This window comes from Helianthus annuus, chromosome 12, assembly GCF_002127325.2.
Source record: "Helianthus annuus cultivar XRQ/B chromosome 12, HanXRQr2.0-SUNRISE, whole genome shotgun sequence".
Classification (NCBI taxonomy): Eukaryota; Viridiplantae; Streptophyta; class Magnoliopsida; order Asterales; family Asteraceae; genus Helianthus; species Helianthus annuus.
The window spans coordinates 26,328-97,499 of NC_035444.2; the positions used below are offsets into that span (position 1 = coordinate 26,328).

The 71,172-nt window shown below is 37.2% G+C and overlaps 6 protein-coding genes and 1 long non-coding RNA gene across 21 annotated transcripts in view; 2 read left to right on the top strand and 5 right to left on the bottom strand.

The window, feature by feature from the left end:
- The window catches only part of LOC110893676 (vitellogenin-2-like), a 5,267-nt gene extending 5,091 nt beyond the window's left edge, over positions 1 to 176 (bottom strand). For 3 of the 5 annotated variants that reach the window (XR_004874307.1, XR_004874308.1, XR_004874305.1), the window contains exon 1: positions 1 to 175. This exon is cut by the window's left edge and continues 305 nt beyond it. The gene's annotated coding sequence lies outside the window, so the exon portion shown is untranslated. The other 2 variants (XR_004874306.1, XR_004874309.1) reach the window with 1 other exon arrangement.
- Positions 177 to 274: 98 nt separating this feature from the next.
- LOC110893677 lies at positions 275 to 9,624 on the bottom strand. Of its 6 annotated transcripts, none has more exons than XR_002565933.2 (19): positions 9,307 to 9,624; positions 9,179 to 9,238; positions 8,964 to 9,089; positions 7,802 to 8,321; positions 7,595 to 7,719; positions 7,397 to 7,427; positions 7,033 to 7,260; positions 6,919 to 6,970; positions 6,787 to 6,826; positions 5,810 to 5,933; positions 5,393 to 5,697; positions 5,106 to 5,154; positions 4,881 to 4,964; positions 4,682 to 4,742; positions 4,270 to 4,548; positions 4,121 to 4,184; positions 3,968 to 4,024; positions 1,388 to 3,710; positions 275 to 1,162 (listed from the first exon to the last, which is right to left on the bottom strand). It is a non-coding gene; the product is annotated as an uncharacterized LOC110893677 (long non-coding RNA). The 6 variants fall into 6 exon arrangements; XR_002565934.2 differs by having other exon boundaries at positions 7,033 to 7,111; positions 7,206 to 7,427; XR_002565932.2 differs by having other exon boundaries at positions 7,033 to 7,125; positions 7,206 to 7,427.
- Positions 9,625 to 15,429: 5,805 nt separating this feature from the next.
- Positions 15,430 to 17,041, top strand: LOC110896204 (probable protein S-acyltransferase 23; the record flags this gene model as incomplete). The annotated part of the gene is made up of 5 exons (XM_022143668.2): positions 15,430 to 15,666; positions 15,756 to 15,896; positions 16,156 to 16,268; positions 16,352 to 16,431; positions 16,581 to 17,041. Coding segments are annotated over 5 exons (729 nt in total), but the record flags the coding sequence as incomplete, so codon positions are not given.
- Positions 17,042 to 21,540: 4,499 nt separating this feature from the next.
- Positions 21,541 to 27,190, top strand: LOC110893679 (nucleolar MIF4G domain-containing protein 1). Of its 5 annotated transcripts, none has more exons than XM_022140764.2 (15): positions 21,563 to 21,685; positions 22,885 to 22,921; positions 23,027 to 23,138; positions 23,219 to 23,313; positions 23,432 to 24,125; positions 24,211 to 24,278; positions 24,628 to 24,710; positions 24,800 to 24,899; positions 24,996 to 25,081; positions 25,178 to 25,260; positions 25,510 to 25,637; positions 25,765 to 25,866; positions 25,959 to 26,261; positions 26,428 to 26,550; positions 26,644 to 27,190. In XM_022140764.2, the coding sequence occupies exons 3-15, from the start codon at positions 23,135 to 23,137 to the stop codon at positions 27,040 to 27,042; spliced, it is 2,268 nt and encodes a 755-aa protein (XP_021996456.1). In that variant the 5' UTR covers positions 21,563 to 21,685; positions 22,885 to 22,921; positions 23,027 to 23,134; the 3' UTR covers positions 27,043 to 27,190. The 5 variants fall into 5 exon arrangements, with proteins under 5 accessions (XP_021996455.1, XP_021996460.1, XP_021996456.1 ...); XM_022140766.2 differs by having other exon boundaries at positions 21,564 to 21,685; positions 23,024 to 23,138; XM_035980698.1 differs by having other exon boundaries at positions 21,571 to 21,685; positions 22,876 to 22,921.
- An 8,761-nt stretch (positions 27,191 to 35,951) lies between these two features.
- On the bottom strand, positions 35,952 to 38,143 carry LOC110893680 (pectinesterase/pectinesterase inhibitor PPE8B). Its single transcript, XM_022140769.2, has 3 exons — positions 37,549 to 38,143; positions 36,966 to 37,472; positions 35,952 to 36,890 (listed from the first exon to the last, which is right to left on the bottom strand). Exons 1-3 carry the CDS (start codon positions 37,844 to 37,846, stop codon positions 36,172 to 36,174), a joined length of 1,524 nt encoding a protein of 507 aa, XP_021996461.1. The 5' UTR covers positions 37,847 to 38,143; the 3' UTR covers positions 35,952 to 36,171.
- A 1,857-nt stretch (positions 38,144 to 40,000) lies between these two features.
- On the bottom strand, positions 40,001 to 45,366 carry LOC110893681 (AMSH-like ubiquitin thioesterase 1). Of its 2 annotated transcripts, XM_022140771.2 has the most exons (15): positions 45,005 to 45,366; positions 44,693 to 44,912; positions 43,364 to 43,428; positions 43,181 to 43,256; positions 42,875 to 43,078; positions 42,653 to 42,753; positions 42,355 to 42,460; positions 42,232 to 42,278; positions 41,795 to 42,122; positions 41,592 to 41,681; positions 41,446 to 41,508; positions 41,235 to 41,309; positions 41,090 to 41,152; positions 40,638 to 40,690; positions 40,001 to 40,412 (listed from the first exon to the last, which is right to left on the bottom strand). In XM_022140771.2, exons 2-15 carry the CDS (start codon positions 44,795 to 44,797, stop codon positions 40,238 to 40,240), a joined length of 1,551 nt encoding a protein of 516 aa, XP_021996463.1. In that variant the 5' UTR covers positions 44,798 to 44,912; positions 45,005 to 45,366; the 3' UTR covers positions 40,001 to 40,237. The 2 variants fall into 2 exon arrangements, with proteins under 2 accessions (XP_021996463.1, XP_021996462.1); XM_022140770.2 differs by having other exon boundaries at positions 44,693 to 45,366.
- Positions 45,367 to 69,684: 24,318 nt separating this feature from the next.
- LOC110893682 overlaps positions 69,685 to 71,172 on the bottom strand; it is a 3,430-nt gene continuing 1,942 nt past the window's right edge. Inside the window, exons 3-5 of the mRNA XM_022140772.2 lie at positions 71,091 to 71,172; positions 70,247 to 70,442; positions 69,685 to 70,031 (exon numbers count right to left, since the gene is read on the bottom strand). The exon at positions 71,091 to 71,172 is cut by the window's right edge and continues 119 nt beyond it. Of these exons, the coding sequence (XP_021996464.1) occupies positions 69,847 to 70,031; positions 70,247 to 70,442; positions 71,091 to 71,172 (463 nt within the window). The 3' untranslated portion in view covers positions 69,685 to 69,846. The remainder of the gene's footprint in view (positions 70,032 to 70,246; positions 70,443 to 71,090) is intronic.

Consider the following 71,172-nt stretch of genomic DNA (forward strand, 5'->3'; position numbering starts at 1 on the left):
GAGCATACGTGGCTAGTTTGCTACGCTGTGAGCTCCAGTCTTTAAGTCTCATGTAGAAAATTGTGAAACTTAAAACAGAGGACTGTTAGTAAAACAAAAAAAAAAGGATTCGAGAACATACCTCAATAGTGTTAGGTTGTGAGCAGCGGTCTTTGAGTCTCATGAATGAAAAAAAAAAACTAAAATTACTAAGGGAAGTCATTTAGTAAACCGAAAAGGAAGTAAAATTCGAGAACAGAACAGACTAGATTAGTGCTGAGTTGTGAGTTGCAGTCTTCAAGTCTCATATAGAAAAACCTGAAATTATAAACAGGTAGCTAGTTAGCAAACAGAAAAAGGCGTAATATTCAAGAAGATACCTGCCTAGTGCGGGGCTGCGAATTGCAGCCTTGGGGTCTAGTGTAGAAAAATTTGTACTTTAAAACGAAAGTTGGTTAGTAAGTAGAACACACCAACTACATCTGGGCTGTGATAAGCTGTAGGTATCAAGTCTCATGTAGAAGAAAAAAATGAAATTTTAAGTTCTTGGTAAACTTAAAATGAAGTAACCTAAAAGGCATCATTAACAAACCTGCAGTTGGATTGTCAATAGCAGCCCGTAAGTCCGATGTAGAAATGCCTGAAATAAAACAGAAAAGAAAGTAGAATAGTAAAACTGAAAGGAAGCATGATTCCAAAAAATACCCGACTATTTCTGGGTTGTGAGCTGCAGACGGTTGTAATGTGTTTTATTTAAGACATGCAAATCATGTAGCCGTTATAAAGATCGAGTGTCTGCTGGTTTGATATTCTGGATCTAACAGATACGATCATCTCCAAACCTGACTCTGTGTACAGTTGAGTGAAATTCACAGGCTCATGCCTGCTTGACATGATAGTTAAATCGCCAACTCTTGCAACCACCAAAAGAAAAAAAAAACACCAAATGAACAATTGCAGATTACATTTGGCTCAGTGTCTTGCGAAAAACAAATTAAAAACAGCTTGTTATGACTAAGGACATCTGCAGGTGTCTGTCTCATCAATTCATTACAAGAATCCACAAAATAATGGTATTCAAATATTTACATTAATAAAGCATGATAACTAACATAATAAAAACTTACTGAGGTAGAAATAAATTTTACTTTCTCTTGCTAGCAAGGTAATCAAGTATGACGGGCTAGTGATGAAAAAAAAAGCAAATTAATGAAATTTTTTGATAACCGAAACACAAAAATATAAGGCACAATAAATATCAGCAAGTACTTTTTAATCAAACAGTAATGATATAAAAAAACTGAATATAATCATAGATGTGATGACTCGATAAGCAAGTTCACATCGATGCAGATTTAACCAGAGTGACTATATTTACAGCAACTATCAAATAGATAATACCCATTACCTGACCATGAACATGATCAACTGGAATGTCAAAAGGGCCCATCGATTTCCCAGAATGAAGATCACATGCAAGAACTCGATCTGCTCCTGCTTCGGTTATCAGATTAGCAACAAGTTTAGCTGCAATAGACACCCAAAAGAAACACAACATTTCCAATATGAAATTTTGAAATGAAAATCGGTTAGTAAAAATCATGAGCATACATGACTAGTGCTAGGCTGTGGGCTGCAGGCTTAAGAGTCTCGTGTAGAAAGACGTGAAATTTTAAAACAGGCGACATTTAGTAAAACTGAAAAGGAATAACGATTCCAGAAAATGCCTGACCAATTCTGGGTTGTGAGCTGCAGACGGTTGTAATGCGTTTCATTTATGACATGCTAAGGTGTTTAGACTAAGTTATTTTAGATAGACAAGTGTATTATTATTGAGGGTATCAAATTGTAATTAGTATCTCTATATATAGGGCCTTGTATTCATATTCTATCAATCAATCAATAACAACCGTATTCAATACCAAGATTTAACTTAAGGATTACGGTTCTATAGTGGGTCATAAAAACAGAATTTCAATGGTTCAGTAATTTGATAATTTCATAAAAACGGTTTGTATATACAAATCAACGAGTACAAACTCCTAAAAACCCGGCTTCCATATGATGAAAGAACTTTAAGAAGTCTTAAAACATTGAGTTAGGCTGTAACACACCTGACTCGTGCTAGGCTGTGAATGTTTAGATGGAAGTTGGTTAGTAAACTAGAAAAAGAGAAAATAATTTTTGTGAACATACCTGACTGGTGTCGGGCTGTAACACACACATCATAGCATTATTTGAGTCTCGTGTAGATAAACATATATTTTATAACAGAATTTGGTTAGTAAACTAATAATCAAGTAATATTCATGAACATACCTGACTAATGCTATGATGTGTGCGTCAATTTTCTGGTCTTGTAAAAAAAAACTGAAGTTTGTAAAGTAAGTTGGTTGGTAAACGAGAGAAAAAATAAGATCTATTAACATACCTGGCATGTAGGCGCTGTGAGCGTAGATTTGAGGTCTCATGTAGAAAAACAAAAAATTTAAAACGAAAATCAGTTAGTAAACTATAAAAATGAAGTTTTGGGGTCTGGTGTAAAAAACATAAGTTAAAACAAAAGTCAATTGGTAAAACGGAAAACAAAGCACAATGCAGAACATACCTGACTTGTGCTAGGTGTTAACTTTTAAATGGAATCGATTAGTACCTGACTAGCACGGCTGTGAACTGCAGTTTTGGGGTCTCGTGTAAAAAAGAAGCAAATTTGAGAACATGCATGTCTGATGTCGGGCTGTGAACTGCATTATTCGGGTCACGTGTAGAAAAACAGAAATTTTCAAACGATAGTCGGTTGGCAAACGGAAAAGACAATAAAAGATCCTTGAACATACCTGACATGTGTTACACTGATGCTAAAACGAAAATCGGTTGGTAAACTAAATATAAAGTATTATTCAAGACTATACCTGACATGTGCTTAGATCCCAACACATTGCAGCAGTGAACTGTAATTTCAGGATCTCATGTAAAAAAAAGATTTCATCTTCGAAAACATAGCTGCCTAGTGCGGGGCTGCGAGTTGCAGTCATGGGATCTCGTGTAGAAAATTTGTACTTGAAAACAAAAGTAGAACATACCAACTACTTCTTGGCTGTGATAAGCTCTAGGGTTAAGTCTCGTTTAAGAAAAAATGAAACTTTTAAACAGAAATGATGTAAAAATAACTTGTACGTCAAAATCAAAGTAGGTTAGTAACACTGAAAAAAAAAAAGTAAAACATACCTGACTACATCTGGGCTGTGATCAGCTGTAGTGTTGGGCCCCGTGTAGGTAAAATGAAAATTTTAATAGAGAAGTCCGTAGTAAATTTAAAAAGTAGTAAGACTCAAGAACATAACCACCTAGTGCTGGGCTGTGAGCTGCAGCCTTCTGGTCTCGTGTAAAATTATATTCTTTTCGTGTAAAAATTTAATAGAGATGTCCTTAGTAAATCTTATATTCTTTTCAGTTTACCAACCGCTTCCGTTTTATAGTTTCGGATTTTTTACACATGACCCGAAGACTGCAGCTCACATCTCAATCATTTAATAACTAAATCTTCCCTGATATTTATTTATTTATTTTTTTCTTTGCAGAAACTGGAGAGTAAGTTTAGGTGTACTTCTTCAATGTCTTCAGCAAAATCAATAGATTGAGAGGACATAAGTCGACTACTGTTTCAAACCAGAGGTTGTTCTTCTGCTTCTTCAACTTCATCTGGAATTGATGAGCTCCCAACTTCCAACCTATTGTAAGTTACAAAGAAATTATTTAACAAATAAACCAGAGCTGGCAATTTCAACCCATTAATGTATGGGTCGGTTTGGATTGTATTTTATCTCAAACAAAACAAACGGGCCGAACAAGTCAAATAGGTTCAAAGTCATCCAATTTTATTTTTAATGCATATGTCCTCCTCAATCATTTAGTTTATAGATATAGCTTAGCATTGTAATAGTATTGTCTTTCTAAAAACGAAATAATATTCGAGGACAAACGTAACTAGTGCTGAGATGTGAGCTGCAGTCTTTGGGTCTTGTATTGGGCTGCGAGTTGCAGTCTATAGATCTCGTGTATAAAAACATGAAATTTTTAAATGGAGATCGGTTAGTAAACTGAAAAGGAAGCAACAATCATGAGTATAAGTGACTAGAACCTTCCGTTCTGATGGGTTCCACTTCAGATCCTTGTTGGCGTAAAGCTTTCTCTTGCTCGGCAGTCTGGAAAAGACCAATGTTAAGGAGGAAGGAGAAAACATAGCAGGAGTGCTTTATCACATTATGAAAATGTTAAAAAGAAGTAAACCTTTAAAGATAGAGACTAGAGAGACTGCTTGTGGAGCACTTGGTCTCTGGGACATTTTCTGTTGCAGTCTCTGTGACATCCTCGATTCTAGGAGCATGTCAGGAACGTTCTGATTATGTAGTGGGGCCGGGCCCATCCTTGACCTCAATGGGAATCTGTCTAACTTCTCCGGGATGGGAGATAAATGGTTCACAAATTCTGAGCCCTGGTCCGCTATCAAATATACTTCTGGTGAAGTTCGGGTCAACTTGTGGAGCAGCAACAGGCGTTTCATGACTTCTAAAACAGTAGTATAGAGAAATGTTTCAAAAAGTAAGAAGGTGAAAAAAAAAATTATGATTCGTGTTTCTGATTATGTGCCATATGATTCGTGGTTGGTAAACGAAAAAGAAAGTAAGATCCATTAACATACCTGGCAATTGGCATGTAGCCGCTGTGAGCGTAGTTTTGAGGTCTCGTGTAGAAAAACAAAACTTTTTAAACGAAGATCGGTTAGTAAACTAAAAATGAAGTTTCAGGGTCTCGTATAAAAAACATAAATTTTAAAACTTGAAACTTTTAAAAGGAAGTCAGTTAGTAAACTAAAAATGAAATAATATTCGAGAACATACCAAACTAGTGTTGGGCCGTGAGCTGCCGTCTTAGGGTCTCTTGTAAAAAAAGTTGGCATTTTTAAGCGGAAATCGGTTTGTAAACTGAAAATGAAGTAGTATTCAAAAACAAATCTGATTAGTGCTGAGATGTGAGCTTAAGTCTTTGGATCTTGTGTAAAAAAATCTGAAACTATAGAACGGAAGCAGTCGGTAAAACTGAAAATATAAGATTCAAGGACATACCTCACTAGTGTTGGGCTGCGAGTCGCAGGGGGGTCTCGTGTAGAAAAAACTAAAATTTAAAAACAGATGTCCGTTAGTGAACGGAATAGGAAGTAATTTTCAAGAACATATGCGACTAGTGATGGGTTGTGAGTTGCAGTCTTCAGATCTCGTGTAGAAAAAAAATATATTTTGAAATGAAGAGTAGGTACCTTGAGACATGAGGATAAGATCCAATGGTAATGTTAAACATGAATAATATGACCAAGCACAATTAAAATCTGAGATATATTGTAAATAACACACACCTCTGCTTTCAAGCTTGGACTTCGGCCAACTGTCCTCCAATTGCTACACAGTAAAAATGAGAAAAGAAAAATATTTAACTTCGGGTTGGATAACTGGTCAAACTGGATTCGTGTCTTAATGGACATTATATACTAGCATAGATTTGTAACTACAGGGTCTGGCAATTTCCACCACCCTTTTCATGACCATCCATTTTTGTACCAATAAAAGCTCCAACAACAACACTCCGCTTAAATGCTTTAGCTTTGTCAAATGCGGCTTGATCAATACTGCTATCCATTACAAATATAACAAGATGTGGTTTCTGCAGGATGACAAACACCATTCTTTGAGCGAACTCCCTTCATAACTCAAATATATATATAAAAAAAAAAAAAAAAAAAAAAAACAGTTTAAAGAACATGATAACCAATTACCGTTGCTTCAAATAGATAATACCCATTACCTGACCATGAACATGATCAACTGAAATGTCAAAATAGCCCATCGATTTCCCAGAATGAAGATCACAAGCAAGAACTCGATCTGCTCCTGCTTCGGCTATCAGATTCACAACAAGTTTAGCAGTCTATTACACATAACTTTTAGCAGTAATAAGCTGGAAATATGTGTCAGTTATGCTAAGTCAGGTTGTAAAGATTAATAGTTCTTTAAGTTTTTTTAAGTATATTGTAGCTAGTCATTCGCTTTCCTAATTTTCCAACTTAGTAGATATAGTTGAATTCTGGATACAAGTGACAAAACTAGAACAGCAAGCTTAGCGCTCTACTTAGGTTTGCATCTAGTTGCTTCTGCTGTTTAATGTTTATGCAGATAAAATTATTCAAATCCAAAGTAAGGGATAACCGTATTAATGGTTTTAGCAGATGCTCTGCGACAAGCGTCTATCATGATCAGAAGCTTAAAATGAATTATAACGCTTAAAATATATAATAAAATTAAAAAATATATATAAAATCATTTTTTTTTATTTCGGGCCCTCCAAGACTTGGGCGGCGGGTGGTTCGACCCGGCCAGCCCCAAAACCAGCTTTGTTGACAACAAAACTTCATACTGCAGAGATGTGAGCTACAATCCTTATGGTCTCGTGTAGAAAACTATAAATTTTAAAGCGGAAGTCGGTTTGTAAACATAAAAAGAAAGTAAGATTAAGGAACATATTTGACTAATGCTGAAGTGTGAGCTACAGTCTTAGGGTCTCGTGTAGAAAGAAAAACATGGCATAATAAAACGGAAGTCGGTTAGTAAACTGAGAAGGAATTACGAATCATGAGCATACGTGGCTAGTGCTTTGCTGTGAGCTACAGTCTACAAGTATCTTGTAGAAAAATGTGAAACTTATAACAGAGGACTGTTAGTGAAACTAAAAAAGAAGTTAGATTCGAGAACAAACCTCAAGAGTGTTAGCCTGTGACCAGTCGTCTTTGAGTCTCCTGAAAAAAAAAATAAAAAAAAACAACTAAAATTATAAAGGTGAGTCGTTTAATAAACTGAAAAGGAAGTAAAATTCGAGAACAGAACAGACCAGACTAGTGCTGAGTTGTGAGGTGCAGTCTTCAAGTCTTGTATAGAAAAACCTGAAATTATAAAACGTGAGCTGGTTATTAAACAGAAAAAAATGTAATATTCAAGAACATACCTGCCTAGTGCGGGTGCTGCTAGTTGCAGCCTTTGGGTCTAGTGTAGAAAAACTTGTAACCACCTAGTGCTGTGATCAGCTGTAGTGTTGGGTCTCGTGTAGGAAAAAATGAAATTTTAATAGAAAAGTCCTTAGCAAATTTAAAATGAAGTATGATTCAAGAACATAACCACCTAGTGCTGGGCTGTGAGCTGCAGCCTTCTGGTCTCGTGTAAAATTCATGAAATTCTAGAATGAAAGTCGGTTAGTAAATTGAAAAGGAATTAATATTCAAAAACAAACTGGGCTTGAAAAGTTTGTTGAGATTGTTGAAATCCATCCAGGCCCAAAACATCTTTTCCAAAGCATTGTAAAGTAGCTCAACCTGAAAGATATATGTGCCAGGCCCAAGCTGCCTATAATTCCAAAAATAAACCCAAACATAAGTTTGAACAATTCTAGTCCAAGCCAAACTAGTGTTGGGCTGTGAGCTGCTGCCTTAGTATCTCATGCAGGAAAACTTGACAGTTTTAAACGGAAATCAGTTTATAAACTAAAAATGAAGTAATATTCGAGAACAAACCCGATTAGTGCTGAGATGTCAATGTCTCCATTTCTTCCACCTCAACCATCTTAGACCCCCTTGGTTCTGATGGTCCCACTTCAGATCATTGTTGGCGTAAAGCTTAATTTCTCTTGCTCAGCAGTCTGAAAAAGATCATTGTTAAGTAGAAAGGAGAAAACTTAGCAGGAGTGTTTTATCACATTATGAAAATGGTAAAAAGTAAACCTTTAAAGATAGAGAGACTGCTTGTGCCAATTCTGGGAATCTTGTTTGGAAGCTCCAATTGCAGCCCGAATCATTTCTTCTTCACTACCATAATCCGGTAAATCACCAACTTGTGGAGCACTTGGTCTCTGGGACATGTTCTATTGCAGTCTCAGTGACACCCTCGATTCTAGGAGCATGTCCAGAACGTGCTGATTTTGTAGTCGGGCCCATCCTTGACCTCAATGGGAATCTGTCTAGCTTCTCTTGGATGGGAGATGAACGGTTCACCAGTTCTGAGCCCTGGTCCGCTATCAAATACACTTCTGGTGAAGTTCGGGTCAACTTGTGGAGAAGCAATACATGTTTCATGACATCTAGAACAGTAGTATAGAGAAATGTTTCAAAAAGTAAAAAGGTGAAAAAAAGACTTATAATTAGTGTTTCTAATTATGTGCCATATGAAATTTAATGAATATGTTTCTATCTCTTTCGGTGAAATCTGCATTGACACAGCCTCATTGAGATCACCACCATGTTCCTGATAAGGAGCAAATGAAGAAGTTATTAATATCTATATACGAAACTCTATTTGATACATCAAATAATTTCCAAACATATATATACTTGAAATAAAGCATAGTTACAACGTACACACATGACACAAAGATAAGGAATATCAACCAACAATTTGACAACGATGTTCGTATCAATAAATGACAGATATTGGCTGACATTGATATTCAATTATGATTAAGATTAACAACATGAACAAGCAACATTCAATCATATTAATTGGCATCAAAAACAACCAACAGAAAACATAACCATATATGCAGTGAACAAGGTTAAATACTGAATTACTAATCCAACTGTAAAAACATCAATCAATAGATCTGATATGCAGTAAACAGGGATTAAAACTTAAAACAGCAATTCCAAGGGCCAAAATAATACGAACATTTTGAGAGATAATACACTAATTAGATATTATATAATTCAAATTTAGAAATTGAATCCTTCAAATCTTGGCACAAAAACCTTAAGTCAAACAAAATTACGTTTAATTAAATTGAAAGGCAATCGAGAGCCTCCAATTCTCAAATACTGCAGCAATTGTTGTGATAGAGGAAGTAAAACACCAAAAACGAATAACATTATCATGCATGTAACAGAAAAGTACCAATTCTTCTCTTCACTTTCTCTCTCTAGAATACGTTGTGATCGAAATCAGCAACTCAATAACCTAACGAGAGCCAGACGCAATTTCGATTGATCGGCAGCCATTTCATCTCTTCCTTTTCTCTCTCTAGATAGAAGATTTAAGTTAGAGAGAGAAAACTGTTTAGGTATCCATTAGCTTAATCTTAAAGAAGAAGTTAGAGAGAGAAAGCTTACAAGAACCAGAAGGACGCGAGTTTTCGAGATTGATTGTCAACCACTGCACTTTCTCTCTCTCTAGATATCAAAGAGAAGAAGTTAGAGAGAGAAACCTTACGAGAAGAAGTTAGAGAGAGAAAGCTTACGATAACGGAGCAAGTTTTAAACCATCGCCGCCTCTGCACTTTCTCTCTCTAGAACAAAGGGAAGGGAAGCAGAAGTTAGAGAGAGAAGAAGTTTTCGATTAATCGTGATCGAGTAGAAGTTATATAGAGAGAGAGTGAGAACTGTGCATCGGCAGGCATGCGTACCGCATATCATCCAACGGCTAGATTGGTGAGACATTCGTGATAATCGTACGTATCCGTTTGCATTCCAGAACCGACGTCATCATTTTCTATATTGTTTGTTAGATTTATTTATTGATTTTATACTTTATAACCGATGATGGAAATTAATTTGTAACATGCAGTCAATTTGAACCAAATAGCTAATATGCATGAATTTCAAATGAAGCATAGCACAAGAGATTCAATAAATAACTTCAATGTTGGAGATTCATTTTTTCTCCGTTTGTGTATAGATATGTAAACGATTTTATATGTTCTTAGAGGCCACAGAGTGGGGTTTGGTGAGAGTCAGTGACCTTTCGGCCCCGGGTGAGAACACCACCCCTTCAAATATGAGGGAAAAGATTCACCGTAAATTTGGGAACTGTCGAACTCTGAGGAAGTGCATTGGATGAGTTTGCATTTGAGTAGTGTGTACTTAGAGAAGAATGATGCATTTGGTGAGATGGTAGAGCAAAAGATAGGTTTTAAATTTATTTTATTTTTTCCTTTTCCTTGCTTTAATTTATTTTGAAATGCATAGATAAATTGCACACACTTTGATGACTTATACACTATATTTATTTTTCATTTTAAATGTAGCAATTGAGTAAGGGGTTGTTTGGTAGCCTCTTAATGACCATTCAGATGCTATCTCTTAATGGTTTAAAACATCTGAATAAATAAGAGGTAACCTCAAGTCTGAATGGTTAATAGGTAACCTCTGAATGATAAATCATCACATGTCACATTCTTCTAACTTCTCATTTGTAAAATTTTTAATGGTTCCATTAAGAGATAGCCTCTTAATGATCATTCAAAGTCAATCCCCCCTCCCCCCCCCCCTCACTGGTAAAACTCCTCAAGCCCCAAAGGGGCCACCCCCTTAAACGTCGAGCTCAGGATGGTGTAGGGGCTTGAACGAGTTTCCCATCCCCCCCCCCTTTCAAGCCCCACTGTAACACCCCAAATTTCGTATGTTATAAAATAATATTATATTTGTTTTTGTGATGATAAATAACAGAAAAACGGTAACTATTAAACGGTACCGTAAGAAAATGATAGTAAGTTTAAAATTATGTATGTAACTAACTTAACCAAAGGGATGGTAACCTAGTTAATGTGAAAAGAAAGAATGTGACATGTATTAAAAGACAAGGGACTAAAAGTGTAAAGGTGAATGAAAAAATTAATAAAACAAAAAAAGGCCAGTGTGTTCCTGGCTGTGTGCGTACGAACGAGAGAGAGACCCAGAAGAAAACTAAACCCTGACCTTCTAAATCCATCAAATTGAAAGGGAAAATGGAGGTTAATCGAATGCATGAGCCAGGAACTTCGATTATCTAAGTGTTCTTGACATCCAGTAAGTCTAATTTCGTGATTTGGAAATGTTTGATGAATCGGGTTATGTGTAATCCGCGAATTATGTACATGATTTAACATGAGGCTGAGTGATATGAACATATAGAGGTTGAATTATGCTTAAATTTGACTATATTGATGGTTTAGGGTAAAACCCACTTGTAATTGTAGGATAATGAAATTCGTGAAGTTTATGGATGAATTTTGTGATGTTGACGCTAAATTATGTGATAGAAGGTGTCTTAGATTGGTAATTTTGATATAAATCATATGTAGTATGATATGGTATTGATTTTGAAAGACTAGATTTGCCCATTGATGAATTAGGATGGATATGTTATAACTACTTGTACATCATGCTTCATGGTTAGTACGCACGCCATGTGTTCGATGAAATACCTAAGAATGATTTAGTTGAAATTTGACATGAATTCTTGATTTAATGGTGATGTAAGTGAAAATAGATGTATGTGTAATTATGTTAAGTTATGATGAATAAACCAAATGCATATGTGAAGTAATGTTTATGAATGCTAAAAAAATGAAGTTATAATGTATAGGCGCAAAGAAATACGAAGGCACGAGTCACTTGAAGTCGCAAGCATCGCAAGACCACGGTAAGTTCATATGAACTTAACTTTCCTTTTATGTAGTTCTACGGATGATAGCTTAGTAATTAAACCTTAGTGTTGAGTTGTATGTTCGTTCAAGTGAGTCAAAATCATTTGGAAAGTAGGATGTGAAATGGTTAAGTAATGACTTGTTGTAAACGGGTCAAAAATGATGAAATTGTTTCAAGTATGTATGATAAAATTTACCGGTTGTAAATGGGTTAATTAGGACATGTATGACGAATAGCGACGATGTTTGAGTATGGGCTCGTTATTAATGGGTCGAATGGAATGTATGCATGAATGTTATCAAGATGTTGGAATGAAAGAAAGTTAACGGGAATATTGTCATACGGGAAGAATGGTTCAAACAAGAATTGTGAACAAAAATGGTAAATTGCTAATGGGTCGAATAATGATAAGTGAATGGAAGCCTTGAATTTTATTTAGTATTTGAACTAACAAATGTTTTGGTGTTATGTATGGTAGGTAAATCTCATGCTTGATGCTGGCGAGCTCGGACCGAACACACTTTATCGCCCTTATGCGCTTCCGGTTCAAGTTATCTTTTGTAATGTAAATGTTAAACTTTTATTTAGGATGGTTGTAGTAGTTTACAGTTTTAAATATTACTTTGGGTAGTTTGGACAAAAATGCTTTTGATGAAACTTTGTATCTTTTGAAAAGTGTTTTTAGAACATATTTCGAATGTTGATGTTAAAAGCAAGGAATCGTTTGTATTACGAATGAGTCATGCCCAAATTTTGTAAAAATTTGTATGAAGTTTATGTTATTTATCGAATGTGAAAAGTGGGCGTCACTAGTTGGTATTAGAGCCGAGGTTTGAGGGATTCAAGTATTAGAGTTAAAATGCATGAACTCAAACCAAAAGCTCGTATGAAGGTGTGTTCGTTCCGAAGCGCTATGCAAGTAAGTAAATCGTAAATTTGATTATGTTTACAGTTAGAAATAAAAGAGGATTTATAGGCTATCAGCTTATAATCCAATTTTTTTATGCAAATAAATATGATAAACGGATGCGTATTTTTATTACGAGCGCGTAGGAAAAAGAATCACCTAAAACGGACTTGCGAAACAAAAGTTATGACAGTTTTAAGTTGGATTTTTGTTTAAAATTGGAGCTGGGCAACTGCAGCAGCAAACAAGCAAACCTTCTGTCGAAAACGGGTGTTCGTGGTTCAACGATTTTAGTCTTCTTTTCGTTCAGTGTAATTTTTACCATTTTATCTATTTTATTTTTACGATGTTGAGAGTCGATGTCGTTGTGCCATTGATGCTACTTGGCACAGTTTTACGAACGTTTTTAACCTATTAATGTTTTTACTAATATTTTGTTTCGGTTTATACTTATACTTCCTTTACTTAAAAGCTATTTTTTACGTGCATATTTTATGTACGGGTATCTATAAATATGATTTGTTCTACATTCCGGCATAAACTTTTTTTATAGACGAGTCAGGTCAAATATAATACGTTTTCGTTTAAAGAAACCATTTTTATGTGCATATTTTTATGTGCGTTTTGGTATAAATTCAAATTGTTCTACGTTTCAACGTAAACTTTTTTGGAAAATGATTCTGGTCAAATATAATATGTTTTCGTGTTTATTTTATGTATGTTTCGTAAAGTTTTTTTTCGAACCGAATGGAGTCAAATTATGGTTTCTTTTTCTCCCTTTTTTCCGAAAGCTCTAATTAATCACTTTCAGTTACATGTGCATATTTTCCTTCATACCCGTTATGTTTTCTATGTATGAGTTGGGTCACATATAATACGTTGTGATTGTTCGATATGAATTCCATTTACTTTACGTTTGATCCAATCACAATGCTTATACAGGTTACACTGAGTTCAACTGGATACGTCGAAATGTGCGTTTTCATATGGTTAATGCATCATATAACGTTTGAACTAATCCATTCAATGTTTACGATGTACCTGCGCCGCAACGCGGGCGAGTCTTAACCCTAGTTCTATACTATCTTAAAGCAAAAAGTCGGTGGCTCACAGCCACCGTCTTTGCTTGTATATAAACAATGTTTGCGCATGAAATATCAACATTGGAGTTTGGTCTGCTGGTTCTCCTACATCAAGCTGAACAAGAGGTCAGGAGTTCGACTCCCTGAAGGACATGTTTTCCCTCATGTGATTCCTTCCTTTTTTAAGTGGGGCTGAAGTTTTCCTTTTTTTTTTTCAAATGGAGTTTTATTTTATTCAGTTTTGATTTACTAAAATTAATTGTTTACCCATAGTTAAATATTTATAGTCTAGATTTTAAAAATAAAAGTTGGTTGTTAGAGCATTCTCATCCAAATCATCAAAATATGTGAGGGTAGTTTTTATATTAGACCATGTGTAGTGGAAGGGGAATATAATGCCCCCACCCTAGGGCATTTTATACCATGTGGCGGTCCAGTCAGTAAAGGGGCATTATTGGGCGTTTTCTAAAATGGCGTGTAATGGGGATGGGGCATTATTGGGCATTATTGGGGCATTAAATAAAATAAAGAAAAAACCCCTAAAAAATCTCATTGGTCAGTCAACCCTCCCACAATCCCCTTTAGGTGTTTTATATATAACGCCATAGCAATTTTTTTTTCAAAAATAATGCCCCATAATGCCCTATGTAATGGGAGTGGGGGGGCGTTTTTTTTAGCATAATGCCCACATAATGCCCCACTACGGGTGGTCTTATAAAGGGTATAAAAAATGGTTGTGAGTGGAGGAGAGAGAAAATGTTACTGTTCATCTGTATATTTGGGGGGACATTGTTCACCCAGTATAATTTTTTTTAATATATATTGAAAGTGGTTGTGAGTGAAGGAGAGAGAAAAATGTAATAATAATATTATTTAATTGAAAATGAGAGAGCAAAAGTATTTGTTTTTAGTGAAAATATATTGATATAGGAGTTATTTTTTAGTGGAATGTATGTATAATTTGATGGATTGGATGAGAATGCTCTTACACTTTATAAATTGATACCTACACCCATATTTTTTAAAGTATGTTATACATTACTTCTAACTTTTAATAATTGATACCTTTTATCCACCAAACTTTTCTACTTAATAATTTAACGTCTCATTTTATTTGAATTGCTTTTCCGATTTTAGACCGTAGTGTGTGGTACATTAATATACTTTTTTTTTAAATTTACACCTAACGATGTTAATGTCTAAATTACTTTTATGATTTTACATGGTTATCAAAATTACTGTTACAACTTTACACAGCAAAACGAAACGACTGAGATATACTCTCTTTTTATCTATTTCAAATTACATTAGTGTCACGAACGTACCGTGTGTAATAAAGTAAAAAACGCGTAATGTCATATGTGCGCATCACACGTTAATGTCATCATCGTACACTGTAATTACAATGCTTATATAGGTTACACTGAATGATGAGATACGTCAAAACACGTGTTTTCATATGGTTAATGCATCACATAACGTGTCGATAACTATAAACAACTAAGATGCCACAGCCGTAACACGCGGCGTATGGCAGTATTGACGTACCTATCGGTTTAATTCACGTTTCAACGTAAACGACAAACGTTTTGACATAAACTTTTTGCTAAAACGAGTCTGGTCAAATACAATACGTTTTGTACGTTCGTAAACTGTGTTTGAAAGAGAGTCGTGTCAAATATAATATATTTTTTCATTTGACGGCAACCTGATTTTATTCGGAAACAAGTCGTGTCAAATATACGGTATAAATTCGAATTATTTTAACTTTTGATGCCCGCCGCAACGCGCGGCGGGTGAAAATCCTAGTTAGAATAAATAATCAATTGTTATTGTTAATTATTTAAAAGAAAGAAAGAAAGAAAAGAAGACGACGAATTCGGCGTCATAAACCCATTGAAACCCCAAAAGAGCCAAAGTTTTTGAATCTGAAACCCAGAAAGAATTGTTGATAAATGATGAGTTGATCATCATCATCATCAGAGATCGAAATAATCGTGTCAAAAGACAACACAGCAGCAGCAGCGGAACAAGTGGTGATCGCTGACGTATTTGGGGCTTGTGCTTACTGTGATCTTCTCAAACTAACAAAATTCGTCCAAGAAGACGGTGCTTCTCTCTCTCAACCGGATGGTAATGGCTATTACCCCCTTCAGTGGGCATCTCTTAATAACTTTGCTGACGTTGCTCACTATATTATTCAGGTACTTCTTCTTAATACACCACTCACTTGTAAATTAATCAGATCTGATCTGAGATCTCACTTGTTTGTTTGTTTGATGGATGGATGTAGCATGGTGGGGATGTGCACGCTGTTGATAACGTCCGCCAGACAGCATTGCATTGGGCCGCTGTTCGGGGTTCGGTTGCAGCTGCAGATGTTTTGTTGCACAACGGTGCTCGTGTTGAGGCTGCTGATGTAAATGGTTACCGGGTAATTAATTAATTCTCTTACATTTCCAAAGCACTATTTGTTTTATTATTATTATTATTATTATTATTATTATTATTATTATTATTATTATTATTATTATTATTATTATTATTATTAGGTTTAGAGGAAACAGTCGATTAGAAAAACCAAGATGGGGGGACTTGGGTTTGGGCAGAATTAACTCTAGTAGATGATAGATAGATAGGTTATCTTATCAAGTTCTAAACTTACTGCTATGGACATACTTACTTGACTGCAGGCAGTTCATGTCGCAGCTCAGTATGGTCAAACATCCTTGTTGAATTTTATTGTAGCCAAGTATCATGCTGATTTTGATGTACCAGATAATGACGGAAGGACCCCTCTTCATTGGTACCTTTTCATTTCTGCATGCATCAACACTTGGAAGAATGTTAGTTAAATTTCAACTTATTTTTCTATCTTTTCTCAATTAGGGCTGCATATAAAGGATTTGCAGATACAATTAGATTACTTCTTTTTTGGGACGCCTTTCAAGGAAAACAAGATAAAGAAGGTACCTTCTTTTCATTATATGCTTCTCATACCTAATTATGGGTGCTTTTGATGCTTAAACACACATCCAAACACCCTCTGATACAAGTTAACCATTAGATGAATCATGATTCTCCATAACATAATGATGAAATACTTTTTTTTTTGTAGGTTGCACTCCTCTGCATTGGGCGGCATTGAGAGGAAATCTGGAGGCTTGCGTTGTACTTATACATGCAGGGACAAAACAGGAGTTATTGGTGAAAGATAGTGCTGGGTTTACACCTGTACTTATACTTTCAGCCACCACACCTCTTATCCTCGGATAATCGGGTTCTGGCATGCTCACACTCCATTGTCTCGATCCTTTTCTTCATGGACTTAGTGGTGCTAGTAAGGAAGTGACTCTAAGATAGCAATACAAATCCCCCCCCCCACATAATATGATGTCTTTATGTCAGCCAAATTCTTTACAAACTTTGCCAGCAAGATGTCAAGAATAATAGCAATCCCGATCATGCCAAGAAATAGCTTCCTCGAGTTGAACTCATTGACTCTATTTGGCATAGCACCAAAGTATTGAAAATTATAGTGTTTTTTACCTTCTCTTCCACACTAAGCATCGCCTTACTTTTAAACTTGAACGTTAATCTGGAAAATAGCCTGTGCAAATAAGTTTCTTCACATGATATTCGTTATTGGCGGTTCAGCGCAGCCCACGAGCTGCATGTTCAAAAGAACCAATAAATCGCTGAACAGCATAAGGCAAGAATTCAAACAACAATGAATGGAAAAAGCAAATTAGGGCATGTAATCTTACTACGGTTGTTCGTTCGACTAAGAACCAAGGACCAACCCTAATGTACCCTGAGCCGATGGTGGAGCATACCGGAAATGGGATGGGAAAAAAGAGGTAGAAGGGCGACCACTTTCATCTGTAGAATCTTTACAATCCTTAAAAAACAAATGGGTTACCAATTTCTCTCTGCAGCTAAGCTAACAAACGTTTTCAAGATTAGAGTTCCACATGTCAAAATTTTTATAAACTAAAAACGTATTTGCAGCATTATTCTACACTTTACCTTCCAAATAAACCACTATTTTAACTACTCTTCAATATATATTCTAATTGAATAAATATAAAAACTTTAAGGCCAGGCGGAGTGGTCTCGCGCTCGCGCCCTTGCCACCTCACCCTTTATAACGCCCCCTTCCCCCATTTCCTAGGCGCTCTCCTTGACCTTCGCCAAAGAGATAATGGGCATGAATGGTTGCCTCTGGTGGCTCCATGCCTCTTGACCAATGAGATTTTGTTTATTTTTTCTTTCTTTTTTAATATTTTATTGGGTGGGGGGGGGGCGCTAGTGTGGCTTTATCCCACACCATCATTGTTAAAGGGGGCGCCATTTTTATCCCAAACTCTATTTGGCGCTTACGTGGTGCGATAAAGCCCCTAGGGGCTTTAAACCACACCCTCCAGCCTAAGCGGAAACAAATAAATAACCTTAGTGAATTTTCTTGCCATCTGGATCAATCTGCTCAACCCTAAATATGTCTTCAAACAGGGTTTTAACCATCCTTCAACACCTAATCAAACACACCTACAAAACAGAGTCATACTAAATTAAATCAATCAAAACAATATAGTTCTTGAAATCACTAAAATTAAAAACACCATCAGATATGTTAGACACCATTCTTAGTCAGACTCAGATATAGCGCTTGGATCAGTCCAATCCAATCGGTCTTTTAAACAGCCACAAACACATGCATGTTTCAAGCTTAATCGAAACAGACTATGAAACTTGCCTGGTTGTTCCGTATTTGGACCTGATAGTCCACAACATCCATTCTTCGTTCCTGAAAAAAAAGAATGAAGCAATAACCAAATTCAGACCTAGAACATGCTATAATCTTTACAACTCATAAGGTTCGGAATCGTCATAGCCTAATTCAGAACAAATCCAAACTCATAACAACATCATCATAGTCAGATTGTTAACAACATCGACACAAATGAAAAAAAATCAAGGCCAAAGGCAGAGAGCAACAAAGGTGTCACACATCAGTTTCTCTCAAAAATCGCATCTCTTCGGAACCGAATGAAATCAAAGAAGTAATTTAACTTATAAGTTTAGGAATAAATGCATAATATATACCTAGAGATTGCATCATATTCATCAATATCAGCACCAAATCTCTTCATTTCATTAAAGCAATATAAGACTATTGTCTATATAGATTATCCTTGTCAATAAAAAAACAATTTCAACATTGCAAGGTACAAACAGTGAAAATACACAGAAAAAAAAACTCGTGAACAACTATAAGCATAAAGTAATACATCATACGCCAGCTATTTTGCAAAATCATCAAAGAGCAGAGTGCTTTACCTTTGCATATGTGTAGCGATACTTCGATATGGGTTAATTTTAGAGATGTGAGAACATTAGTTCATCAGCAAGCAAGCAATCACATAACGATTAGGTCCCTAGAAACTCGCAAGTATAATAAACAAATAAGATATTACAACTACTTTAACAATAATATAATAAAAACAATAAAATACAACCACTCTAGTCTTAATTTGTCTTTTTTTTTCAAAAGATGGAAACAGGTATTATCTTCATTCTTGAGAAGTTCCTAAAACTTGACAAATCATAATCAACAAAAGAAATCAAGGATAAAGTCGGCTAAACAGGCTCAGAGTTTTAAAGCCTAAAATAGAAATCCATGGCTGCAAGGGGGTTGCAAGTGAAAACTTACCATCCACCATCCTTGCCAAGCCAAGGCTACATGTTCATCAAAATTTTTAGTCAAATCCTTGGACTCATCATAGCCACGACAGAAAACCTAACCAACGAAGGCATAAGAACCAACAACACACAAAACACAATATCAAAGGAAAACCCTAACAAACCAATATGGCTGCCCAGGTCAATCAGAACAAACCACGAACACAAACATCGTTCATTTCCTAGCCTTTGGGAGAGAAAGAGAGAAATTTGTAGAGAGAATAACAGGGGCGGTGGTAAATAGAGAGAGCCCAGTGATCTTTCATACAGAGGTCAAAAACCCCACAAAACAGAGACACCAGATGGTGACCGCTGTGGTGGTGTGACGGTGGTGACCCTCCGGTCATCGCCTTTCTCTTCTCTCTCCATTTTCCCTCTTCCCGTCCTCTCTCATCTCAAGCAAACTGGAAAGAGTCCAGCGATCATTCGTATACAGGTTAAAAACCCCCACAAAACAGAGAGACAACAGATGGTGACCACGGTGGTGGTGCGGTGATGACCCTTTGGTCACCGCCTCTCTCTTCTCTCTCCCTTTTCCCTCTTCCCATCCTCTCTCATCTGAAGCAAACCGGAAAGAGGGGTAGGTGTTAACCTTGAAGACACGCGTCTAATGAGGGGATGGCCGCCCAAATAGGCAAATTGGAAAAAACCACGAAAAGAAACACTGTTCATTTCCATTGGCCTATTAATAGATAATAATAATATATAATATATAATTATTATACGGTGATGGTGTTAAATGTCGTTTTTTGGGTTTATATTTTTAAGAGCATCACCAATAAGGTGAATGTTCACGTTTTTCAAGCCTATGTGGCAAGTTCTTGTGTTTTTCCTTATTGTGAGTCTTATTTTTCTAGCTTATTTTTTGGATCCATTTTTCTGCAAGAGGATAGTGGGGCATGTGGCAGGTTGTGGGGCCAAATGGTGAGGGGTTGGTGATAGTTAAAATAAAAAACTTGATCTATCTCATATAATATATATATGGTTGGGCTATATAGAAAACCCTAAAAATTTAAGAAACCCGGGAAACTCAAAGCTCCCGACTTTTTTTTTTTTTGAAAAAATAACACATATAATATACATGTTTTTATTAGTTTTGGGCCAAAAAAGTCAAAAAAGCGCCGAAGGGTTTTTTTTTTTAAAAAAAAACAAATTTCAGCAACTTTCAGCATTTTTTGTCTAACACATGTTAGTCACCAAAGTTGCTGGAACTTGTTTATTTTTTTTAAAAAAACCCCTTCGGCGCTTTTTTGTTTTTTTTTTGCCCAAAACTCTTAAAAACATGTATATTACATGTGTTATTTTTTTCAAAAAAAAAAAAAAGTCGGGAGCTTTGAGTTTCAAAAGTTTCCTAAAATTTTTAGGGTTTTTTGTCTAGCATTAGCCTATATATATATATATATATATATATATATATATATTTATAAGTGTTTTTGTGTTTTCTTATTGGGTGGGTTTTTAATGTTTTTGAAGGGTGAGTGTTTTTTTTATGTGGCAGCTGACTGGACATGTTTTTAGGTTTTTTTAATGGTCCTGATGCTCTAATTATTATTTATATTTTCAAAATCCAAAGTAAAAGTTAGGGTTTTAAACGAGTGTTGTAAAAGTCGGCCTACTCGGCCTTGTACTCGGCGAGTACTCGGTCCTCGGACCACCTCCGAGGCGAGTTTACCCTAGTCGGACTTGACTAGTCGACGGCGATCAAAATCGGCCTACTCGGCCTGTACTCGGACTACTCGGCCTTGTACTCAGACTAGTTGGCCTTGTATTAAGAATACCTCGGACTTGTACTCGGCCTACTTAGCCTTGTACTCGGAGTCGGACTACTCGGCCTACTTGGCCTTCTAGTCGGACTACTCGGCCTTATACTCGGTGAGATTTGGACTTCAAACATGTTTCATTTTAAATTATACTCATTTTGACATGAATTATGCTTCTTTTAACATAAATATAATATACACCAATTAATTTTCTTTATATTTATCATGTCCGGGTACTCCCCGAGTACTCTTCGAGTACTCCGATTACTCCCAACTCCCCAGTCGGCCGACTAGAGACCGCCTAGCGACTTTTGCAACACTAATTTAAACAAACAAATATCCACATTCCACGCACAGCAAACACCCAACACGCACAGACAGGGGGACCTATTAACAAACTGAAAAGGAACCCATAAGTAAAATATATTGAAACCCATAAACAAAAAAAGCTTTGGTTGCTCACTTGTTAGTCTGTGTTATTATTTCGTTGACACCCACGTTCGAATCCCGTTTGAGGCAATTCTTGAACTTTTTGTTCCGTTTTTTTCTATTTCTATTTTTTATTTTTTTTTCTTAAATGTAAAACCCATTAGGGTTTACAACAAACAAACCCATCACAAAAAACAACAGCCGTCCTCAGCGAACATCTCCGCTCGCTCCGGCCGTCCTCCTCCGCCGACAGCCGTCCTCCTCCACTCCAGCCGATAGCCGTTCTTCACAGGTGTGTTAAGTTAACCCTTTGTGGCATAGATTTTTTGAGTTGAACAGATTGTTAAATAATGTCTTTTACCTTGGCACTATTTATTTGTTTATGTCATTTTTGAGTTCAACATATAGTTAGGGAAATTTCTAGTTCTACGATGAGTGCTTGTGTTAATGCTGCTATACATATTGCTTAATGGTCCAATGGTGTAAATTGAAATTGATGATGCTTTACATCATTTTTGAAACAAACAGAGGAAATAATAATGCTTTGAGCTTGAATATTGTTAACAAATATTGGTTAAGGTTGTTAGATCCTGTATGTATTGCTGTGCATCTAATATTCTACCCACTGGCAAAGCAAATAGGAAGATACTTGTTGCTTCTTCTCGTTCTATTGTGATTTTAGTTAAATTATAGGTATGGGGATAGGGCTCTTAGAAGATGTAGTTACTGGGGACATTACATTAGGAAGGTTGGATAGATGGTGGGCTGAATGATGGATATTTAGGGGAAAAAGTGCCTACAAATGATGTAGATTTTTCTACTGTTTTTGGATAATTTAATAAGTTGAATGAAAATAAACCATCCCACCTTGTTTGAGCAAAACAAAGATACTAACTTAAAGGAAGCAAGTACAAACAGAACATAACAATCATATAGATTTGTCTATTCTATTATGTTTTCAACTTTACCCAACCGGAACCGTTGAACCGACCCAAAAATTTTAATGTCCGGTCTATGAAATTGAAGCATCTAAAAGTAGTGAACCCATTAGAAAAAATTCCTGGATCCGCCACTGCGCACAGAGTCACTGCCGCCCCCTCTAACAGTAACAGGTAAACCTTCTTTTTTATAACTTCTGTTACTAAGGATTTGTACCTGGGTTTAGAATTCGTGTCTTAAAACTTGAATTTAGGATTATTGGAAAGAAAGGTAATTAGCGTTTTGCATAAGTTTATGGATTAATTTGAGTTTTGTTTAAGATAATAGTTTAAGTGATTACAGTTTATAATAGAATTGCATACGAATCTAAGCGTCTGTGTATCGGCTGTTCTGTACTAGACGCGAGAAATTAATCAGTATTCCCAACCCTGTGATCTATGAAAGTGAGCCATGGCCATATCATTTAACATACAACACTTGATAAACACAATGACAACCTTTGTATTTAGAAATGTCAAACTAAAGGAGATTGATTATACATAGTATCTGCAGGTCAAAGAATCGTCTTCTAATGCCTTTTTAAAAACAAGTAATGGATCGTTTTAGTTTCCGATTTTTTTTATGTTTAGTTTACTTCTTTCCATGTATATATATTAGTCTTAGTTGGTTTTGCTTTTTGTTGTAACTGAAGTAGGTATCATAATATATCTGTTCATTTGGTTCCTCGGTGACCGACTCGAAAGTTCTAGCATTTGGCTGTGAAAAGTCTCAACACCAGTGAAATAAATTCTGCAAGTTATAAATGGGTAAGGTTATTTTTTTTTCATTTGTGTTGTTTATCATATATTGATTAGTATGGATAATACTTCTATTCTGTGACTTGCAGGTAACGATTCCGAAGATAAAACTCGCAGAGAGAGACGGAAAGAAACTCGATTGCAAAAAAAGAAGAAAAAGTTTGACTCGTGGGTTCAACATCATGTATGAAAATTCCTGCATGAACCTTAAGTTTTTCACTAATCCATTTTGATTAGGACGTGAAATATGACTTGTGTTTTGTTCCGACATGATTTTTGTTCTTGATTTATAACAATTTCAGAAATTAAAAAAGACAATGAGCAATCAGAAGGCAGAAAATATGCAGAAAAATACTCTAACCGCAGAAGAGAAGGAATCGATAAGTGGAGATTTAAATAAACCATCAAAAACTGAATTTGAAGAGTGTATGGAAACTCAGAATAATGGTATTTCTGCTGATACAGAAGGGGGAGAAGCTTCTAGAAACACTAGTTCTTCACATAACAAACATAAGAGGACAGTATCATCTAGAAACGATGACCAACTAACTATGTCTTTGGAACCGACGAGGAAAAAGAAAGCAAAATTTGAAAAATATATGGAACTGGAAAACAATGGCGTCACTTCTGCAAAGGAGGATCTTGCATTGGAAAGAAAACTTGCAAAAAAACTCAAAGTGAAAAATAGGAAATTAGGGGGAGATGAAGATGGACTCAACATGTTATTTGAAGGATTTGATTCTTTTGAGACCGAAGACGTGGAAGAAGCTTCTATAAGAAACATTTCAAGGAATAAGAAGAGTTCAAAGAAGGATGCTGAGATTAAAAGCGATGATTTGGTTGAAGAACTTGAAACTGAACTTGCAACTGAATATGAAAATAGTGATGCTCAAGCTTCGGTAATGGAAAAACATGCAAAGTATGTGCCACCTCAGCTAAGATCTATGTCCAGAAATGAATCGGAAGAATATTCACAAATTCGAAAACGTGTACGCGGTAGGGATTTTTTTTATTGATATTGGTCTCACATTGTATTCCTGATGATACGTTGAAAAGTGACAATTTCGCTGATTGGTTCCAGGCCTTTTAAATAGGTTGGGTGAATCGAATGTGGAAGGAATTACAGGGGAGATGTCTTCAATTTTCCAGGTAAGTTTTCCAATTTCATATATTTCTTTTCTCCTGAACTCAGTTTTCAGAATTTTCCATGCAGTGAACCATATTATAATCTCTATTTTATTTTCATTATAGAAGGGTAAATACTAAAGAAGAGAATTTTAGTGTCTTGAAATGTAATTATTATATCTTGAGGAGTAGGTTTTCTAATATGAAAGTAATGCTAATTTGCCTAATTGTATGTATTATGAAATGAGCGATGTCGTGTCATGATGCAATAAGTTAATAAGCTTTATATACCTGTACTGTTTTTCTATTATAACGTGAGGTTGTCAATTTCTTTCTTATTTACCATATATTTCTGGAACTCTTTTACATACAGTCTATTAGCCGCAGTGATGGTACTCAAATTATCAGTGAAGAAATTCTGACATCATGCTCAAGCGGACCTCGTGGCAACGAACAGTTGAGTCCAGCTATTATTATACCTTATAAATGTTATTCATTCTTCTGTTTGGTATTCCTTTGACAAGATTACATTTGTGCCCTTGCAGATATGCTGCTGTTTTCGCAGCTTTAGTTTCTGGTTTGGCTTGCTTGGTTGGGATTGACTTTGGTGCAAAGCTGCTTGCTTCACTTGCAAAGTGTTTTGAGGTTCGTTGAATGATTTCGCTGTTTAAAAAAATGAATTTTGAAGCTATCTTCTTCATAAAGAATATGATTTTAATAGTTTTCCTATGTTTATATTAGGATGAGTATCAGAAGGAAGACAATCTTTCCTTGCGGAATTTGACTCTCCTTCTCTCTTATTTGTACATATTTGGAGTTTGCTCAAGGTTATTCACTTTCTTCTGAAATTTCACATTAGAGATAAATGCACTTTATATAATAATAGTTTGTTGTTTTCTCAATTTATAATAATACCATTTCAGTGATTTAATATATGATTTCATGATGATGCTGAGCTCACGGTTGACTGAGGTTGATGTTTCTACTATCTTGACAGTTCTAAATTGTAAGATTCTTGTTCTACATGTTTCTGTTGGAGATGGAAAATGGGCACATCACGTGTGTGGGTAATGAGCCAAATGAAAAATATGTTTTTGAAGTTAGAGATGAAACATAACCCTTGCTTAAGACATTGAATGGGTTGAAATTTACGCATCTAGTTTTTCTTAATCATGAACGTACTACTATTAACTGAATTGTTGAAATTTACCAGTATGTTGATTTATTATAAGTAGTTGCTATATGCATTCATTAGGTTCTGGGATGAGATTGAGGAGTGACGACCCGGCCACCATGAAAAACTTTATTGTTAGCATCCAGAACAAGGTGACAGAACTCAAGACTATGTCTGGAGATAGCCAGGGAAACACTACAAGTAAAAGAGTATGCATTTCATTGATTAATATATATATATGAGAAATAAAAGATATGCATGTGACTAAATAATCATCATTACCTTTTCCGATAGTTTTTGCTTCTCTTGTAACTTTGTTTGCTTCATGGGGGGCAGATGGAGTTCATGCTTGAAACCATATTTGACATCAAGAACAACAAAAAGAAAGCTAAAGAGGAATCCTTACAACATACTCGCATCAAGAAGTGGCTTCAAAAGGTCATCATTATAATATGCTATTTTTTTTATACATCATTATAATATATAACAGTTATAAAACAATAAAGAAATTTTTATATTACTTCTGACAGTTGAGGGTAGAAAGCATTTTAGTTCGGGGATTGAAATGGAGCAAGCTTCTTGACCCTGAGAAAAAAGGTCAATGGTGGTTATCTGGAGAGATGATGTCATCTACTACAAATGGTAGTACGATTGAAAATTATGCAAAAAAGATGGATAAAGAGAGCTCAGAAGCTCAAAAAATGCTTCAACTTGCTGCCGGACAGAGAATGAATACAGATGCAAGAAGGGCGATATTTTGTATAATTATGAGCGGGGAGGATTATATTGATGCGTTTGAGAAATTGTTGCGGTTGGATTTGCAAGGGAAGCAGGTATCTCTATTCTTTTCTTATCTAATCGCAAATATGACGGTTAAAACTTGGAACATGAACTTCAAAAATTAAAAGTCAAATAATACGAGTAATTTATTAAATTTGAACCTTAAAAATAAATAATATCTTTCTTATTATATATCATCAGTTTGTCATGATATTGCAGGATAGAGAGATCATGCGTGTCCTTGTGGAGTGCTGTCTGCAGGAAAAAGTATTCAACAAATATTATTGTGTTCTGGCTTCAAAGCTATGCAATCATGACAAGAATCACAAGTTCACATTACAGGTATTTCATTGGACGGGTTGGATAATGGACTATTGTTACAAAAATATTTATACAGTTTTTAATAACACGATATGTTTTTGTATTATTGTTCAGTATTGTATATGGGACCAGTACATGGAATTAGAATCGATGCAGCTAATGAGATCAATGCACCTGGCAAAGTTTAAAGCAGAAGTGGTGTCCAGTTTTACACTTTCACTTGCAGTTTTGAAAAAAGCAGATCTACACGACACCACAAAACTCACTTGCAGAAAAATTATGCATTTTAAGATGTTTTTTGAGGCTGTTTTTGAGTATGCCGACAATGTTGTCTGGAATATATTCAAACGTATAGCGGGGGGTGGGTCCGGACAGTATGAAACCCTTAGAACCGGGATTAAGTTTTTCATCGAAAGGTATGTTTTGGGGAACGAAAAACAATTTGCAGGGAAATACAAAATTGCCAAGAAAGCCCTTAAGAGTGTTGAAGAAGAAGAAGACCCGTTTCTTTAAAAGGAAATTTTGTAGTTAGAATTAAACTTGTCTTTTTATATGTTTTGATTGCTTCTGTTGTGGACATATTTTCTTATTGTTGAAGAAACTTATTTAATTGAACATAAAGTGGATGTCAGCTACGGTTTTGTTTAAAAAATCTTACATATTTATTGTTGAAGGCAGCAATAGCTTACTTGAATCATCCATCGTTTGACTTTTCATTATATATATTTATTGATTGATTATTGCTATGGGTTATAATATGTTAGTTGAAAATGCATCATCATTGCTTGGGTTGTAATTTAAAAGTTGTGTGGAGGGTGTGTATACCCCTCCCTACAGTTGAGATGTGCCTGGCACGTAGTCAAAAATCCACTTTTGTTGCTCTTCTAAATTACTGTTCATTTTTCTTTTTTGCATTTGATTGGTCACCACTCCCCTATACCCCTCCCTCTCTCCCTCCCTATACCACCATCAGTTCATTATATTCCAAAAACCATTGCTTCTTCCACCATTTGTTTTGATGATTGTAAATGAGACAAAAGTCAAATTATAACTTCAAACAAGCAGTCAATACTAGATTATATAGGTTTAATGCTAGAAAGAATAGAGGCGTCTTCATAGTCGATTTTCTTTTAATTGTTCAATCTGCCAATGAAATTCTTGTTCTTTTTTTGGTATCTACAAAGTATTTGCATCAAAATGGACTTATCACGATACCCTTTGCCGTCGTATCTGCCATCAACGTAGTGACATCAAATTTCAACTTGGGGTTGATATAATAAACATTTGTATATTGTTTATAAATTGGACTGCCATCCGTCTGATGGTGCATCATGTGCATGGTGCAAGACCCTTACATTATAATGAATATTTCATATAACTAGTTGATTTTCCGCCCGTGCGTTGTGGCGGGGACCTAATGAGTGCAAAACGCGTGTCAGCAATGGCAAGCAGATACCGAATATTAAAACATAAATAAAAATGACGTGGTAAGGATAGTCACCCCGTCCTAGAAAAACAATTTTAAATAACCTAATATATAATAATAGGACCCACACGTCCTACATGTTGGAAACTCGGTTGTTTTCAATTCAGTTATTACGGTGCTAACACGTTAAAATATGGATGAGCTCAGTACCAGTAACGGCACCGAAAGTACCAATCCGGAAAATCATCGAATTTAGGTACCGGCACCGAAAATGCTCGGTACAATACGGTATGGTATTTGAAAACGCCAAAAGGTGGGCACCAAATTGGTACCGAAAATGATTTGGTATAGTAAATTTGGTACCGATACGATACCAGTTTGATTACAGGATTTGATACGATTTGCTCATCAATAATCTAAATATCCAAGTTAGTTTTACATGCTACAATTCATTAATTACAGAAAAAGACAAACGAGAAAGCAAAATAAGTTGTTGTGTATATAAAACCTCATTCAAACGAAATACAGTTTACTTACTGTATGTATGAAAAGTAATCTAAACGGGGCAGTTACTTGCATTGCTACGTTGCTACAGGATTTGATGAGCTCGGTACCAACATAAATAAAAAATTACATAAAAAGTTTGTGGAGGGAGGGAGAAAGTCTTTAACCCATGGAGATTTGTGGAGGGAGGGAGAAAAAAGTAGGAGATGGATGAGGATTAGGGTTAGGAATTGGGGGAGATATGTTATATATGTAATTTTTTGTTTTATTTATTAAGAAAAATTTAAATAAAAGCATGAAATGACCATGATACCCTTAAGTGAATGGATTTAACTTAAATTTTTTAACCTGGTTAGTCTTAAAGGACGAAAGGTGTAATGAGTTTTCTAAATAAAGGATTGTGACTGTAATTATTGAAATTAAAGGTCATCCATTGCAACCCGCTACAAACATAAATGACGAAAAGTGTAATTTACCCTTTCATTTGTTATTCAACGTAACTAGACATAAAAATACTAACGAAAATTTATGAAGTATATAGTCGCGTACCTTTAAAGCTTTCCCTTTAAACGGGTATCCGTTCCGCCTTGACCACTCGATGATTCGCCCAATTTGCCTTGTGATCTCCTAACTATAGTGATCACGAATTTAGCTTGGAATTGATTCGAAATATGATTCCTTCATTGATTTTGAGAGTATTTGGTGAATTTAGAGTTTTAGGTGTTTGCTTGGGTTTTGGTCGAACAGGAGAAAACACACAAGTGTGTGTTTTATGTTTAAAATTTCTATTTATTAAACTTGTTTCAATTTTGTCCCTTTTTAGTCCCTTTACTTTTAAGATATATAAAACGGGTTAGAATCCCTTGATTCTTTATCATTCAATAACATCTAATTAACTAGGTTAAATATTCCTAGTTTTATTTATATATATATATATATATATATATATATATATATATATATATATATATATATATATATATATATATATATTCACGTATAAGTGCATTTAATATTTTTGGGGTGTTATACATGGAAACCCCGATGAGGGCAATTTCTTATTGAACGACAGTAGCGATGCACATGTGCAACGATACTTTTTGTTCATTTTTTTTTAAAAAACGCTAAATTCCATCACTAAAGAATAATAAAAAATGAACAACAGTACCGCTACACATGTACTATTGTTCAGATTTTTTTAGTGACGAATTTTAGCGTTTTTCTATAAAAATAAATAAACCAATAAATATTTTTGTGTTTTTAATTTTTTAGGTATTTTGGTTGCGTTCACATTGGTTCTCGCGGTTCTCACAATAAAGGATGGTTCCTAACGGATCCTTATATATATATATATAGAAACGGGATCAGGAGAAAACGACAAAAAGTGTGAGAACAGTGAGAACGCATCCTGGCCGAACACGTGGCGTATGGCATGATCAGGGTCCGAGGGGTTTTTTTGTCTTTTTAGTATTCTTCTCATTTCACGATTTTCGCGTTTGACATGCTTCTTTATTTTTTGCGTGCAAGATAATTTTGGCGTTATGTAGATTTATTAATTAATTTGGCGTTTTACTGTTTTTTCTCAGATTCTTCTCGTTGAATTAATTCTTTTTGTGTCACATAGTTAATTTTTTGGCGTTATGGCTTTTTCCATGTCATTTTGGCGTTTTGTATCTTTTTGTTAATAATTCATTACCATAGATTAATATTTTATAAAAGTACAATAACACGAAAATCAAAATAAACTAATAGTCTTTCGTAGGTGGGATTACATCAGAGATGTACCCATCGCTTTATTCATCACTTTCTTCAGATTCTTCATCATCAAATTTCATTTTTTCGTATAACGCCATTAGCTCGTCTCTTCTTTGCTGCAGCCTATTCTTGAATATCACTGCATCCTTGGATTTTGGATCGTTTGAAGGTGTTAAATCACAGAGTTGTTCAATGATAGATAGCAACCCTGTCTTCAACATTTCTTCCATTGGCCTTGAATATTGCACCCCGTTTTTATAAGTCACTTCAAGTGTTCCTTCTTCCTCATGCAATATCCAACTGCTAAGTTTTGGTATATGAGTATCTTCAATATCATCATCATCTTCTGCTGCAAACTTTCTCTCCAGTCTTTTTATTACAGTTCTCGTTCTTTCACAATCGTTGTCTATTGGAACTCCAAGGGCCAGGATATCCTTCTGAACGTTTTCATTCATTCCCATCATGGCTTTTATTGTTCTTACCTTTACCCTTCTCCTGTCAGAGAACTTTATGATGAATCATTTCTCTTTCATTTCAAACCTTCATGCAATAACCTTAGCCATTTTTTAAATTTTTTGGCGTTTTGGAGAATATTTGGCGTTTTAGTCTTTTTGGCGTGTTTGAGCTTGGGTTTTCATGGTCTTCTTTTATATTGACTTTTTTTTCCCGCGTATGTCAGGTAATTATGGCGTTTTGAAAAAGATAAATAAATTTAATATAATAAATGTTAGTAATTATGTTTTCCGTCGTTTCATTTTACTGTTTTTTGCAGTTTACCGTGTTTTGTTTTCAGACTCAACTGTTTTAATGGTGTAACACGTCAAATCTTTTGACGGTTGTAATTATGGCGTTTTGTTTTCCAATGGCGGTTAGATAACTATTGGACTTCTTTTGTTTTATATTCTTTGCACATTGTTTCACGCTTTTTTTATAATATTAGTTGTTCAAATTAATTTTATTATAGTTTGGTAGTTTTTTGGGGGCGTTTTTATGGCATTATGGCGTTTTACACGTATTTGCTAATTTTGGCGTTTTAGTATATTTTTCATTATAGCATTAATATTATTTTGTTGTTTATTAACTGACATTTCAAAACAAACAATAGATAAAGAAAATAAAAAAAAAAAACAAAGTAGAAGCAATTTATGATTTTAAATCTTCAGTGTCACCAGTCTCTTTTTTCTTTTGAAACTACAAGAAATGTGACAAATAATGGCGTTTTGGGTTTGGCGTTGTTTATTTTCTTTGTTCATGTGTTGAAATGTCTTTGTGGATGTTGGAGACATAGAGCGACCCCCTGTGGGTGGTTGCTATCTGCCTGTGGTCTTCATTATATTCATTGAGGCTAAAGTAGCATTTATACTGGTATAGATCTCTTCTTATCATCCAAACCTTCTTTAGGAACAAAGATGACAGTATGACTTATAGGTGTCATCAGTCCCTCTTTTTTCAATTTTGTCCATCTCATGCAGCAAAATCTTTCTACACTCACGTAACAAATCATTAAATGAAGCTTCATGCAGAACATTGAGGATCAAAGAAAATATATTTGCTATCGTTGTATTTTTTGGCGTTTTACATTGAGTTGTAAATTTTTTTAGCAACCACTGTGTGTTTTTTGTGTTTTTTTTGGTGTGATAAACGGAAGGTGGTGAGGTGTTTCTATTTATAGATTTTTTTGGCGCGTAGTTTAGGCTGGATGTTATTTTTATAACAAAAAATGTAATTAACATTTATCCGGATGTAAACTTTGGCGTTATATATAATGACGTTTCATATTTTATGGCGTTTTTATAGCCAGAGAGCTTAAATAAAAACACAGAAAAAAGTATGCAGTGATAAAATTGGCGTTTTGTATTTATTTGGCGTTTTATTTTTCAATGGCGTTTTATGTGAGGAATGGTTTTTTACTTTTTTACCCTTAATGACGCGCGTCCACGTAATAAAATTGGTGTTATTTACTAAAATGCCACCGCGCCAATCTAGTACATAGATTGTTTTGATCGGACGATCAATAAGCGTTCTCACCGTTCTCACACTTTCTACCGTTTTCTCTAAATCTTGACCCTATATATATATATATATATATATATATATATATATATGAAGTGTAGAATACAAATCCCCTAATCATACATTACGTACGCGAGCACAAGATCTAAACACGTGTCCCTGATTTAGTTTTCCTACATAAGGGTACACCAGACAATTCATTCTATCAGCAGAGGGCAAATTAGACAATTCATTCAATCAGCAGATCGCGAGTTCGTTACACCACTATCCCGGTAATTATGAATCGTATCAGTTTCAAATATTCATAATTTTTAAAACTATTCATTGCGGTTTTCATTTCTGCGCGATTAGGGTTTAATCGATTGTTGTTTTCAATGGATCCACAGAGCAGCACCGGACGAAACACAGATGTTGATTTTAAAGATGCTGAATTCGACAGTGAGCACGGTGAATTGGGTGGTGACCAGAGAGTTACGATTAAGGAAGTCAGAAATCCTAATTCTGCAAATGCAAATGTTGTAACTGAGGGTTCCAATAGTAAGTTCTTAATTCAGATGTTTAAATGTTCAATGTCGGTTGTTTTTTATACTCGGTGTAATGATTTGGTGTTTGATTGGAATTGATTGGAATGTTTTTAATGTTATTAGAGGGTAACCGATAAGGAATCAAAATGTTTAACTTCGCATGTTATGATTCCAACAAATCGCATGTGACGAAAGGCATAACATGTTGTTTTCGCATGGTATGATACCATAAATCGCATGTAGTTTTCATTATATATAAAACAAGGAATCAAAATGTTTAATTTCGCATGTTATGAGTCCAACAAATCGCATGTGATGAAAGTCATAACATGCTGGTTTCGCATAGTATGATACCATAAATCGCATGTAGTTTTCATTATATATAAAACATGCTGGATTAGCAGTTCTTAATAAATGTTTTTTTTTTTACTCTTTTATTTAATTTTGTAGATGAAAGGCTTTATATTCCTGAGGTTGAAGCATCAGCTATACCTGTGGTTGGCATGAAATTCACTTCTATCGAACAAGCTTACGTGTTTTACCAAACATTTGCCATGTTATCTGGTTTTTCTGTCTGCAAAGGTGGTGAAAACAGTAGTGGTGGTATAGTTAAGACTAAATATTTTGTGTGCTCGAAAGAGGGACATAAGCCATTGTTTATTGACAATGCTTATTTGAAGTCTAGAAAGCCATACAAAACAAGGAAAAGAGGAACCATTAGAACCAGGTGCAAAGCGCAACTTATGCTTGGTTCGGTGGATGGGATATCATTTACAGTCAAGATGTTTGTTGATGGTTATAATCATACGCTTGTGTGACCTGAAGATCTTCATCTGCTACCAGCTTACAGGAATTTGCCAAAAGTTCAGGAAGAAATGATATGGGAATTAGGTACTCTAAACCTTGGCCCGGTGAAAGCTTTTCATATAATGAGAAAACGATATGGTGGTTTTGAGAAAGTTGGCGCCACTGTCGATGATTGCAAAAATTTTAGAGCTCGAATTAATAGCTATATAGGAGAATATGATGCAGACATGGTGATCAATAGGCTGGCCGATAAAAAAGAATATTTAGTGGATTTTTTCGTTTGAATATTCTGTTGACGAGAACAAACGGTAACTGGTTTGTTCTGGGCGGGTGGGTTATGCAAGCGTAACTTCATGGAGTTCGGGGATGTAATATCGTTTGATGCTACTTTCAAAACAAATAAGTAAGTGTTACATGAATGTCAATTTTAATATTTTGCATGTTGTATGAATTCATAAACTGGTAAATCGCATGTTACTAAAACATGAAATTTAGGAGTTCAATATATCGCACATTAACTGAGTATGTAAAGTTAGTATGCGAAGTGTTCTTTTTTGCAATAATATTTATTTTCCTGGTGTGTAGGTATAAGATGGTGTTTGTACCGTTTACTAGGATAGACAACCATTGTCGAAATGTAACCTTTGGAGCCAGGTTGTTAGCATCGAAGAGTATTTAATCTTATAAATGGCTTCTCAATTCCTTTGTAAAGTCATTTGGATGTCAGCTACATGTTGTAGTTATAGACCAGGACCCATCGATGAAATATGATATCGAGAGTGTTTTTACTATCAGCAGACATAGATCGTGCATGTGACACAAAATGAAAAAAAGTGGCAGACAAGGTTCACTATGCTCTATTGTGTGTCATTACCACTTTTTATTTACATTGTATATCTGTTATATATTGATAATAAAAGTATTTTTTCCGTGTAGGCAGGATATGAATTGTGCAATAACGAGGATTTTAAAAGGAGAATGTGTGATATTGTATGGACAGATTCGATTGAGCCAGAAGTATTCGAGAGAGAGTGGAAGTTGGTAATGATTGAGTTCGGTCTTACCGAAAATAAATGGATTGATGATATGTTTGTGATGAGATCCATCTGGATTCCCGATTTTTATCGTCATGAGACAATGTCTGGACTTATGCGAACAACTTCGAGATCAGAGAGAGAGAACCATTTTTTTTGCCAGGTGGCGAATTCACAACTCACTCTTGTAGAGTTTTTGAATCATTTTGACGGTTCGATGGATGTCCAAAGGTTCAACCATAGAAAGAATGGTCATATATCAAGATATACTGAGCCTGATGATTGGACCAAATCTACTCTGGAAGCAGATGCTGCTAAAGTGTATACCAGGTCTATATTCTTCGATCAGCAGATAGAGATATACGCAACTATTAGTGAATGTCTGCCTATGGAGACCAAAATCGAGGGTGACCTATTAAGGATATCGATGAAAGACTTTAAAGCCCATGGAGAAGGTTTTTTAGAGGTAATACACAACATATTTACTTATTAAAAAAAACATTTGTTTTACAACATGCGATTTGATGAACACCCATGCAATTTTAAAAATGCGATTTGTTAATAACCCATGCGATTTTAAGTTTTGTTTGTGTATTTGTTGTCTGTAGGTGTGTTCCAAGAAACTTGAAGAAGATGTAATTGCACAATGTAATTGTTTGCGTTTTGAATAGTACGGGCTGCTCTGTCGCCACATCTTTTTTTGTTTTCAAGATGTTTGAAGTTAAAGAAATACCAAACAAATACGTTATGAAGAGATGGACAAAAGATGTGGTTCCAAATGAATTAAACTCCACATTTGATATAAAGGTTTATGCAAAGGACGGGCAATAACAGATTGCTTATGAAATCTAGAATACATGGGAGTATCTGGTTTAATGACCCTGATCAACTCGTTCTAGTTAACACAAGTGCTTGCAATATACGGGAGTTATCAACATTATTTTTAGAGATGGATTTATTTATTCAATCAATCATTCCGGCAAATCTAAAGTGGGCAGGAGCACGAGGAAAGCATGGGAAGTGATTATTTGTTTTGTTTCCTGTATTCAACAACCATGACATGTGAGTTTAGATCTTTGGTCACGTGGGTGGGGCTTATCTTTTAGCCAAAACCGCGTGAAAAAGTCAGTAGATGGAGTGATGTGTCCACTTGCTTCCCCTCCTGTCCTCCGCTGAACCTGGCCTTTTTTACTTTGAAAATCATAAAATGCATTCATTTTAGTTATCAGCAGCAAATTCTCATTAAACGCCATACGTACGTACTATCTAGCTGTATATCGTTTTCTACATTTCCATATAGATAAAGTCAAGTCGTTTTTCATATTAGACCCCCACGTACACATGATTTATGGTTGGTACTGAAAGAAACAAGAGGTGTTTTCATTCTTCACATGAAAGGAAACAAACAAACATGCATGTACGGCGTTAAGCCATCAATCCGGGCTTAATTTCGGCCTTTTCAACAGTCAAAAAAGTTAAATTAGCCTTCATTTCCTAATCAAATATTATAAGTAGGCCGGCCCCTTAATTAATTTAAAAGAGAAAAATAATAAACAAAAATTGCGAATGAATGAATCGCTCAAGTCAAGCCGGCTGTATACTTGACTCCGGTGGGTGGCAACCAGGAGTTTCCTAGCAAGAACTGAGCCACCGTGAAGTTGTTGGCTTCACTGGAATCATTGATTGCATGGAGACCAGGCCACCTGATCCGATCTCCTAAGGCAGCACCCGGACCATAGTTCATGTACTCCCCATAGTAAAGAGTATCGAGTGCAAAGTCACCGTTCCATTCAAGCCAGCCTTGGGGCCTGATGAGCCCACTGATGTACGATTGCATGATCACGGTTCGAGAATACTCCTTCCATGGGCGTCCAAGGTACGTGGGTGGGAATATAATTATACCATTGCTGCTGCTGGAGTTGGAAGCTTCTTCTTCTTCTTCTATGGATATGTTGGAGAACTGAATTGAAAACCCTGAAGGCTGAGTTGGTTCCTTACGACCCTGTGCTGTAATGGTGTTCTTTTGGTTAGGGAGGCCCCTCCTGGCCAGAATCTCACAGTTCTGAAACACCACCACTCCATCTCCAAATATGAAATCAACCGTGCCTGTAATTAAGCACTCTCTGTAAAACTGGCGCATCGAGTGGGCATACAGAGTGTCCTGATACCCCGTGATTGCACACCGATAAACAACCGAAAGGTCCGAATCTGATCGAAATGCAACTGCTTGGTGCTTTTCTGGCCCTGCCGTGTTCTCAAATCTCATATCACGAGCCATGAACCCCTTTCCCTTCACAGCTGTATTGTAGTATGCGTTTCAGTTACTTAATTAATAATACACACTACTATTGTATGAATTAGTTGCGTACGTACCAAATGTAGCAGAACGATAGGTAGTCCAACCGTCAACGAAGCTGCGGTTACCAGAAATAACGGTGAGGTTCATGCCATCACCAATCATGATGATGTTGGTTTTCTTCTTACTGATCTCCACATACTCCTGGTATACACCCTTCTTGACGTAGATGACATAGCGGGCGCTGTTATCTGGAGCTGCAGATACGGCATCCATCACCCGTGTGAAGTTGCCGCTACCATCTGCCGCCACAACCACATCGGCTCTTATGTTGGCTTCCACAAGTAATTTCTGCTCTTTTTCCTTTAGCCATATTCCTGCTGCTGCTGCATCAATGGTTCCTGGAAGCTGGCTAAGTAATTGACGCACTAAGGAGGTGACCTGGTCAAGGCTGCCAGCTACCAAGGACTTTACGATGGTGTTTGTACCCTCAAATCCTTCCATGCAGGTGTCCTGGTTGCCCAGTGCCCCCCCGAGCCATGTCCTCATGTCAGCACCCATGCTGCTGCTGCTGCTATATTTTGCTGATTATTATTATTGTAAAAAATCGATTAGATTCGACATTGAAGATGCATGTATGTATAAATTACTACTAGTTACCAGTTGAGGATGATATTGCTCTAGAAAGAGTCCAGGTGAGTTGATCAGCAGAAAAGTCAAGGAGATCAAGGCAATCGGCAATGGCATTGGAAGCTCTGAAATCCCCCCCGCCAAGAACATCGCTGAATCTGGAGACGATGGAGATGACTTGTCGGACTGATTCAATGGTAGACCTCACGGACTCCACAAACTGATCATCATCGGAGGCAAATGTGGAGCCGGGGCATGCAGCTGCTAGAATAATTAGCACTACTAGGAGAAGCAGCTGCTTGGTGGTCCAAGGTGGAAGAGCCATCATGTAATGTAATGTAAATTGGATTTTGAATAATAACAATAATAATAATAATAAATAGGGTTAATTTAGGAGGAGGAGGAGGAGGAGACAGGTGAGAGATATTTAATGGCAAGTGTCGGTGTACAGTAGCTAGCTCCTCCGCCCGTAGGATCTTTGTATTGCGTGCCAGCCTATCTATCTATGTATATAAATAAATGCTCGCTTTTCATTCATTGCTGCTGCTCGCTTTTGGTCATCACAACACACAGGCTTCTAGTACATTTGGGCGCTCCAGATAGATTCATACAATATAATCACAAACCATACCATATGTAAAATACAATACAATACATTTCTATCAATAAATGAAGATACACATACACCATTAGTACGCACTACAAGTTTATGATCTAACGGTGTGTTGTTTGTCTCCCAAAAAAGCAACATAGGTAATTTGAATCATTCAAAGTATGTAAGCTTAGTTAATATTCAAATGTAAAAAACCGCTCTTAAAAAAATGTTTCTAAAAAGAAAGCAGTTTAATTGTTCGTAGTACTACGTAATCATCAAAAGATGTCATCAACCATGACTTTGCATTGAGTACGTGTTTAAATGCAATTTAATTGGTTTGTCTATAGAATATTAATATGTAATAAATGCAACGCCACATAAATTAATTGTATCTCACTTAGGAGAGTGGGGGTGGTCCGTGATGGAGCCCCCATCACGAGTGATGGAGATTAGCACACCGCCGCCACCCACAAAAATAATGAGTGGAACTTTTAACGCGTTGTTAATATCACGCGTTGAACAATTGTTGATTGTATGTGTATGACTTGTACGTTGTGTATTAATACTTGTACGTTGGAATCCTATCACTAGTGATGACCACCGCCACTAAAGAATGCTTGTGAGTGATAGAATAGTGGTTGCTGACATGGCGGAACATGATTGGATGTTTGTGAGTGATGAAATTTCATCACTTGTGACCACCCCCACTCCCCTTATAAGTTGAATAATTTGAAATTTAGCTAAGTATTTGCAAGTATGAAAGGATCTTAAGACTTAAGAGGCTAGAGCCACGATGCTCCACTATCATCATAGCCACTGGAGCTCATAACCCTTCATCACAGTCAAAATCACCCTAGTTTAAAAGCCTATTATCAGATGTTACAATCCCTCTGATTTGGTTATCATTGGACCATACAATGCTTCTTTCCCACGTGTTGTTCGCGGATCGAAATACATCACATCGCCTACACATCACTATATATTTAGATTATTTCGCTCGTCGGATTAAACAGAATCTGCTCAGCAGCCACCAGATCACTTGGTCACTGCCTAGGGTTTCCTTCATAGCTTTATGCAAATTATTTTTCACAAACATATTAGTATTCACATAGCTGCTTTTCGGAAACATATAGTATTCGAATGGGAAAGTTCTCGCAATTTTAATCAAAATTTTTCGCATGACCCAACGTTGATGGTGTCATTGATAGGAAATCTAATCCAAATGACTATTTCTTGTGATTGATTATCTTTGATCTGCATTTGCTTTATTCCAAAAGGCTTCCAGTATTCTCACACCCAAAATCTTATTTTCACATCCCTTTTCACTCTATCTCTCTCTATAATATATATATATATATATGTGTGTGTGTGTGTGTGTGTGTGTAGAAAAAGATAGAGGGAAGGGGTGTGTGAATATTAACTCCCATTTCAAAAACCCTTATTAGGATTTGACTAGACTATTTGAAAGCATGTGCCATACCTGGTATCGTGCCGAAGCTATACTACCCGCACGATGGGTGAACTTGCCCTGTATGTATCATACTTACAAAGGAAACTTTACATAATGTTCACAAAACAACAATAAAAGGAATCCAGTAGCATTCGAAACCGGTAGCTTCCGAATCCGGTAGCTTCCAGTATGATCCGATAGCACCCGGTACCAATAGCATTCGGAATGGGAAGTATGCGGATCAGGTATCATCCTGAACCGATTGGTTTCGGATCATGTTGGTGACTATAGTGACCTTCGGTCATATCTAGATCCGGAATCACCAACACCACTGTCAGGACATCCGTCACAGAGGTGACTGTATCCCAAATTGTTACCCATGATACTAAGAAAACAGAATGACAAGAAATGCTTGTTCAGTATACGGATTTCGCCAATGAAGAAGCAAGACCTGAACATTACCCCTTTGGGTCAAACATATAAACATACCGATTTTAAAATCAATAAACAATCACAGTGTTTCAAGCCATAATTACAGTATAAAGGTTTAATGCAAGAATAGAGATGTCTTCATAGTCGATTTCCTTTTAATTGTTCAATCTGTCAATGAAATTGTTTTTTTTTGCATTTTTCAGTATTTGCATCAGAATGGACTTATCACGACGTATCTGCCATCAGCGCAAATCAATGACGTCAAATTTCAACTTGGGGTTGATATAAACATCCGTACATTGTTTATAAATTGGACTGCCATCGGATGGTGCATCATGTGCATGGAAACCCCGGTGAGGACAGTTTCTTATGACACCCATACCGCCCGGTGTAGTCAAACGAAAAATGCCATGATTTCTGTAAAACATAATGGTAGATCAGGAGAACAAGCGATAGCATATCCAATCCAACAACATATTTACCCTACATCTTTATGGTGTTGATTTCGTTCCATAAGGTTCAATTGTTATGTGGTTATACTCTTATAGATGATATCATCGATCCCGCGTAATAGTCAAACACCTCCCACCCCCCAAAAAAATGTCTATACATGCGCATTGTGTGATTATTTGGCAAAAATACCTTGAACTGTCTCTTGGAGCCATGACGATTGCAATGGCCTCTGGCAACATAATCTGGAGAATGAACAAGCAAAGCCTCAGTAAAGATAAAGACAGGCATGGTTTCATGTCTCTCTATATTTTGGAAATACAAATTTCCATATCTACGCTGTGGTATAACAATAAAAGAACCCGCATTCTATGTTTGAAATACCATGCTTTCAATTCTTCAAACAGAAAATAGCTCAGCAGATCTCATAGAGAGCTCCAGAATCTTTCTAAGTTAACTATCATCACAAAACTTGATCGTATGATTTGAATAATGTGAATTACTATATTTTGTCTGTTGATTGAAGGGTATTTAGATATATGACAATAGTCAAACATTTTCCATAAACGCATCCAATTTGAATAAAGCAAATTTGAAAGGGCTAATAATTAGAAAAGCAACCCCAGAGGGAGAGGGAATGTCACCTGATATGCGTAGTGTGTGTGAACATCAATAGATGACATGAAACACGATTGCGTAGGATGTGTCTGCAATATATATATTATAAACAAACATCAGGATGCAGTACAAACATATTGACTAGATAAAATGTATTCATATATGACTCACATGTATCCATCCAAGAGGGAATAGAGATCGTTTGTCCTGGACTTCAAATATTTCCTCCTCGTTGGTAGCTTGACACTGTACAAAAATTGTATTTACCAAAGTTCATAAGAAACTCTTTGTTGCCCGCCATCGCAACCATGTTTTGGTTAAATACAACATTAGAGTATTATAGTAATAATAAAAATAAGGGAATAAGTTGCTAATGGTTTACCGAGTTTGCTGTTCCTTCTTGCTTTGGAATGATAAGTGCAGTAACATAAAATTTTCGATTTTTCTAACAAGCAGCAAAGTAAAAAACAATAAGAGAAACATTGAAAAAAGAAAGAAACAGGCATTATGGAAGCCAACGACACTTACAAGTGACCCAGCAAGAATACCGCATGTCTCTAAATCTTTATTTGTATTTGGTTTTGCCATCTTCATGAAGTGGTCCATCACTTTTGAGGACTGCATAAACAAAACAAAACAACTCAAGATATATTTCTAACGAAGAAAAAGTAAACCATAGAATTCAGAAATTTTAGATTCGTAAAAAAGAATTGAAGGATAGAATATCTCACAATGTGTAACTCAAGGGGAGATTCAGAGCACACGCCATCACTGGGTTTTTCAGATCCATTCGTGAGCCCGGTATCGAGTGATGGGGAAACCAAATCATGGACTTGAGCTAGAACAGGAGGTGGGGAAGGCTGTCTTATAATATCCAACGGAACAGGAGGGGTCTCTATTTTTTCTTCAAAAGAAATCAAGAGATCGGGTTCATCAGCTTGTGGCTTCTTGTTATTGTTTGCTGAAACAACTGTTTCTAAACTTGAATTTTCATGTTCCAAGTTGCTACTATTTCTTTCAATTGGAACACCATCCTCCAAAGAAATCAACTTTTTCTCACTTGAAAAATCAAAATACAAAAAACAATATTAGCATGCCTAAAAAAAATAAATAAATAATCATACCAATGGACTGAAATGAAAATTTCAGTCTTGGTAGAAGACCAAACCTCTGAAATTCCACAGGTGTCAAATCAACGTTCTTTGGATAATAAACCTGAGATACATATAAGAATTAATCCCTTCTATCTTAAAAAATATAAGAAATGAAGTTTTAGCGAAGTTCACGATACCGCAACATTGATGGTAGGGGGTTGCCATTGTCCATAAAGTCCATTTGGGCCCAAAATAGAATGTCTGGAGAGAGTTTCTTCCTTTGCACGAGGAATATTTACAGATCTACAGCACCAACAAAAAAATAGTTCATGTGTGTTGCACCATTTTCGGGTCTGTGTTGTGTTTGGTTCATGTTAAAATTTCTGGTTCGTGTCGGATTCAACCCTAGTGTGTGTACGTGTGTGCAGAGAGAGAGAGATGTGACTAGAAGACAATTGGCAATACATGAGGTTAAGCCATAATTATAAGACTTACAATTGCCTAGTTTGCTCATCCAACGGATAAGGAGCCGAGTACACCAAATTGCGAGAATCTCGATACACATGCCCATGAACCTTAACTTGTGGTGTAGGTGCCTGCCAATTTGTAAAATTTCATAGAGAACTAAGATGACATGCATTCCAACTTGAATTCCATCAAAACCAGCTGCTTAATAAGCATAATCGCCAGATGTTAAGGGAACAATATTATATATACCTTATTGATGGTACCAGCATAACTTTGAGTCGATGTTTGCTGATGAAGAGGATATCGCTCTGGTGGTGGTTTTGATGGCTCCAATAGTTTATTTTGAGGAGTCCACCCATTTGATTGATATGCATGTTTTCTGGATAGGTCATTGATCTTTTGAAGTACAGCAGGCTTTAATTCTTCCAGCTCAGTTATGGCACTCAATGATTTCTGAGATTCAAATATTAAAAAAAAAAAAAACAATTTATAAAATTGCTGGCACTGGAACAAAGGCTTCCTGCTGATTTGAGAACACCGATTAAAAGAGTGTACCTTTTTGAGATAGATCTTATCTCTCTGAAGAGATGCACTGTAATCCCGATGATATGGTATTGTTTCTGTAGCCAAACTTTAGAAGAGAAACGTATTTTCATTTACGATACAATGGAAAACCTTGAAATGACTGATGCTACATACCCAAGGCCGTATGTATTCATATCAATGTAATAATAATACCTTGAAAAGCGTAGGAGCATAATATACAGATCGATAATATTCTTCTCTTCTCGAAAGATAGCAGCCTGCAGCAGCATATTCAAATTAAAACCTTAAAAGGGCCCAGAGAAACGGTGGACAGCTAAATCTCAACTTTATTGGAAAACTGGGCGTGTAATCAATCGCGTATAAATATCTATACCGAACATATTGATCTTTAAACTTATACATATTAATTTAGGTATTTGTATGTCATGTCTATATGTATATTGCTACTTAAAACAGAGCAAGACATGGATTTCCAGATACAACTCCATTCAGTATGAACTAGTAGAGTGTTGAGCCAGGGAGCTAAAACCTAAGAGTATATGAGGAGAAGTTATTATCAATCAATCATGCCCAGTATAATCCCACCCATAGGCAAGCTATTGGTAGAGTCTGGGGAGGGTGGGATGTAGGCAAGCCTTGCCAGAGACTGCTTCTAGTGAGACCCCAGCTCCAAATTCATATCCAGACCAAAGAGTCAAACAAAAACATGTATAGACATATAACCACATAAAAAAGTATTAAAGATATTCTTACTATGCTACCAAACACGAGAAATGGTGAAAACATATAAATAGGAACAGATAACACATCAGTCAGACACACATGCAAGCTATAATATTCACAGTCCACTGAAACAGACTAAAAAAGCTAAGGTCCTAAATCGATAAACTAATACAAAACCGTAACATCCTACTAAAAGTCCTTAACCTTAATCCTACGTCTCCACGAATTCCTGTCCTCGGCCATGTCCTCAGAAAGGTGCAAGTCTAGCAAATCTTGCTTAATCTGTTGGGTTCGTAGGCTTTAGGGTAGCCGGCCCTAATTAGGGTTAGCTGGCCCTAGTTATTAGGCCCTAGGTTTCCACGGTTCTAACCGTGACTGTCACCTGCCTCCTCCTAACGTGCCCAAACCATCTCAACCTCATTTGATATACTAGTTACCCTTAATCTTTCTCAAAAAACATCATTTCTTATCTTCTTCAGCCTGGTGTGCCCACACATCCAACTTAACATCCACCTAGGAGAATTTGTCGCTAACTAGAATATAACATGGGCATAGATATTGTCACGAAAAGATGGATATTCTTAACAAAATAGGAAGTCAAAACTTCAGGTTTAACTATTTTGAAGTGAAGTGCTAGATTATTCATTTAGCAGTAGCGAGTTCATCATGGCTGCTGCAAAGTCAACCGAAATTAACAATATGGAACTATTGCTCATCTGCAGCATGATTATTATATAAAATCTAAAGCTTATTTGATCTTAAGAATAAAATTAGGCCCTCGGATAAATAATAACGAACCTGTCGCAGAATGTTATCGGCGATCCGGAAGTAGTAACGCAGAGATATTCGATTATCAACATTTATCTTCTGTGTGTTGGCAGCGACATTGATAGTTGACCTCATCTTATTCTTAGGGTTTGGATTTTCTCCGATTGAAACCTAATTGCATCGGATCTGTAGAAGAAAAGTGTTGGTGTCTGGATTCACACACGAACGAACCAACTGTCTGATCTGAGAACTAAACAAGAAATAGTTTATTATTATAATATTCCTGAGACACGAATCGCAAACTCCAAGATGATGATGATGAAATTGAATTGACAGCAATACTTTTAGGGCTTGTACACAGTTAGAACGAACGATGAAGAAGAGTCTCTGTATTGTATCTCCGTTTGGGATTAAAGTCCTCACACCATTAGCGCAATGGGTTTACCAAAACTAAAGTCAAAATATCTCATCAAAGACCCATTCACATCTCTCCCACCAAATTAATTGTGTCAGTGCCTTTTATATTATAACTAGGATAGGATATCACCCATCAACTTCGCATATTATCATTTCAATTTTGTAAAAAGAAAAAACGCTTTAAAAGATACCCGGTAACCATTTACATAAGCAGGACGGAGAAAGTGGTGGACGTTTCTGAGGTGACTAGAGCTTTTGATGGTTTACATCGGAAAGCTGTCGTTGGTAGAACGGCGGATTTGGATACCCTCATTTTTTTTACCGTCTTATGCGGATTGGAAAGGTAAAGTATGGAAAGATTCAGTATTTGGGAGGCCTGTCGATTTTAGTGTCTTTCGAGCACACACGGATGAAGTCGAGGCTTTACTTAATAATAAAGATCTATGGGGTCCGTGGTTCTCCAAGTTAAACATGTGGGTTGTCCAAGTTTTAGCTGTGGAAAGGATTGCGTGGCTTACGTTTCAGGGGATTCCCTTAGATCTTCTCGACTCTGAGATCCTCTGGAAGATCGAGAATGTGTTCGGTAAAACGTTATATGTTCCCAAGGATGTTGGAGAAGACTTGGATCTTACTGTGAAATGTGTGGGAGTGTTGGCCGGTCATGATAACAGGATTAAGGAGTTTATTTGCCTTAAATGGAAAGATAAGTCGTTTAAGCTTTGGGTGTCGGAGGAAGAAAATGAATAGGTTCCGGACTGCCTGGGTCTGTCGGAGGTGGTGTCGCCGGTGGCGGAGAATGACGGTTCTGGTATGGTGTCGAAACCGTTGGAAGACGAAGAGGGTGACGTTTCAGTTTCCAATAATGATTGGGAAAAAACAAAAAAACCACTTTTGTGGGGATGGAGTGAAGACTTTTAATGGGGGACCAGATTCTGAGGCGGCTGCCTCTTCCCCTTTTACTGTTTATAGTTTTGGGGCAGGTAAAAAGGGGAGTTTAAAAGAAGGCCTAATTGTGGGTCCAGTTCTACGAAGAGAAGGAAAGGTAAATCTCGAATTTCTTTGGGCTCCCCAAACGATCAAAGGCCCAAGAAAAGACATAGAGCCCAAGTGGAAAAGGAAGACCTGTTTGGCCTTGATGAGCTAATCAAGAAGGGTCCATTTGAGTTTCAGAATCAGTCATCGAAAAGGGATTTCAACCAAGGGATGGAGACAACAGAGGTAGGAGGTGACGAATTGGCGGAGGTCTCTTTGGATCTGAATCGCAGGGCTTCATGGAGCACGGGTCAGCCAAGTGTCGAAGTGGATAGTCAGTCGCTGTGGGGAATCGGAACGAGGAGGTAAGGTCCGGTTTTAATTTGGTTGAAGAGGTGGCGGCTACAATCAAGCTGGGTTCCGACCTAGGAATTGATCTTCAGAACAGTGTTAAGATTGTGGCAGATGCTATTGAGAATGAAGGTATTAATGGGGTGTTGTCATGAATTTTATTTCAGTGAATGTGAGAGGTTTAGGGGGGGAATAAAAAGCTAGATGGTTGAGGAGTTTTCAGTCAAAGTTTAATGTGAAATTTTTTCGCTATTCAAGAGTCCAAGTTATCGGTTGTAGATGATTTTGCCTTGGTCAAAATCTGGGGGGATAGGAATTTCAAGTCGGAGTATGTGGCCTCTTCGGGTCAGTCGGGGGGTTTAGTGTGTTTGTGGGACCCGTCGGTGCTCTCGGTTGATGATTGTGTTAAGGATAGGAACTTTTTGTTGATTAACGGGAGTATAAAGGGTTGTGGTTCTCGGTTTTGTGTTATCAATGTATATGCCCGCAAGGAATTACTGCCAAAAAGGCTCTTTGGGACCAGTTGGAAGGTATTTTGGCTGGCCTTTCTGGTCTTTTTATCCTGGCCGGGGATTTTAATGCGGTGAGATTCCCAGCGGACCGTAAGAATTCCATGTTTAAACCAAGGTGTGCGAGCAATTTCAACAGCTTTATATACAACTCAGGCCTTTTGGAGTATAAAATGCACGATAGGCAATTTACAAGGTGGTTAGATAATGGCAGAAAAATGAGCAAGATGGATAGATTTTTTGTTAGCGCAGACTTTTTTAACAGATGGCTTGCTGCTAGGGTTGTAAACGAACCGAACGAACACGAACAAGGCTATGTTCGTGTTCGTTCGTTAAGGAAATTTGGATGTTCGTGAACTGTTCGCGAACACATGACGAACAGAAGTTTGTGTTCGTTCATTAAGGAATTTTGTTTGTTCGCGAACAATTCGTAAACACTAACCACGAACGCAAACGGACACAAATGAACATTAATTTTGAAAATTAAAAAAAAAGGACCGTTAAGGCCACATGGGTTATTAGTTTTTACTAATTTTTTAATATAATTAGTGTACTCAAGTATAGGAATTAGGCGGGAAAGTAAAAAAAGGTGGGAAAGGTAAACAAAAAGAGAGGGAAATAATACTTATGGGAGAAAGTGAAAAATTAATAAAACATTAAAAAACTTTGAGAAAAAATAAACATAAAAGACCAAACACGAACGAAGACGAATGGACATAAACGAACGAACACGAATGAACAAAATGAACATATTACCGAACGTTCACGAACGCAGTCGAACGAACGAGACCTTTGTTCGTGTTCGTTCGTTAAGCTTATCGAACGAACATAAACGAACTTCCCGCCGAACGTTTCACGAACTGTTCGCTGAACGTTCGGTTCGTTTACAGCCCTACTTGCCGCTTGTCTTCGTGCTTTGCCGAAACATAAGGATTGTGATCATTTATTCGTTACTTAAAACCAACAAATGACACGATGACTAATCAAAGTAAATGGGTCTTTATAATATATCGCGAAGACATGCTTTAGCCTATAAGTGGACACTCACCCCAAGAGTTCCCAGGTAAGAGTGACTAGTCCGATTAAGTGGATTTGTACGAACACTCTAGCCTTAGACAGAAAACTTAGGGTACAGGCATCCACCCTTCCAGATTGCACGTGTTCACATTATTAAAACCCAAACTTTGACGAGATTTTGAAAACATCAAAGGCTTAAAAGCCTAAAACAAATCATCTAAGGATAGATGATGATTTCTTTGTAAAAAGTCTTGGAAAATTTTCACTTTTAAGAATGAATTATGCTTTGTTTATGGTAACCACCTAAGGATAGGTGATGGTTTTATATTAAGAAAAATCTATACGCGAGTTACCTCACCTAGGAAGGTTATAGTTTAGGTCAAAAGCATTACTAATAACCTAATTCCCTATAACCATGGCTCTGATGCCAATCTGTAACACTCCGGCCGTGTATAAAAACAACCCACGGCGGAAACGTCGGGGGGTCACGTTACAAACTGTTTCACAACACATGGTACATAAAGTTTTGTTTTATTGAATTAATTTAAATTATATTGTTTGGAACAAAAACATAACACAAGAGTAGCCATGAATCTTTGACAAAAATGTTTAAGCAACTTCAAGAGTAGCCATGAATATTTGACAAAAAGTGTTTCTTTTATAAAATCGTATGAAAAATCATTCGACTTAAAAGATAATAATGCATGATTAACTTAAAGAACCATTTGTCTTTTGTAATAACCAATCAAATGTCTTGTATTGTATAAACCAACCAAATGACTGGTTTTGTATAATCAGATGTCTTTGTAATAATCAATCAAATGTCTTATCTTGTAAAAACCAACCAATTGACTTGTCTTGTATAAACCAAATGTCTTTGGTAAACAAAATGTCTTGTTTAAACCAAAATGTTTTCTCTTGTATAAAACAATTGCCTTTTCGTATAAAACAAGTGTGGATTGTTGGCGAATACATTCAAACCTTGTTGACTGTCGGACAAACCTTTATAAATAAAGGTTTATCAATTATGTCACTCAGTTTTTGTCATTCCCAGAGGAAACTTCCAAACAAACCTAGGAAGCGGGAATGGGGTTGTCAATCCTATGGTACCATAATGTACTACCGGTCGGCGTGGTCAATGTTAATGAATGTATCATTGTCATGTTCAACGCACCATCAAGTTTCGTACAATGTAAGCATGTTGTGAATATAAACCATATGTAATAAGTTTTGTAAATATGGAAAATAGTTTAGCACATATGAATCACCCCAAAACATTGAATGAGGTTTATAAACCGAACGAGTGAAGGATCTCATGTAATATGGTTTGTTAAACCTTACATTCTAATTAGAAAAGGTTTTCTAAGTGTTTTGACCCGTTACGACTTGTTAAAGGGGTCTACACCACTTTAACGGTTCGTATGCGTAACTACGGGTTCGGATGGTCGAATGGGTCCTATGACGAGTCTGATATGTCAAAACATGTATACTTATGTTGTATGATCAGTTTATAAGTCAAAATAATGATCATATATGTTTAAAACTAATTTTTATGCCAAAAGGGCATTTTCGACATTTTAAAAGCATATGTAATTGACTCGTCATTTGACTAAAAAAACGACATGACCATAAGGTATAACCTCAGTGGGTTATTACCTATATTATTATGGTCATATAAATGGGCTTGGTCGGATCCTAGTGTTGACCAAACGGGTCAGATTCGAAAGTCAAAGCGAAAGTAAAACTGCTTGACTTTCGACTAAGGAATAAACACTAAACTAGAAATGACGAGTTCGACATGTTATGACATGTCTAATAATGTTATAAAACTGATTTGGTGTTAAAACTTTAAGTTTTAATACCCGAAAACACTTTCGTCGTAAAATGCATCTTTATGCACTTTTGACTTTTATTTCATAAAAGTTTGACTCGTCATTTCGCCTACTAAACGTGATGATCAGAGGGTGCAATCGCAAAGGATTAACACCTTCATTATTACGATCACGTAGCAAAGTTCAATTTGAACTTTGACTTGACCAAAAATGGTCAGAATTGAAAGTAAAAGTAAAAGCAAAAGTCAATTTGCTTGACTTTTGGCTCATAACTAGCTAAAATAAAGAAAAAGACTAAGTAAGAACACTTACTTGTGTTCAAGGAAAGCTGAGAACTTTAGTAGGAGGCCTCTATAAGTAGAAGCAAGATCCCATAGAAGAGAGAAAGAAAGATTGAAGGTGCAAGTTGAAATGGCTCAAGATTACCTCTATTTATACTTGCATCAAGTTCATGAGATCATGCCAAGTGTTAGCATTGATTCTTAGATGTTTACAAGTGTCTAATGAGGTGTTTGAACCAAAGAAATGGTGGCAAGTTCGGTGCTAGGTGGCAGAAGATGGGTATAGATGGCAGAACTTGGTGAACAAGCAAAATTCTGCTACTGGGCACCTGATGTGTGTAAAATGCAACATATAAATTCATCAATTGTGGCATAAAACTAACACTTTTTTAGTATTAATGTTGTAAAAAGTGTGTTTTTGTCTTCCTTTTGTATTTTCAGAGTTAAATGAGCTCAAATGAACAAAAGAAGCAAAAAGGCAGCTAAATCTAACATAAATACAAGAACAGGAATAAACGTGGCATGCCCGACCCTTCTACAGCATCCTCCCAAGCAAAAACAAGAGAACAAAAGGATGAACACGCCCCGTACTCAATGAGCACGGGGGCGTGCCCAAGTGTCTGCAGAAAAAACAAAGTTGTAGAAGCTTTTATCACCCACCACGGGGGGGTGCCCAGCGGACACGGGGCCGTGGTCAACTCTAAGATTCGTAGAATAGCCATTCCCACAAAAAGTGAGTTTTGAGCCTTTATTGAGCATACAAATACACATCTTTAAACTAAATGCTTATTTTTCATTTCTTGTGTGAATAGCTGCTTGGTTTCTTACAACTCTAGAAATCGTCACGACGATTCATTCCCGGTCCTTACCAACTTAAACCCGAGTAAGTAAATGATGGAGGCATTAGGACTAACCCTTTTTATTTCTACGCAATTATTTTTCTTTTTTTACCACCTACCCAAAAATCCCCCTAGTTAACCCCTTTGAGCCTAAACCTTTTCATTTCTTATCCCACAAAACAAACACCCTTTTACCCACCAAAACCCTTTTTCATTTTAAACCCTTTATTTTAGTAAAAAGCTAGGTTTTTCATATGACATTCCTTATCAAAAAAATAATAAAAAAATGATGAAGCCAAGAAATAAAACAAACAAGTTCATCAAAAATAACTTTGTTTGAAAAATTGTTTCATTAAAATAAAAAGTTATAAAAAAGTCTTGCGAAAACCGACGCTTTTTACGCCTTTCGCCCTTTTCTACTAACCACTAACCCAACCACCTACCTTTAACCCAACCCTAACCCTTCCCCAAAGTCCTCTTGATATTTGCAAAAGTTTATAGTTAAAAAGGAGGAGGATTGATTGCTTGGCAAGCATATGGTAGAAGTAAGTTCCATGCCGCTCTCGAGCATTTCACAAAAATACATCTTCGGCCGAGTGTTGAGTGATCTCCCGTGAGGTATGTAAACTTGTATATAAATGGAATTTTAAAAAGGCATGTTATACCCAAATAAGTAATTTATCTTATGTAATATTCTAAATAACTCATGACGAATAGGATTGTAAATAAAATAAAAATAAAACCTAATAAAAATCTTGGAATCCCAACACTCTATGACAAGCCCAAAAACCTTCTTTTCTACCCATTCCATTTGGAAGTGTAAAGCCACATTATAAAGTGTTTCTCTTGAGGACAAACAAAGATTCAAGTGTGGGGGTATTTGATGTGTGTAAAATGTAACATATTAATTTCATCAATTGTGGCATAAAACTAACCCTTTTTAGTATTAATGTTGGAAAAAAGTGTGCTTTTGTCTTCCTTTTGTATTTTCAGGATTAAATGAGCTCAAATGAACAAAAGAAGCAAAAAGGCAGCTAAATCTAACATAAACACAAGAAAAGGAATAAACGTGGCATGCCCGACCCCTCGACAGCATCCTCCCAAGCAAAAACAAGATAACAGAAGGCTGAACACGCCCCGTGCTCAATGAGCACGGGGGCGTGCCCAAGTGTCTGCAGAAAAGACAAATTTATAGAAGCTTCTATCACCCACCACGGGGGCGTGCCCAGCGGACACGGGGTCGTGGTCAACTCTAAGATTCGTAGAATCTAGGAAAATCTTGATAGTACAGATACGCTTCTGCACACGGGGTCGTGCCCAGCGGACACGGGGGCGTGGTCAACTAATGCAGACAAACTGCATTTAATGAAGAAAGAGAATCTGGGTGGACACGGGGCCGTGCCCAATAGACACGGGGCCGTGTCCGGGCTTCTGTGCAGGCTATAAATAGGGGTGCTTGGCTCACTTGCAAATCATCCCTTGGCAAACAACCTCTCTCACACTTCACCCACCCTCCACCACCATCACAACCCACATCCACCACCATCATCCATCATCCATCATAGAGTGTGTGTAGTAGTCTCCGGATCCAAGATTGATAGTAAGAGTTCTTGACAATCAAAGGCCATGTTTGCTTAAGTCTCTTACATCACTTGGTGAAGACAAGCATTTAGTGTAATACTTTTTATTTCTTAATCATTTCGCACTTTTTATTTGGTTATGTATTAATGACTTTAATAACTAGTTTCTTTTGTTGAAGGTGAGTCTTCCTTATCATTTGTCTATGGTGTCTTTGCGTTATTTTACTGTCTATATAAAATAAAAGATTTACAAGATTCATATCTCCACGGTCTATATGGAGATATGTTGGCTACCTGGTCGGGGGTTAAGGGAATGGTTTGGTAAGAGTCTTGCCTTGTTCAGTGTATAGATCCTGCAAGGACCTGGGTCAAGCTTAGTAGGACCTCCTTCACTACCCACTGGTATTGGATGGCGGGGGTTCGAATTTCTTGATCCCCTCGTATGTAAGCTACTATTAAAACATTAACCCGACTACTTAGGATTGTATCCCTGCTGTCTCAAACTACTTAGCCGAGGGTAACGTTGTGACACCTGTCTCACTTCAACCATCAAACAAATTCCAAACCAATGAAATATTGTATTTCATACTTGGGAATTGTATAAATATGTGAATCGTTTGCACATATCAATTCTTGTTCGATTTCAAGCTTTAAATCGCTTTCTGGAAGGTTATACGCGCACTGATGTGTAAATATAACCAGTTTAATGCAAGGAACACTCCGGAATAGTGAAATAGGCTTAACATACCTTAAATAACCTTCACATAACTTAGAAATAAGTTTTGGATGGTTTGGTGTGTTGAAATCAAAGTTTGTTCGATCGAAGGGACTATTTGTGTCAAACTACGAAACTATACCGATTTGTATAGTAACGAACATTCCGGAACTTGATCATAAGTTAAACATACCCTAAAAACCTTTACATAGCTTATAAATAGGCTTTGAGGGGTTCGGTATGCTAAAACAAACTTTATTGATCAATAAGGACTAAAAGCGTCAAAAAGTGCACAAGTTCGCATTTTCGCGCATATCTTACGTTCTGAACATATCCGGACATCCAAAAATTTATGTAATCATTAAAATATTATGTTTTAGTGATTGGCTTGTCAAAAATCTATTCGTCGCACAATTTGGACCGTTTTTGCATCCGTTACGACTTCCGTCGTAATTAACCGAACAACGCAATCGTACAGCCAAACGAACCGACATCCGACATATTTTTGAGCATATTTCATGTTCCCTATACTTTAACATCCTTGTGGAGCTTAAAAATGGGTTTGACAAGTGTTAGATGTGCCAAAACACGACCATACGCGCACAGGGGCCAAAACAGTCATTTTTCAATTTTGGCTGGTCTGCAGGTCCCTTACAGACCGTATGGCCTTGCTTACGGTCCGTAAGCCATGCCCAGATCAGCAGTAAGTTGTTTCCAGCTTGATCCAGCTGTCCCTCACTTGTGCACATGTTTTTGGGTTTCTATGGGCTGGTTTGTGTGCCCATCAAGGTGCCCAATCAGAATATGGCAAGTGTACGGCTTAGATCGTGCCCCCTTTTGCAAGAAACGATCCTAACGGTTTTGCCATGCCTATATAAACCCAACCCATTTCATTCATTCCTCACATTTCAATCTGATTCAAGCTCTATAAGTGGAAGTATATGCTTCCTACCTGAGAGTGAATCGGGTCAAATCTTGCGGGGACCTTCTGTAAGTATTCTTTCGTGCTTCTCGTTCGTTTTTAGCGTTAAAGTTAAACTGTGTTTGACTTTCAGCATTGACCAGTTTATGGTCAACGCGAGGTTCGTTTGAACTTCATAACGTGAGCGTAATCACGATGGTTATAGTCCCTAGTGACTATACCTACTGATTACCACGTTATCTAGGCTCAGTGACGAGTCGTAGTTTCGGCCAAAATGCGTTTTCTCGCGTATTTTGTAACCAAACTACTCTAGGGTATCAAAACCGTTTGTTTTGGTACCAAACCTGTTTTCTAACTTAACTAAACATGTTTCAGCATGTTTAGCTCGTCACTTTTTAGATTAGTGCTTATGTAGAGTCGAAAGTCAAGCGGTCTAAACAACCGCTTAGACTTTCGAACTAGACCCGTTTGGTCGATCAGTAGGACCCGACCAAACACATTAGGTGACCATAGTTGTATAGGGAATAACCTTCCGAGGTTATATCTTATGGTCACTTCGTTTAAGTAGTTGTATGATAGGTAGTTTATATGCCTTAGGAAAATTACCAAAATACCCTTTTTATGCATAATTGGTATTTAAGCATATGTAACCCAAAATTTTGTCACTTAATTGATTATGCAACATAATTAGACATATTTAGGCATATAATACTTGTCATAGGACTAGTTAGGCGGTCCGAACGCGTCTTACGCAAACGACGCGTTAAAGTAGTGTGAGCTACCTAAACGGGTTGTAATGGGTCGTAAGCACTTAGGATAGGTTTCATTTTAGTATGTAGGCCTTGTTAAACCATATCATATGAGTTCCCACGCTCATTTGATTCACGAGACCTCATACTATCCGATCTCCCGATTTAGGTCCGGTTTATTTATGTAGTTATCAATACTAGGTGCCATTTGATTCCGTGCTCCCTCTAGCTTGCTTGGTAGTTGTTCAAGACTCCTAAGCACTCTCAAGTGAGTACATAGTCCTATCTTTTACTGTTTTCAAATATTTTGGGGTGAAGCATGTGTACCTATTTGTTATGTTCTTGTTTTCAAAAGTATAATTGATTATACATATTAGTACTTATCTTTTTACAAATGAATGATTATTTGTGACTTAAACTCTAATTTTTCAAAGATTATAAAAAAATAATGTTGAGGGTAACGTCACCTTCAAAAGAGGGGCCTACTACTATAACTAAGATAATCTCTTAAAAAATGCAAAAGTGCGGAAATAATCAAAGGTTACACTAAAGGCGAGTCGGATCCAAGTGATTCATCTTGTCTATCTGTTTTATTTTTATTTTCAGCATTTTAGTTTTTATTTTCTAGTTTAAAACCTTTTTCTAAAACTTTTGATTTGATTAGACGTTGAGGATAAACCGGTATTAAAAGCTCTTGTGTCCTTGGACGACCTCGGTATCTTACCAACACTATACTACGCTCACGATGGGTGCATTTGCCCATATGTGTGTTTGGTGTTAGTAAAATATCGTGTTTTATAAATTTAAAACTTGACTAAAGTGGTTAAAAAGGGCTAAAAATATACTTAAAAACCTATAACACACGACACGCATCAAGTTTTTGGTGCCGCTGCCGGGGACACAAGGATTTTAAGAAAGCTTAAAGTCGACGACCTAATCAGTTTTTCAAAACCTTTTCAAAACGCACGCACATTTTTTTTTTGCATTTTAGTTAGTTTTGCATTTACAGTGGGTTGAACACGGGTCATGCTCACTGAACACGGGGTCGTGTTGCATTTTTTTTATAAAACACCCAGATACAGAGTCTGAACACGGGGTCGTGCTCACTGAACACGCCCCCGTGCTGCACAAAACCAGTCACTTTAATTCAAACGCCCAGATACAGAATCTGAACACGGGTCGTGTCCACTGAACACGGGGTCGTGTCCAGCCTCTGTTTCCGTTTTTATTTTTGTTTTCTGGTCTCGAGACTCTGTTGTGGTCTGCTGAGTGATTCTTATGGATCAATACTCAGGAGATTACGATTACACCTCTGAGGAGGATGATTATAGGGAAGACTATTGCACCATTTGTGGTGACCCGCACTCGGTACAATATTGTGACTTATTTCAACCATCCACTTCATACACCTATTATGAGGAGCCCAGGTACGAGCCATCAACTTCATACACATCCTATGAAGACCAAAGGTATGAACCTTCTTCCTCATACTCATATTTTGATGAACCAAGATATGAGCCTTCATACTCATACTTTGAGGAACCAAGATATGAGCCTCCACCTTCATATGCTTATTATGAGGAACCATGGCGTGAACAACCCACCTCATATGAGTATTATGAAGAACAAAATTACGACCCTTATCCATCATATACTTACAATGAAGAAACCATCTACTTCCTATGAGTATTATGAGGAACAAAGGATCGAACATCCGGATTCAAGCTTTGCGGATCCTGATCCTTACTCTATCACCGAAATAGCCGATAGGATAATAGAAAAAATTAAAACTATCGAACGATGCATAATAGAATCTCGCGTAAGGGAAGAGGAGTCCCGCGTAAGTGAAGAATTAAATAAAGAAGAGATAGTTGAAAATGTAAAAATGGAAGAACAAGTAAGTGAAAAACCGACACATGAGTTAAACAACGAGAAAGGTGAGTCCGACAACGTTGAAATTCAAGAAGAGTCTAATTTTGAAAAAAATAATCTCTTGCACCCTCTTTCGAAAATCATTGTTTAGTACCCACTCATGCTAAGTTTTTAAAAGAGTTAAACACTAACACTAAAATTAACGAAACGGTAAGCATTAAGTTAACAAATGATCAAACTTCGCTAATAAAAGAAGACCCATTTGAAATCAACATTACACCGGTTCCATGTTTTTTTCAAAACTCCTTTATTAGTAATGTCACAATTGATAGAGATCTTTGTGTTAATATAATGCCAAACTACATTTTCGAAAAATTAAATATTAATGATTTTTCTCCACTTCAAATACCCATTTTTCTATCCAATCGGAAAATAATAAAGTCAATGGGGGTAGTTGAGGATGTCTTGGTCCAAACAAATCAAATGGTAATCGAACCGACTTTGTCATCCTTGATGACGATCCTCTAGTGTTGGGCGACCTTTTGTAAAAACCCACGAAGCTTTGAAAAACCAGAAGTACAATAATATATCTATTCAATTAGGGGCATTTAAAAAGAGTGTCGATATTGAGCGTTCAATGAAATATCTATTCGGCAATAATGAACCCCTACTTGAAGATGAAGATGAACCACCCGATACAAAAGAAGAAATTGAGCACTTTGTTGAAGAAGAGGTCGCCATAGAACAAACTTTTAAAGTTATTCATCAAAATGAGCAACCAAATAAAGAGTCTCCTAAAGACCCACCTCTTGAGCTCAAAGAACTTCCAAAAGGTTTGGAATATGTTTTTCTAGACAAAGATGGTAAATCACCTGTAATTATTTCGTCAAAATTAAGTAGTTTAGAAAAAGAAAAATTAGTTATACTTTTGAAAAAACACAAAAATGTGATCGCTTGGAAGCTTGTAGATATTAAAGGAATAAGTCCTTCCATGTGCACGCACAAAATTTTAATGAATGATGACTACAAATCGTTGATACAACCACAGCGTAGAGTAAATCCAAATGTCCAAGAAGTGGTTAAAAACGAGGTCATCAAATTACTTGACGCCGGACTCATTTACCCAATCTCCGATAGTCCTTGGGTAAGTCCCGTCCAAGTAGTTCCAAAGAAAGGAGGTATGACGGTAATAACTAACGAAAAAAATGAATTAATACCAACGAGAACCGTCACAGGATGGAGAGTGTATATAGACTATCGTCGATTAAATGAAGCAACGAGGAAAGATCACTTTCCTTTACCCTTCATTGATCAAATGTTAGAAAGATTATCCGGTCATAAATTTTATTGTTTCTTGGATGGTTTTTCAGATTACTTTCAAATCCCGATAGCACCCGAAGACCAAGAAAAGACAACATTTACATGTCTCTATGAAACTTTTGCTTATCGACGCATGCCATTTGGTTTATGTAATGCCCCCGCAACCTTCCAACGTTGCATGGTGACCATCTTCCATGACATGATAGAAAAGACAATGGAAGTCTTCATGGAGGACTTTTCTATATTTGGAGATTCATACGACCAATGCCTCGATAACCTTGAATGAATGCTATCCCGATGTGAGGAAACTAACCTCGCCCTTAATTGGGAAAAATGTCATTTCATGGTAACGGAGGGAATAGTACTCGGTCACAAAATCTTAAGCGAGGGAATGGAGGTTGATCGAGCCAAAATAGACTCTATTTCTCGATTACCACTCCCATCCTCCGTTAGAGCTATCAGAAGTTTCCTAGGGCATGCCGGATTTTATAGGCGATTTATCAAAGACTTTTCTAAATCTCAAGGCCTCTAACAAAATTACTTGGAAAAGATGCCCCTTTCATCTTTGACAAGGATTGCAACCAAGCATTGCTAACACTAAAAGAAATGCTAGTCAATGCACCTATCATGATAGCGCCTGATTGGAAATTACCTTTCGAAATCATGTGTGATGCAAGTGACTTTGCAGTTGGAGCCGTCTTGGGACAAAGAAAAGATAAGCATTTTCACCCAATCTATAATCTATTATGCTAGTAAAACACTTAACGATGCACAAGAAAATTACACAACAACAGTAAAAGAGTTACTAGCCGTGGTATTTGCCTTTGATAAATTTCGTTCTTATCTTGTTCTTTCTAAAACCATAGTCTATACAGATCATGCAGCCATTCGATATCTCTTCAAGAAACAGGATGCTAAACCGCGTTTGATTCGGTGGATTCTACTCCTCCAAGAATTTGATATTGAAATCAAAGACAAAAGAGGAGCAAAAAACACCGCAGCAGGTCATCTTTCGCGCTTGGAAGACCCATCTTTGGAGGCAACCAGGGATGAACAAATCAACGAAAAATTTCCAACGGAGTCCCTGGAAATGGTGGAATACCGAGAAGAGCCATGGTACGCCGACTATGCTAACTACCTAGCTAGCGGTATAGTCGCGAAAGGATGGCCACATCATCAAAGAAAAAAAAATCTTTGCCAATGTGAAGCATTATTTTTGGGAGGATCCTTATCTTTTCAAAATGTGTGCCGATCAACTCATCCGCCGATGCGTACATGGTAGTGAAACAAGAAGAATTCTCCGCCATTGTCATGAAGGTCCATACGGAGGACATCATGGTGCCGCTAGTACCGCACGAAAGGTATTTGATTCAGGATTTTATTGGCCGACCATTTACAAAGACGCCCAAAGTCTTGTCAAGACTTGTGATGCTTGCCAACGATCAGGTAATATTTCTTCCAAAAACGAAATGCCACAAAATGGCATTCTTGTTTGTGAAATCTTTGATGTGTGGGGACTCGACTTTATGGGACCTTTCACACCGTCAAAAGGAAACAAATATATACTTGTGACGGTAGATTACTTGTCTAAATGGGCCGAGGCGGAGGCACTTCCAACAAATGATGGAAGAGTCGTGGTAAGATTTCTGAAAAAATTATTCTCTCGTTTTGGAACACCTAAAGCATTAATAAGTGATAGAGGTACCCATTTTTGTAACCATCAACTTGAGAAATTTTTAACAAGATATGGGGTCTATCACCGGGTCTCAACAACATATCACCCTCACACAAACGGACAAGCCGAAGTGACTAATAGAGGTTTAAATCGAATACTCGAAAAAACCGTAGGGATAAATAAAAAGGAATGGGCCGATGAACTAGATGACGCTTTATGGGCTTTTCGAACTGCTTATAAAACCACAATAGGTACAACCCCATATAAGCCTGTCTATGGAAAAAGTTGTCATTTGCCAGTAGAAATTGCACACAAGGCCTACTGGGCAATTAAAAATGTAAACTTGGATTTAGAATTTGTCGGTAAAAATCGATTTTGCCAATTAAATGAATTAGACGAATTAAGGAATTATGCATACTCTAACTCCGAAATTTATAAGGAAAGAATGAAAAATTTGCATGATAAATATATTAAACCTAATGAATTTCAGGTAGGGGATCAAGTTCTATTGTTTAATTCACGACTTCGATTGTTTCCTGGTAAATTAAAGTCTAGGTGGTCAGGACCTTTTTCCATCACCCATATTTTCCCACACGGTGCAGTCGAAATTAAATCTCGGAATGGAATTCCATTCAAAGTCAATGGCCAACGGCTGAAGCTCTATCAAGGATTCATTGAGGATGAGGAGGAAGAAATCTCACTTCAAACGGTCGAAGAATGAAAGCATCGACATCATACCTGGTAAGTTACGAACAAGCAGGTTGACATCTAAATCGGTAAGTCTTCTAACCAAGTTTTTAGGAAACATGGCACTCACACGAGCACTTAAAAAAATTACTTTTGCCTGCCCACGGGGCCGTGTCCGCTGGATACGGGGCCGTGTCCGCGCAACTGTCTGGATAAAACACCCTTTTCATAACAGTTTCTTCATTCCACACGCCCCGTTTCCCCGAAAACTCTCTGGTTCAGGCGATTTTTCTGCAAGATTTCGATGTCTCATCTACTTCTAACAACACCAAGGTATGATTCTATCATCATTAGTAGTTAGATTAAGCATTTGCATGTAGTTTAACATCAAGATTTGGGGAAAAATCTAGGGTTCTTCAACTTGAACCGGATCGAACCTCAAATTTGCATAAATTTGTTAGCATTAGTTTAGATTCATGTTATAGGAAGTAAATCAACATTGTATTGTTTGTACATTTGCCCGATTTCTCACAAAAACCCCAAACCCTTGTTTTTAAACCAAAAAGATAAAATTGAAGGGGTAAACGATTTGTTTTGGGAGAAACGGCACTTGGGGTTTCATTTTCGGGGAAAACCGCCTCTACTGGACCAAAAATTTGCAAGTTTTCGGGACCGGGTCGAAAAATGGGAATTTTAGTGAAAGACGCCTGGACACGGGGTCGTGCTCGCTGAGCAAGGGGGCGTGTCCAGCCAAACTCAGTCCAACATGGGGCGTGTCCGCTAAACACGGGGGCGTGTTCAGTCGACTGTTTCTAGTTTTCTCCGAAATTTTCACTGTTTCGTGCTAATTGTTTGGTGTTTTCTTTCAGATGGCCAAGAAATTCACTCGGTTCAATGCAAATGAGATGGATGCTAAAGCAAGATACGATGTGCTTAGGACTACGCCGGAGGAATACCCACGACAAGTGTGCATGGATCTTTTAGGAACAGTGAACCAGTTAGACTGATTTAACAACCTGGTCACCGGCCCACTAAGAGCCGCCCTGTGCACTCGGCTTCGTTCAGTCCATGAATACAACATGGAATTCTACAGTACGTTCGCTTTCAAGACGAAAGCCGATCCATTTGATAATGATGGGGTAGAATTCCGTTGTGGAGGGACTGTGTACTCAATCTCGATAGCACAATTCGAGGCAATAGTTGGGTTGTATGCGGATGAAGATGCTGGGGATGAAGAGAACACCAAGGGTTTACGTGAAATTCAAGAAAATCAACGCCAGGCTGCTTGGGCGCAAATAGGAGATGGCAACTATAATCCAAGCAGAACTAAGAGCATGCAGCTGAGAGACCCTCTTTACCGCTACATCCATAGGGTCCTCACCTACTCTCTTAGCCAAAGGCACGACAACAGCGACGTTGTAGGGTTACGAGATCTAGTGGTCCTCCATTGCATTCATACCCGCACCAACCTTGATGTTCCATATCTACTGCTCCGAAACATGCACTTGAACCAACTTGCTACTCCCCCAACTCCTATCTTCTTTGGAGGGTGGATATACCGCCTTTTTAAACATTTTGTTGATAGGATGCCAAGGTCTTTCCAAAAGAGCCCATGGTCGGGAGAGTGGACATGGTCATATGCCGCTCCATGAACTTGATTTATGAAGCGGATGACGGGACGGTTAGCTTTCTAAGAGTTCAAAGGCATGCATGGAACCCGCAAGAGGCACTCGTCTTACACGCACCACACATCTGTCCTCCTCCTCAGTACCACTACCAGCCCCACGGTGATCCCGGTCAATCCTCCTCTCAAGGAGGCGGTTTTCCTAACTTTCAAAGTTTACATGATTTATTGCAGGAAAACCTCATGTGCACCAGGAACACCTACAACCTAGCCAGCAACACGTACGCCCGGGTCGGAGCAATAGAGAGAAACATCTCCGACATACAAATGACATTGGGAACATCCGGGAGTACATGGCGGGGCACGGAGGAGATGATGATGATGTGGATGTAGACAAGGACATGGATTAAGCGGGAGGAGTAGGAGGTTGGATCCCACGGTTGAAGGTCTCACAGGTTAACCCTTTATCTTACGAACAATTTCTGGCCTGCGTGCCATGTGTTGAACAATTTACTTTCCTTAACTCTTTTTAATTTCTGCGTTTTTCTTTTCTTTTTTTTTAACTTGTGACATGGATGGTTGAACGATGGTAATTTAGGATGTTGGCTATTGTTTGGTGTGGTGTTTATTAGTTAAACAGGTACATACGAGGCTTAGAGCACTAAACATTAGTACCACTAAAGCCGGGACAGCAAAACCAAAGCCAGAAACCTGTTTTACAACTTTGCAGATTGTCTACACGGAGTCGTGTCCAGCCGACACACCCCCGTGCCCATTGCCCCAGACCTGCAGTTTGTCTAAATTATGCAGATTGCCAGACACGGGGTCGTGCCCAGCCGACACGCCCCCGTGTCCACCTTCTGTAAGTTCTCGTTACGGGCAATCTGACCACGGGGTCGTGTTCATCCAACACGAGGCCGTGTCCAGATGCCCAGTAACATTAAAATTTGTTTTTAACACACCTTTTACACATTCAATCAGCCTAAAAACTTATTTTTGGGCCACATTGAGGACAATGTGTAATTTAAGTGTGGGGGGATGCTAAAACCTTGAATTTTGCAAGTCCTAATCACAAGCCTTACACAAAACTCTATTGGAACCGCTAATCACCCCATATTTTTTCAAAAAAAAAAATCATTTTTTTACTTGTCTCGGTTTAATTTGGCAATTACAAGTTTTAAAAAGGTTATATTTTTACAAATTTACAACAGATAGCGTCATGATAAAAAGAACCAACATAAGAAAATTATGAAACGGCATGACAATTCTAGTTAAAATTTGATTATATATACTTGATCACATAAAAACTCATTCTCACAAAAAGTGAGTTTTGAGCCTTTATTGAGCATACAAATACACATTTTTAAACTAAATGCTCATTTTTCATTTCTTGTGTGAAAAGCCGCTTAGTTTCTTACAACTCTAGAACTTGCCACGACGATTCGTTCCCGGTCCTTACCAACTTAAACCCGAGTAAGTAAATGATGGAGGCATTAGGACTAACCCTTTTTATTTCTACACCATTATTTTTCTTTTTTTTTTACCACCTACCCAAAAATCCCCCTAGTTAACCCCTTTTAACCTAAACCTTTTCATTTCTTATCCCACAAAACAAACACCCTTTTACCCACCAAAACCCTTTTTCATTTTAAACCCTTTATTTTAGTAAAAAGCTCGGTTTTTCATATGACATTCCTTATAAAAAAAAAATAAAAAACTGATGAAGCCAAGAAATAAAACAAACAAGTTCATCAAAAATAACTTTGTTTGAAAAATTGCTTCCTTAAAATAAAAAGTTATGAAAAAAAAAGTCTTGCGAAAACCGACGCTTTTTACGCCTTTCGCCCTTTTCTACTAACCACTAACCCAACCACCTACCTTTAACCCAACCCTAACCCTTCCCCAAAGTCCTCTTGATATTTGCAAAAGTTTATAGTTAAAAAGGAGGAGGATTGATTGGTTGGCAAGCATATGGTAGAAGTAAGTTCCATGCCGCTCTCGAGTGTTTCACAAAAATACATCTTCAGCCGAGTGTTGAGTGATCTCCCGTGAGGTATGTGAACTTGTATATAAATGGAATTTTAAAAAGGCATGTTATACCCAAATAAGTAATTTATCTTATGTAATATTCTAAATAACTCATGACGAATATGATTGTAAATAAAATAAAAATAAAACCTAATAAAAATCTTGGAATCCCGACACTCTATGACAAGCCCAAAAACCTTCTCTTCTACCCATTCCATTTGGAAGTGTAAAGCCACATTATAAAGAGTTTTGCTTGAGGACAAACAAAGATTCAAGTGTGGGGGTATTTGATGTGTGTAAAATGCAACATATAAATTTCATCAGTTGTGGCATAAAACTAACCTTTTTTAGTATTAATGTTGGAAAAAAGTGTGCTTTTGTCTTCCTTTTGTATTTTCAGGATTAAATGAGCTCAAATAAACAAAAGAAGCAAAAAGACAGTTAAATCTAACATAAATACAAGAAAAGTAATAAACGTGGCATGCCCGACCCCTCGACAGGATCCTCCCAAGCAAAAACAAGATAACAGAAGGCTGAACACGCCCCGTGCTCAATGAGCACGGGGGCGTGCCCAAGTGTCTGCAGAAAAGACAAATTTGTAGAAGCTTCTATCACCCACCACGGGGGCGTGCCCAGCGGACACGGGGTCGTGGTCAACTCTAAGATTCGTAGAATCTAGGAAAATCTTGATAGTACAGATACGCTTCTGCACACGGGGTCGTGCCCAGCGGACACGGGGGCTTGGTCAACTAATGCAGGCAAACTGCATTTAATGAAGAAAGAGAAGATGGGTGGACACGGGGCCGTGTCCGGGCTTCTGTGCAAGCTATAAATAGGGGTGCTTGGCTCACTTGCAAATCATCCCTTGGCAAACCACATCTCTCACACTTCACCCACCCACCACCACCATCACAACCCACATCCACCACCATCATCCATCATCCATCATAGAGTGTGTGTAGTAGTCTCGGGATCCAAGATTGATAGTAAGAGTTCTTGACAATCAAAGGCCATGTTTGCCTATGTCTCTTACATCACTTGGTGAAGACAAGCATTTAGTGTAATACTTTTTATTTTTTAATCTTTTCGCACTTTTTATTTGGTTATGTATTAATGACTTTAATAACTAGTTTCTTATGTTGAAGGCGAGTCTTTCTTATCATTTGTCTGTGGTGTCTTGGCGTTATTTTACTATCTATATAAAATAAAAGATTTACACCATTCATATCTCCACGGTCTATATGGAGATATGTTGGCTAACTGGTCGGGGGTTAAGGGAATGGTTTGGTAAGAGTCTTGCCTTGTTCAGTGTATAGATCCTGCAAACCTAGGTCAAGCTTAGTAGGACCTCCTTCAATACCCACTGGTATTGGATGGCGGGGGTTCGAATTTCTTGATCCCCTCATATGTAAGCTACTATTAAAACATTAACCCGGCTACTTAGGATTGTATCCCTGCTGACTCAAACTACTTAGCCGAGGGTAACGTCACCTTCAAAAGAGGAGCCTACCACATTACGCATTAATAACTTAATTAATTATCTTTCAATAATCCAACCCTTTAGGATTGTATCCCTGCTGACTCAAACTACTGGGTGGAGGGTAACGTCACCTTCAAAAGAGGGGCCTACTACTATAACTAAGATAATCTCTTAAAAAGTGCAAAAGTGCGGAAATAATCAAAGGTTACACTAAAGGCGAGTCGGATCCAAGTGATTCATCTTGTCTATCTGTTTTATTTTTATTTTCAACATTTTAGTTTTTATTTTCTAGTTTAAAACCTTTTTCTAAAACTTTTGATTTGATTAGACGTTGAGGATAAACCGGTATTAAAAGCTCTTGTGTCCTTGGACGACCTCGGTATCTTACCAACACTATACTACGCTCACGATGGGTGAACTTGCCCATATGTGTGTTTGGTGTTAGTAAAATATCGTGTTTTATAAATTTAAAACTTGACTAAAGTGGTTAAAAGGGCTAAAAATATACTTTAAAACCTATAATACATGACACGCATCAGCACCCCTTACGGACCGTATGGCTTTAGGTCTTACGGTCCGTAAGGCCTTCTGATAAATAAGTTTCTATTTTTGGCAGTTTTGGCCCCCGGACTTGCATTTTCACTTGTTTGCCATTTTTAACACTTCTAACTTGTTATTTAAGCTATATGAAGGGTATAAAGGCATATGTAAATTGAATTTTGTTCCGCATATGTTACGAATATCGTTTCGCTCGATCATACGATTACGTATTTCGTAAATAAAATATAAAATTCTATGTAATACGAAAACGAATGAAATTGTACGATGGTTGAAAATTGTAAATGTTACATATAGGGACCCATCTCATCATTATGAAGACGGAAATCTGGATCGAGAACCACCACTTCATTATTAAGACATTGATGATGAAGAATACATCCAAGAAACGTAATTCCCCGATGCTAACTTGGATGAAGTGAACGTGGCAAGTGATGACTATATAGAAGATGATGTGGTTGAAGTTAACGAGAAGAAAAGGGGGAAATTCGCTAACCGAGCCGACTGGGTGGATTTGACTAGCGAAGAAGAAGTATTGTTGGCTCAATCATATGTCCACGTTACGTATGAACGGAAAATAAGGAATTCGACAAAAAAAGATAGTTTGTGGAAAGTCGTTCGAAAACACTACATAGGGCTTGGGGGAAGTAGCTAGTGATCAAACCATATATAATATACAAAACATTCCCATGTTGTCGATGTTGAAAAAGTAAATTAGTTCAACGGTTTTTTCATTCAGGTGGTACAATTTATATTTATTTTTAGAGTTAAATGTCATTTTAGTCCTTGTGGTTTGGGTTATTTTGCCAGTTTAGTCCAAGGGTTTTATTTTTTGCCTGTGGGTCCAAAAAAGTTTCACCGTTGCCATTTTAGTCCATTGGGTTAACTTCATCCATTATTTTTGTTAACGAGAAGGGAAATTCGGTCATTTTATATGTAATTCTGTTAACTAGAAGGGCAATTCAGCCATATAAAATGATCGAATTGCCTTTCTCGTTAACAGAAATAATGGATGAAGTTAATCTAGTGGACTAAAATGACAACGGTGAATCCTTTTTGGACCTACAGGCAAAAAATGAAACCTTTGGACTAAACTGACAAAATGATCCAAACTACAGGTACTAAAATTGCATTTAACTCTTATTTTTAATTACACCCGTTATATTTTTTTTATTTATATTTAATTTTAATTTAATATTATTTTTATTTTAACCCTATATGATCTCGCCTACGTAAAAGCAGGTGTAACGATTTGGATGTTATGGACTTACGGAAAAGGCGCTTCAAGATTATCGAGATAAAAACAAACAAGGTTTCACGCACGTTGTGGCGTGGAAAGTAGTTAAAGATTTCGCAAAATGGAGTCAAATCTTTTTGTTGAACGAAGAATCCGGTGGAAGTTCAAACAAGAGAAACTTATAGGATTCGGCTAACTTTGGTGCTTCTGAAGATTATAGGATGACCGACAAGTCGGTGCCGGACTTGAACGAGGAAGTTAGTCCAACACAACCGAAAAGGAGGGTACACGTCAAGATACCCGGTTCGTCAAAGCCAAAGTGGAGGAGTAGGCGAGAAAATAGAAGCGTACACGTCAATGAAGGAAGCGAGGATGCAAACGTTGATCGAAGCTAGACAACAAAATATCATCGAAGCTAGAGCCCTGATTAAAGAATAACGCGAAAGTGTAGCCCAAGTCACAAGGGACAAAGACTTTGAGACGTATACTCGGCCACACGACCATCTAGAGTACGAAGTGTAAAAAATCGCTATGATTGCACCGAAGATGAGACCGGGGGAGGGGGGACGGTGTTCCCCGTCGGGGAAGCCCTCCACGTCGGCTCCCCACGTTCTCTCCCGAACCCACACCCAAGAGTCTGATGTTTGTTGCCCTTGCTTATATCACTGTTTGACCCGACATCTAAGGAAAGTCCCTTTCTCGGATATTCGGTTTATCTGGGTAGTTGTCTCTAACATGTCTCCTTGGCAGGATCTTAAGATCTTTGCCATAAATGTTTACCTCTCGATTAAGCATCGTAACCTTATCTTCTTACAGAGAAGCCCACGCTGAGCCGCCGGCTCTTGGGAGTATTTAATGAGCCAGTCGTGTGTTCAGCCATTATCGTTCTCGTGTTTTGCGTCTTTCACTTGCATTGTTCTTATGGGGCGTTTGGTTCGCAAGAATTCAATGGAATTTAAAGGAATTGGAATCTAAATTCCATATCTTAAGATGTTTGGTTCATAGAATTTGATGGAATTGGAATCTAAATTCCAAACTTCATGTGTTTGGTTGACAATGGAAATGGAATTGGAATTGAGCATGAAATCCTTCAAATTCCTTGAACTAAAGGAATTCAAAATCCTTCCTATATGTGAAGGAATTAAAGTAAATTCATTGGAATCTTCGACCATTTCGACCCGAACGGTTTTGACCCGCACCGTTTCAACTCGTACCGTTTCGATCCGAACTGTTTCGACCCGTACTGGTTTCGATCCGAGCCGTTTCGACCCGTACCGTTTTGAATAAATCGAACCGTTTCGACCTGTACCGTTTCGAATCAAACCGTTTCGACCAGTTTCGACCCGTACCATTTCGAAGCGAAGCGTTTTGACCCGTACCATTTTGGCGCGAATCGTTTCGACTCGTACCGTTTTGACGCGAACCGTTTCGGTGCGTACCGTTTCGACGCGAACCGTTTCGACCCGTACCGTTTTCAATCGAACCGTTTCGACGCGTACCATTTCGACGCGAATCGTTTCGACCCGTACCGTTTTGACGCGAACCGTTTCGACCCGTACCGTTTCGAATCAAACCGTTTCGACGCGAACCGTTTTGGTCGTACCGTTTCAACCCGTATTGTTTTCACCCGAACCGGGGGTTGTGGGTGCCGGGGTGATGGATTCCAATTCATTTACCGTTTCAAATCGAACCGTTTCGATGCGAACGGTTTCGACGCGAACCATTTTGCCCGTACCGTTTCACCCCGTATTGTTTTCACCTGAACCGGGGGTTGTGGGTGCCGGGGTGATGGATTCCAATTCATTTGACAACCAAACACAATAAAAGTGGAATTGAGATTCCAATTCCAACAATTTCCAATTCCAATAGGAATGTTTAAATTCCAAATCCAATTCCTTCAAGTTCTAACTCCTATATAAATTCCAATTCTAATTCCAAAACATTCCGTGAACCAAACGCCCGCTTATATACTTAAGTACTATGAGGTAGAGTTAAGGCTGTCTACATCTTACCCTCTTCAGACTCTACGTTAGCTTTGCTATTGGTGGGGTTTACTGAGTATGATGATGATGATGAAGACTTGCATTGTTCTTAAGTATATAAACCATTAATAAAATAGAAGTTGAACTATAAATTGTCGCAGAGAAGGAAACACTTGATCAAGAACACAAAACCAACCAGAAACAAATTGTACATAAAACGATTAGGGATGAAAACTTGTTGCAGTGTCCCAGTCATTATAACTGGATACAACAGGTTTCAAACCGCCAACTTCCCATCCAAACACCTTGAAAAATAACTTTCTTATTTTAACTGTAGGATGTATCTCACATCCTGTTAAGTCAACAACTGCTGAATACACCCAACTTAAGTATTTTTTTTTCTTTCAATAAATTATGAAATAACATCTGATTTACAGGGTTTTCAAGTGTTACTAGATTTCTTTTTTTGAGGGGGGTTGAGAGAAGGATATGTACATATAAGATTCAACAGTACCATGTGGAGTTGTTTGATGACACTTAACACACAAGTCTAGAGTATAGATCTTCCAGAGCAGCATACAGGGGTTCAGCAGCCTTTGGTCGGTCCACGGTCCCAAGAAGTATATCGGCAGTTGTGAGATATGGATCCCCATAAAAGTGAAGATTAGTGTCCATCCTTGTTGCAACAATGTTCCCTTCCAAAGACACTCCAACAAAAGCACCTACACCAAAAATCACCTTTTACACTTAACAACACTCATTCAATCATCATTATCAAACTAAAACACCGCTGATCTGTAAGTTTTACATAAAAAAACAAAAGAAAACGCGGAGTGATGGATTTCAAAGCAACGCAATAGTTATATTCACTTGCTAACAAACAGGAAATGGGAAGTTGATATATAACAAACAGGAAAATTCTAACGATGATAAATACCTTTGCTACAACTATAAGTGTAGCACATGCCAGAGCCTTTATCACCGGCTCGAAGATCAGCTTCCAAAACCCTTCCAACAGGCCCTGCGGCAGCACTGCAACCAGCTCCAAGAGAAAAATGCATGCGACTACAGAATGTTTTCACAGCTTTAAAGTCATGAAGCACAATTATGAAGTCCATAAGCTCGCCTCCAACCTATTAAAACAAAACAATATAAGTGGTCTCACTTTGAACAGCAAATATATGTGCCTGGTCAAACCAGCAACATAGAATAATAAACTTCTGAGAGAACTATACTACTAGGTTGTTTGGTTTGCATAATGTTTTTTAAGGATGAAAATCCGTCAAATGAATTGAAATTTGAATATGAAAGACGTACATAAAATTGAATTCAAGTCTCACGATAATAATAATACTAAGCAACTCTAACCAAATGGCAATAAGTATATATTATAAACGATGATGACGATAAGTAATTGATAAAATAAATAAATAGTAACAATAACAATAGGTTAGTGAAGAATTAATTTGCTTGAATTTCAAGCCGTTAGTGATTTTTGTTTACATACATCTTTGGAAACTAATAATTAAAATCATCAAAACAAAGTAACTATAATGATAACAAAATAATATTGATGCCAATAAATAGTTATAATAATAAAATATAATTTAATTTAACATAAGAATAACAATAATAATCATAAATGGTTATTCATTTAAATGCCAAATCCATCAAATTGTACTGCAATGACACATCAACTGAACATGAAGTATATTAACCCAAATTTATAAAGAAAAGGCCGACAACATTATTGATATGAACAATGCACTTGATAGTTATACCTGAGCACCCCATCCTAGACCAGCTGAAATTATAGCAGAAGGTGCAGACCAAGAACCATCAGCTCTTCGAGACATTACCAAA

Excerpts from the sequence above, each read along its gene's own strand:
- LOC110893679 (XM_022140763.2), top strand. Across the intron at positions 25,082-25,177 it reads ATATTTGGAGTTTGCTCAAG|TGATTTAATATATGATTTCA; the intron begins GTTATTCACTTT and ends ATACCATTTCAG. Across the intron at positions 25,638-25,764 it reads GAAACACTACAAGTAAAAGA|ATGGAGTTCATGCTTGAAAC; the intron begins GTATGCATTTCA and ends CATGGGGGGCAG.
- LOC110893680 (XM_022140769.2), bottom strand. The coding sequence starts at position 37,846 with ATGATGGCTCTTCCACCTTGGACCACCAAGCAGCTGCTTCTCCTAGTA. Across the intron at positions 37,473-37,548 it reads AGCAATATCATCCTCAACTG|CAAAATATAGCAGCAGCAGC; the intron begins GTAACTAGTAGT and ends AATAATAATCAG. Across the intron at positions 36,891-36,965 it reads CTATCGTTCTGCTACATTTG|CTGTGAAGGGAAAGGGGTTC; the intron begins GTACGTACGCAA and ends ACTACAATACAG.
- LOC110893681 (XM_022140771.2), bottom strand. The coding sequence starts at position 44,797 with ATGAGGTCAACTATCAATGTCGCTGCCAACACACAGAAGATAAATGTT. Across the intron at positions 41,153-41,234 it reads TCCCTCTTGGATGGATACAT|ACACATCCTACGCAATCGTG; the intron begins GTGAGTCATATA and ends TATATATTGCAG. Across the intron at positions 40,691-41,089 it reads ACACACACTACGCATATCAG|ATTATGTTGCCAGAGGCCAT; the intron begins GTGACATTCCCT and ends TTCATTCTCCAG.